A 72089-nucleotide genomic window follows, 5' to 3' on the forward strand; every position below is an offset into this window, starting at 1 on the left:
ACAGGCATAAAATCATGAATGCATCAGTTTTATTTTTAGTCTGCGTGGTAGATATGCAACGAGGTTGTGTTTGGATTAGAAACCCCGAATTTGCATTAAAAGACAACATGTTTTGCACCTGCATGTTTCCCTAGAGTAATTTAATGTTACAATTTCTGACAGGATAATTCCATCTTCACTGTGGCTGACTGTGCAGTAAGCTGCTGGGAGAAAATAAATGTGAAACCTACAGTGGGTTAGGAAAAGTATGTTTAACTAAGAAGAACTTAGCACATAAACCAAAAAATCTCAAACTGAAAAAGAATGAAAAGACCAGATATAGAATGGAATCATAGCTTTGTCTTTGCTTCACTTCCAAATCCGGTGTTGTGTGTCCAGTGTGTCTGCATATATGCACAAATTGCTCAGCACACTTTACCAAAAAAAACAAACCTTTGCTCAGAGGAAGAATATTCTGTAGCAGAATGCCGGTGTTTCAGGGCAAAGAGAAAGTATGCCACAGTCTCTTCTGAGAGCTATTTAGGAACAGTGAATTAAAATGAAGACGAAATTGCTCCAAGCCAACTAAAAAGATAAAAGGTTAAACTTCAGCTGTTAAGGCAGAAGAAGCAGAATTTATAGGCAAACACACTGACTCTCACTTCTGCTCTCATTCCTTCCATGCTTTGAAAATCCTTTTTATTTTTCTCTAAGGAACTTTTACATAAATTAAAATGGAGTTCCTAGTCCATCCAGGAAAGCAGAAGTCAGAAACCCTTCTCAAAGTTGAACTAACACATTGCTGTTTTACAACAGGAGGTGGGCCTGGGTGATCTGAATGAGCAGTAGAATGCCATCTGGCTGTGGAATAACTTTTATTTTCCACTGTGAAAGAGCAAACAAGGTTTATTTTATCTTGCCACTCTTTCTGATTTTGCCTTAAAGTATTCATCTTTGTGGCAATGATAAAAATGTTAAGTGAGCAATTTGGGCAAATAAATGGTTAAATTTTCTCTGAAAGTGAAACTGAAGTTGCTCAGTCATGTTTGACATCTTGTGAATATATGGACTGTATAGCCCACCAGGCTTCTCTGTCCATGGGATTTTCCAGGCAAGAGTACTGGAGTGGATTGCCATTTCCTTCTCTGGGGATCCTCTAGCTCAGGGATCAAGCTGGGGTCTCCTGCATTTCAGGCAGACTCTTTACCGTCAGAGCCACCAGGGCATCCCAAATTTTCTTTAAGTACTCCAATTATCATATAGGATCCTAGAACTTTCACTTCTGAAAGAAAGGACTGGTTTTCTAAATAAAATGAGCTGGCTGAGGAAAATACCGTGTTCAGACACTCAGATGAGATCCATTCCCAGTTTTCTATATCATGAGGGTTTGCCAGCTCAGCTGTGATGAACTGTGTCACATTTAATTTCATTTGAAGTGTCATGAGAATGCCTGTTTGCAATCAACCTAATAAGTTACGGCCCACCCAAGAGGGGAGGAATTCCCTGAAACCAGAGAGCCTTGAAAACCAGTTTCTCTATAATTCAGAACTACAGGACTCAACTCTCACCCTCCAAAAGACAGCCCATTTGCTGAGGAAAAGATATTTTACTTTTTTAAATATATAGATATAGATTTCAGCATGTAGCTCTCAGAATCACAGAATTACCAGCTTTGATAGGATGTTTTAATTACTAATGCAACTAAATCAAAGCTTGGATCCTTTCAGCATCTCTGATTCCTGAGGCTACAGGGTTTGTCTAATTACTAGATTATTAATATTGTGACAATGCCAGAGGATCCAGGTTCATTCCCTAGGTTGGGAAGATCCCCTGGAAAAGGCAATGGCAACCCACTCCAGGATTCTTGCCTGGAGAATCCCTTGGACAGAGGAGCCTGGCAGGCTGCAGTCCATGGGATCGCCAAGAGTCAGACAGGGCTGAGTGACTAACACTTTCACTTTCACTTTCAACCAGGTGCCACAGGAAGGATGTTCTGGGGAAAAAAAGAAAAGGTCAGACAAAGTGGGTAGATTAGAGTTTGGAAGACTTGAGTTTATAATACATTCTAACAATAAAGAAAATATAAGAACTGAGACATTTCCAGCAAGAACAAAGCTGTAGTAGACAGAATAATGCCTCCCCATGCTTTGTGGTCCTGTTAAGATTGCCAGGACTTATGAATATTTTTGTGTTACATGGCAAAAAAGAACTAATGTTGATGATTAAGCTGACTTTAAATGGAGATTAAAGTGGGTGGGCCCACTATAAAGCAAGCCTCTTTAAAGTGTAAGAGAGGACAGAAGAGGACTTGGAGATGTAGCCAGGGAAGCAGGGCCAGAGGTATGCCAAGTGGGAGGCTGGACCATCCATTGCTTAGAAGCCTTAGAAGATGGAGGAAGTGTAATCTACCAAGGACTGTGGACGCCTGTAGCAGCTGGTCAAGGCAAGGAAGCAGACGGTCCCCTAGAGCCTCTAGAAAGTAATTTTAACCCAACCAAACCTGCCTTTTGTATAAGACATTACATTTGTGTTGCTTTAAACCACTGTGATTTGCAATGTCAAAAAAAAAATGCATAACCTAAAAGTTAAGAATTATGTTTTATTCAGTGAATTTTCTGAGTATTTGAGCCCAGAAGACAGGCTCTTAGATAATTCTGACAGACTGCTCCTAAGAGGTAAGGCAGGAATCAGGATATATAGATTTATATAGTTGAGACATCAAAAGATTACTATTAAGGAAACCCAGATATCTTAAGGTAATTAGTCTTTAAGGCTTTCTATGTCTGGGAAGATGCAAGCCTCTGGGCTCACTGGCGTCTTCCTCTGATACACACCTTGACTACCTAACATCTTGCTGTCCTCCTTCATAAACCCCTCAGGGTACACAGTTGAGGGTGGTAGCCTGGTCTAGGAGCTTGATGGCTGCAATGTCCTGAGTTTATGAATATGGCAGTGACAATTTCCACACACAGTTATAGCAGCAGTATACTAAAACCGACGTACAGGGAGTAATGTTTATGATTAATAGAGATAAAGAGGAAAAAATCAGTTGTCTTCTGAAATTCATCACTTTAGATGGCCCAGATTCATGAACTGGACTAATAAAGATAAAAAATCCTAGTACCCAGTAGGTCTGGACTTGAGAAATATCAGCAGTATGGTCACTACAATATCGATGCATCAAAATCTTGGCTACGATTTAGGGAATAAAGTAACAGTCAACAACTTGGCTATGCAGTTAGAAGAGCATGAAAGAACAGGTAGAGACACTGATGTCCTTTCAAAAACAGTCTTGAACACACACTCGAACACACACTTTAGGGAAATGACGGTGTGGAAACAGAATGCTGTGTATGCAGTACTGTTAAACAAAGTGATAGAAGTATTACACCTTGTGGAAGTGGTGTGAGTGAAGAACAGAGGCTGTGAGAGAAGCTGTGAGAAGAATGAAGGCCCAGATAGGAAGGCAAGGACTTGCCTCTGCTCCGTGCATGGAGCAGGAGGGGCAGAATTGACCACTGCTTTCCTGAACAAGTCCTTCCACAGTATCTGAGATGGGAAATGCATTCAAATATTAACTTGATTAAAAATAAACACTTACTTATAAATAAAATGTGTGCTTCTCGACATATCTTTCCCATTTTATTTTGAACCTGAAAATTAATAAGGAAGAATTTAAGTCTCTCTTACAGTACTTATGATTAGTTTTAGCTCCCAGAAAGTGTTATTTATTTCCCAAGCAGGGAACAAAGTAAGGCTGGCATAAATCATAGGTGTTTACATAGCTGCATATACCAATTAGTTATTTCCACATTGTGGTCAATTAGTGAAGGTAATAGTCAAATCACAGAACTTTGCTAACTTCTATCAAAATAGACCTGATTTTGAAATAAAAAATGATGTTCTCTGTAAACAAACAAACAAACAAAACCAGAGAGAATATTATTGTTGATCCATGACATGGGGTGAAGTTCTCCAATGGAACAACCCCATGACTGTCATGTGGAGAGAACAGATGTTAATGACATTTAATTGCTTCCATGTCCAGTGAAGCACCTTTTGACTTATGATCAGAAATGGGTAATGGCAGCTACTTCAGAGTTGATTTTCATCAGTTTGTCATTAAGCAATGCTCAATCACCCCATGGGGAATGCTCTTTTAGAACAGGCTAAACATGCACATTACCTAAAGAACTAAGAAAAAGTGATATAATTTTTCTTTCGAGAGTAATAGGCCCTTAGTAAATTATTGGTGACTGGAAAAAATACAGATGCTAATGAAGTTAACACATTAATCTACATTGTGCAATTTGAGCACGTACTTTGACATCCTTCCTATTAAGATGTACAATTGGCATCTCATCCTTTCGCCACTGTGTGACCTTGTGACTGCTTTGATTAATTGAGGATAATGAAAATGGTGCTGTGTAACTTTAAGGCATCCTCCTTTTCCTCTCTCTCCTCCTCTTAAAGCTATTTGCAGCTTCCTCTTATTTCTCTGGCCATGCTTTCTCTGGAATGGTCTAGATATGATGGAAGAGGATGGGAGACATTGACACTAATGTTCTCGAGGGTCCAGAAGTAACCACTTCTGCTCCATGCCTGCTCCAGTGGACTGCCGTGCCAAAAGCAGCATCATTTCACTGCTAGGGAAATACACTATTTTGATCCAGCCCCATTGAGTTTTCAGATGACTGCAGTTCCAGCTTATATCTGACTGAAATTACACAAAAGATCCCAAGCAACTACTACCTAGGAGAATCAAGATCAGTTTCATCACTGACAGAAGTATGAGCAATTTGAAATAGCTATTTTAAGCCTGCTTTGTATAATTAGTGGTACAGTAATAGGGTCTGAAACATGCATGTACAAAGGTATCCACTTATTTATATTTGTTATTATGGTTGAGATAAAAAGAAAAGCTCCAGAAAAGTATGCAACTTACATTTTACTTTGGAGAAATATATAACTTTGGAGAAAACCACTTAATCTAGGTCTTTGTTTCTATGTCTTCAAAAAAAAATCCATAGTAATAGGAAACTCACCATATCGTTATAAGAATCAAATAAGATAAAAGAAAATAAAACACTTGGCAGTGGCAAACATGCAACGTGGCAGACGTTTATGGGAAGTTAATCAAAGCTCCTGACCCTCTGCTGCTCTGTGCAATGTGTGGACCAGATGCATTGCAAAATCAGCACTCACCATTCAGAGGGGAGGTCTTTATCTCTAGTATCCCTTTTTGTTCTGAGGGCCTGCCGTTCTATATTTTATTAAGGAAAACTGTCTTTATTCTGTCCTTGGAAACTCTGGAGTTAGATACAAATGAAAAATTCAAGATTATCTATTATTTTCTTACTTTCATTAATAGAGTTAATGAAGATGGCTACACTTAGAAAACAATTCTCTTTTTTATCAACCAAGGCAGTCTCTCAGTTAATGGATATGGCCAAAACTCTTTATAAACACTTACTGGACAAATTTTCAAAATAGATAAACAATAAATGACACTATTTCCTGTGCAATCAGCTGTAATTATCTATTTCAGGAAAAAAATGTTTTAAAATTAGAAAGAAAAAAACTAAATTATGACAATTTAAATCATACAGGAGAGAGAATGAAAAGAAATCAAAAGAAAAGATAAATCTCATTTATTTAAAGGAATCTTACTCCAATTTTAACTGCATTATTCATCAACACTTACGACAGCATCCATCCTAATTTTCTCTAGCATAGCTTTTTTTTTTTTTTTTTAAGCTAGTAGAAAATAGGCCAACTGCCAGTTTTCCTACAGTTGCATTTGTAACAACACACAGGAACAGATTTTCTCTTTGCTTCCCCTATGATAAGATATAAGCTAAACCATGCATATAAAGCACAGAAGTTACTCTCTAAAGAGCTTAAAACATTAGCAAAACAGATTGTTTTTCCCAATGGCATGTTTCAACAAGAAAGGTACTTGCAAAATGTTAGTGTAAAGAACAGAAATTCACTTATATATGTATTTGTGATGCCAAATACAAGCTCTTAAAATGTCTTGTTGATCACTGCTTATTAGCAAGATGCCCTCACTAGGAAGGTAGTACAGTGCACCATCTCTCAGAACCAGATGGTTTAAATCCCTGGTGGGAAATGTAAGGAAGCGAAGAAAAGTCACAGGAGCAGAGCTTGACAAAACTTTAAACAACCTTATAAAGAAATGTAAATTTCTTCACAGAAAAAGGCAATGAAAAAAAGTCTACTTGCTGTGATTTTTTTTTTTTTTTTTTGGATGCAACGCATGAAGTTCTTTAATACTCTCGAGTACCATCACATGGAATCAACTAAAAATGACCTGATGTTTTGGAAGGTTAAGCATCAATTTGAACAACAATTCACTCATCCAATTTAAAATTGGTAATGTGTTGATGAAAATTAAACAGTTGAATTGATATCGGTCTGTTTAGAAATTTATCTAAATTAAAATGACACTTAGCATACTTAAAATTGGTTAAGCCGTCAGACTAAGGTCCCTGAAGAAATAATATTCATCTTTCAAAATTCAATTCAAATGCCAGCTGCTCTTGGATGCTCTCCTTATTTGTGCAAGCAAAACACTCTGGGAAGTCTTATTGTGTCAGTAAAATTCATGATACTTTTTACTTAATAATTATAATTTGCTTTTGCTTTTTTTTATTTTAAAAATAATTTAATCACATAATCTCATTGATCCATCAGAATTCTGTTGCTCAAATTTCTTTAACAAAAAGGTTCTCAGTCTCTTTGTTTAAAGCATGACCTCTATAATATAGTTTTTCCATGCTCTTTGATGATCCTCCAGCTAATATTACATTGACTATGCTGCTGCTTAGTCGCTTCAGTCGTGTCTGACTCTTTGCGACCCCATAGACCACAGCCCACCAGGCTCCCCCGTCCCTGGGATTCTCCAGGCAAGAACACTTGGAATGCGTTGCCATTTCCTTCTCCAATTGGAAATGACTATATTGGGCCATAGTCCAATTGACTATATTTTGGCTATAATTCATAACATAAAAGTAAATTAATTAAAATGATTTGAGAAAGTACATTAACTCTCTCTTATCCAAGAGTTATGACAATGCAAATAGATGTAGAAGTGGAGATTCTCTAGGTGACTCACACGAGTAGATCAACACGCAGAGCCTGATTGCTACCAGTGAAAAACAATGGAGCTGGAGGCCAGACAGAAACAGTAGATCGATGATAGGCAGGCAGATAGATAATTGATTCAAAGGCTTAATTTATAATAAAAGCAACATTATGGATCAGTTCATACATATTCTGGAAATAATTTTAATTATTAATACAAACCACAAAGATGACCAGAGATGTTTTAACTATGTTTTAAAAAGATAATTATTATATTATCTAATTATAACACTCATGTCATTCAAATAAAAAAATTGTGAGAAAATTGAAAAGAAACACAAAATAAGATTAAAGAGATAAAACAATTCAGATTATGCATGATAGCAAATATCAGTCAGTTAATCTAAGAGCAATCATTATGACTTATTCTGAAAAAACATGCATATAGTAAAAACAAAACAACAAAGTATGGTTTAAAAAAAAGTGCAATGTTGACCAAAAAATATAGTATTAAGTACAAAGAGTAAATCATAGATGAACATATCTTATTTATAAATATATAAATGTTTTAAGCAGATAAAATAATAAATGTCAAAAATAAGAACAGAATAATGTAATTAAATATATGCAAAAGAATACAAACAGAGGGCACTCAGTGGGGGAAAGTTAGCATGTTGTTTTCTAAACTTTCTCATTTTTTTCAAATTTCAGCTCTTTAAATCCCTGCATGACTCAGGCAAATTATTCAAATTTACTTGGCTTGTTTTCTCTTCCATCGGATGTAGTTGGAAATATTTCCTATTTTATATGATTATCTAGAGGAATAAGTGGAGAAAGCAATGGCGACCCACTCCAGTACTCTTGCCTGGAAAATCCCATGGATGGAGGAACCTGGTGGGCTGCAGTCCATGGGGTCACTAACAGTCTGGCACGAATGAGCAAATTCACTATCACTTTCACTTTCCACTTTCATGCATTGGAGAAGGAAATGGCAACCCACTCCAGTATTCTTGCCTGGAGAATCCCAGGGACAGAGGAGCCTAGTGGGCTGCTGTCTATGGGGTTGCACAGAGTCAGACACGACTGAAGCGACTTAGCATCAGCAGCAGCAGCAGAGGAATAAGTGAGATAACATATAAAATATTAATCAAAATTCTTAATTCATACTGTTTAGCTAATAAATCTTAGTCATGTACATACATATATGTGTGTATGTGTGTATGCATACTCCCCAAGGATATATTCAAGCCATTTATTTCTTGACGCAGTGTTTATCTCTTAATATTGAAGTTTGAACTTTTTTTATTTCTCATGTATTTAATATTTCAATACTCTATGCATTGCTTTTAAAAATTATTGTGAACATTCTGATAAAATATTTTAAATCCAAAGATTTATTTGTCATTTCTAATTGCTTTTCTTATGGAGTTACTGTAAGAGGTAGAGTGAAGTATTAGAAATGTTGCATCCTAGGAAAATTATTAAGAAAGTTAATTTATTTTTCTCTATGGTTGGAAAGATCAGGTGAATTTGTATAGAACTTTCTACCCTATTTGAATTTGTATGCTTTAAATTCCAGTACATTTTCTTGCAGGACAGAAATAATTTTGGAGTTCGACTTTAGGATATTATAAAGGATGTGCCCGGGACTTCATTGTTCCCTATTACATTTCCGAACCATTCATCCTTTTCACATACGTTAAAGTTCAAAAGTCTGTAAAGTAAGCACATAATTTTTTCCATTAACTTGTTCCTTAGAGTTCTTGAATCTCTATATATGCACAGACTGCCTGTCTCTACTTTCTGTATTCCACTAAATGTGATTAGAAGTACATGAAGCACCCAATTGTACTTCCAGGCCGGCCAAACCACTGGGACAAATGAAGTGCATTCTCTGGAAGAAATAGAGGGCAAATGTACTTATTGTTGGATATAGTACAGCATTCCAGATGAAACCTGGAGTGAAAATTGTCCAAATTACCTTACATGCTACAATCTTAACCTATAAATTGAAGTATTTTTTAATATTTCAAAAGAAAAATTGCCACAGTAATTCATGAGATTTTCAGCTTTTAATTTCTCATGCAAAGCAATTATTGTAAAATTACAGGTAGGTTAAAAGCTAGAACTATTTTGATACATATATGAGAAACAGGATATGTTGTGCCAATATTTATAAACTTTCAAATCAGTAATAGTAGAGATATTATACTGTTAAAAAAAGCAAGATAGATTTATTCACAGTTATATTGCATTTGTGTTAAATATAAATAATATTAAGATGAATTAGCAACAATTAATTAACATTGTCAAATGGATTTTCAATAATTCTTGATTCAGTTAGGAAGTCATAATTGATATCAGATAATATTTTAGATAAGTAATAATGTAAATGAGACATATTAGTATTTGTGAAGTACATTTAAGACAGTGCTTAAAAGGGAAATCATTACTTTAAGGGCATCACATGAAATGTGATGAAATGTGAACACATGAAATTTTCATTTCACAAAAATGAAATCAAATCATTTTTTATTTCAAAAATGAATATAAATAAATAATTTAGATTTCACCTAAAAAGAACATATAACCTCTAAGAACATAAGAAAAATATAAGAACTCAATATCAAAATAGTTTTTAAAAAGACATAAAAATTAAAAAAGAGACATATTGTGGAAAGTAAGCTAGAAGTATAATAGTTTGAATCAAATTGAGAAGCCCATAACAATACTGAAGGAAATAAGAAAACACTAATTATAACCACTGTAAATACTAAACATGCTAAAAAGATAATAATATGATACTATGAACAAAGCTAGTGGAGGTGATAGAATTCCAGTTGAGCTACTCCAAATCCTGAAAGATAATGCTGTGAAAGTGCTGCACTCAATATGCCAGCAAATTTGGAAAACTCAGCAGTGGCCACAGGACTGGAAAAGGTCAGTTTTCATTCCAATCCCAAAGAAAGGAAATGCCAAAGAACGCTCAAACTACCGCACAATTGCACTCATCTCACACGCTAGTAAAGTAATGCTCAAAATTCTCCAAGCCAGGCTTCAGCAATATGTGAACCGTGAACTTCCTGATGTTCAAGCTGGTTTTAGAAAAGGCAGAGGAACCAGAGATCAAATTGCCAACATCTGCTGGATCATGGAAAAAGCAAGAGAGTTCCAGAAAAACATCTATTTCTGCTTTATTGACTATGCCAAAGCCTTTGACGGTGTGGATCACAATAAACTGTGGAAAGTTCTTCAAGAGATGGGAATACCAGACCACCTGATCTGCCTCTTGAGAACTTTGTATGCAGGTCAGGAAGCAACAGTTGGAAGTGGACATGGAACAACAGACTGGTTCCAAATAGGAAAAGGAGTTCGTCAAGGCTGTATATTGTCACCCTGCTTATTTAACTTCTATGCAGAGTACATCATGAGAAACGCTGGGCTGGAAGAAGCACACACAAGCTGGAATCAAGATTGCCGGGAGAAATATCAATAACCTCAGATATGCAGACGACATCTCCCTTATGGCAGAAAGTGAAGAGGAACTAAAAAGCCTCTTGATGAAAGTCAAAGTGGAGAGTTAAAAAAATTGGCTTAAAGCTCAACATTCAGAAAATGAAGATCATGGCATCTGGTCCCATCACTTTATGGGAAATAGATGGGGAAACAGTGGAAACAGTGTCAGACTTCATTTTTCTGGGCTCCCAAATCATGGCAGATGGTGATTGCAGCCATGAAATTAAAAGATGCTTACTTCTTGGAAGGGAAGTTATGACCAACCTAGGTAGCATATTAAAAAGCAGAGACGTTACTTTGCCAACAAAGGTCCGTCTAGTCAAGGCTATGGTTTTTCCAGTAGTCATGTATGGATGTGAGAGTTGGACTGTGAAGAAAGATGAGCACCAAAGAATTAATGCTTTTGAACTGTGGCGTTGGAGAAGACTCTTCAGAGTCTCTTGGACAGCAAGGAGACCCAACCAGTTCATACTAAAGGCAATCAGTCCTAGGTGTTCATTGGAAGGACTGGTGTTAAAACTGAAACTCCAATACTTTGGCCACCTGTTGCAAAGAGCTGACTCATTTGAAAAGACCCTGATGCTGGGAATGTTTGATGGCAGGAGGAGAAGGGGATGACAGAAGATGAAATGACCAGATGGCATCACCGACTCAATGGACATGAGTTTGGGTAAACTCTGGGAGTTAGTGATGGACAGGGAGGCCTGGCATGCTGCAGTTCATGGGTCACAAAGAGTCAGACTGAGCAACTGTACTGAATTGAGTGCAGCACTTTAATAGCATCATCATTTAGAACTGGAAATAGCTCAGTTGGAATTCTATCACCTCCACTAGCTTTGTTCATAGTAATGCTTACTATGGACGAATTGACTTCACACTCCAGGATGTCTGGCTCTAGGTGAGTGATCATACCATCATGGTTATCCAGGTCATTAAGACCTTTATTGTATAGTTCTTATGTGTATTCTTGCAACCTCTTCTTAATCTCTTCTGCTTCTGGTAGGTCCTTATGGTTTCTGTCCTTTATTGTGCCCATCCTTGCCTGAAATGTTCCCTTTTTATCTCCTATTTTTAAAGAGATCTTTAGTCTTACCCATTCTATTCTTTTACTCAATATCTTTGCATTATTCATTTAAGAAGGCCTTCTTATCTCCTTGCTGTTCTCTAGAACTATGCATTCATTTGGTTTTATCTTTCCCTTTTCCCCTTGCTTTTCACTTTTCTTCTTTCCTCAGCTATTTGTAAAGCCTCCTCAATTACTTTACCATTTTGCATTTCTTTTTATTGTGAATTATTTTTGTCACTTCTGCCTGTACAGTATTATGCACCTCTGTCCATAGTACTTCAGACACTCTGTCTACCAGATCTAAGCCTTTAAATTATTTGTCACTTCTACGGTATAATCATATGGGATTTGATTTATGTCATATTGGAATGTCCTAGTGGTTTTCCTTGTTGTCTTCAACTTAAGTCTGAATTGTTTGATAAGGAGCTATAATCTGAGCCACAGTTAGTTATATGTCTTATTTTTAGTGACTGTATAGGATGTTTCCATCTTTGGCTTCAAAGAACATAATCAATCTAATTGTGCCATTGGCCATTTGGTGATGTTAATGTGTAGAGTCATCTCTTGGTTTGTTGTAAAAGGATGTTTTCTTTGACCAGTGTGTTCTCTTGATAAAACTCTGGTAATGTTTACCCTGCTTCATTTTTCACTCCAAGGCCAAATTTGCCTGTTATTCTGGGTACCTGTTATAGAAGAAAGCTGAGTTCTATGGGAACTGAAGGGATTGACAGGTGAAGATGGGACAGGAGTCCCAAATAAATGGAAAAGCATTACACAGTCATGGATGCATCTCAAGAAGTGGCAAGTATTTTAGGTGGCTGAAATATTGGTGAAATTTAAGAGGGACAGGCTTGGAAGGCTATTAAAAAGATGTGATATGTATATACAGTGGAATGTTACTAAACTACAGAATGTTAAATACTGCCATTTCTGACAACACTGATCGAACTAGAGGGAATTATGATAGGTGAAATAGATAGAAAAAGACAAATACCACATGATTTAAGTTATAACAAAAAATAAAACAATGAAAATAGACTCATAGATTCAGAGAATAAATGGAAGGTTGGCAGAAGTGATGAAGGTGTAGTCTGGGTAAAATCAGATCAGATCAGATCAGATCAGTCACTCAGTCATGTCCAACTCTTTGTGACCCCATGAATTGCAGCACGCCAGGCCTCCTTTTCCATCACCAACTTCCGGAGTTCACTGAGACTCACGTCCATCGAGTCAGTGATGCCATTCAGCCATCTCATCTTCTGTCGTTCCCTTCTCCTCTTGCCCCCAATCCCTCCCATCATCAGAGTATTTTCCAATGAGTCAACACTTCACATGGGGTGGCCAAAGTACTGGAGTTTCAGCTTTAGCATCATTCCTTCCAAAGATATCCCAGGGCTGATCTCCTTCAGAATGGACTGGCTGGATCTCCTTGCAGTCCAAGGAACTCTCAAGAGTCTTCTCCAACACCACAGTTCAAAAGTATCAATTCTTCAGCGCTCAGCCTTCTTCACAGTCCAACTCTCACATCCATACATGACCGCTGGAAAAACCATAGCCTTGACTAGATGGACCTTTGTTGGCAAAGTAACGTCTCTGCTTTTTAATATGCTACCTAGGTTGGTCATAATTTTCTTCCAAGGAGTAAGCGTCTTTTAATTTCATGGCTGCAGTCACCATCTGCAGTGATTCTGGAGCCCAGAAAAATAAAGTCTGACACTGTTTCCACTGTTTCCCCATCTTTTTCCCATGAAGTGATGGGACCAGATGCCATGATCTTCATTTTCTGAATGTTGAACTTTAAGCCAACTTTTTCACTCTCCACCTTCACTTTTCATCAAGAGGCTTTTTAGCTCCTCTTCACTTTCTGACAGAAGTGTGGTGTCATCTGCATATCTGAGGTTATTGATATTTCTCCCGGCAATCTTGATTCCAGCTTGTGTGTGCTTCTTCCAGCCCAGCGTCTCTCATGATGTACTCTGCATAGAAGTTAAATAAACAGGGTGACAATATACAGCCTTGACATACTCCTTTTCGTATTTGGAACCAGTCTGTTGTTCCATGTCCACTTCCAACTGTTGCATCCTGACCTGCATACAAAGTTCTCAAGAGGCAGATCAGGTGGTCTGGTATTCCCATATCTTTCAGAATTTTCCACAGTTTATTGTGATGCACACTGTCAAAGGCTTTGGCATAGTCAATAAAGCAGAAATAGATGTTTTTCTGGAACTCTCTTGCTTTTTCCATGATCCAGCAGATGTTGGCAATTTGATCTCTGGTTCCTCTGCCTTTTCTAAAACCAGCTTGAACATCAGAAAGTTCACGGTTCACATATTGCTGAAGCCTGGCTTGGAGAATTTTGAGCATTACTTTACTAGCGTGTGAGATGAGTGCAATTGTGCGGTAGTTTGAGCGTTCTTTGGCATTTCCTTTCTTTGGGATTGGAATGAAAACTGACCTTTTCCAGTCCTGAGGCCACTGCTGAGTTTTCCAAATTTGCTGGCATATTGAGTGCAGCACTTTCACAGCATCATCTTTCAGGATTTGGAATAGCTCAACTGGAATTCTATCACCTTCACTAGCTTTGTTTGTAGTGATGCTTTCTAAGGCCCACTTGACTTCACATTCCAGGGTATCTGGCTCTAGGTCAGTAATCAAACCATCGTGATTATCTGGGTCTTGAAGATCTTTTTTTGTACAGTTCTTCTAAGTATTCTTGCCATCTCTTCTTAATAATCTTCTGCTTATGTTAGGGCCATACCATTTCTGCCCTTTATCGAGCCCATGTTTGCATGAAATGTTCCTTTGGTATCTCTGATTTTCTTGAAGAGATCTCTAGTCTTTCCCATTCTGTTGTTTTCCTCTATTTCTTTGCATTGATTGCTGAAGAAGGCTTTCTTATCTCTTCTTGCTAGTCTTTGGAACTCTGCATTCAGATGTTTATATCTTTCCTTTTCTCCTTTGCTTTTCGCTTCTCTTCTTTTCACAGCTATTTGTAAGGCCTCCCCAGACAGCCATTTTGCTCTTTTGCATTTCTTTTCCATAGGGATGGCCTTGATCCCTGTCTCCTGTACAATGTCATGAACCTCATTCCATAGTTCATCAGGCACTCTAACTATCAGATCTAGGCCCTTAAATCTATTTCTCACTTCCACTGTATAATCATAAGGGATTTGATTTAGGTCATACCTGAATGGTCTAGTAGTTTTCCCTACTTTCTTCAATTTAAGTCTGATTTTGGCAATAAGGAGTTCATGATCTGAGCCACAGTCAGCTCCTGGTCTTGTTTTTGTTGACTGTATAGAGCTTCTCCATCTTTGGCTTCAAAGAATATAATTAAACTGATTTTGGTGTTGACCATCTTGTGATGTCCATGTATAGAGTCTTCTCTTGTGTTGTTGGAAGAGGGTGTTTGTTATGACCAGTGCATTTTATTGGCAAAACTCAGTCTTTGCTGTGCTTCATTCTGTATTCCAAGGCCAAATTTGCCTGTTATTCCAGGTGTTTCTTGACTTCCTACTTTTGCATTCCAGTCCCCTATAATGAAAAGGACATCTTTTGGGGGTGTTAGTTCTAAAAGGTCTTGTAGGTCTTCATAGAACCATTCAACTTCAGCTTCTTCAGCATTACTGGTTGGGGCATAGATTTGGATTACTGTGATATTGAATGGTTTGCCTTGGGAACGAACAGCTAGGTAAAGGTTATTAAGAGGTTCAAACCTCCAGCCATGAAATAAATAAGCCACAGTTCTTTGTGAACTTCCTCCATGGTGTACTTGGGTCAGGGCCTGGACATGCAAATAGTGATGGTGCAGCCCATCAAGCTCATCTTCAGATACTTGGAAAATAGATCTCAGATTCAGGTGTGGCTTTATGAGCAAGTGAATACGTGGATAGAGGGCTGTATCATTTGTTTTGATGAGTGTATGAACCTTGTATTAGATGATGCAAAAGAGAGTCAATCTAAAACAAAATCAAGGGGGAGGAGCCAAGATGGCGGAGGAGTAGAACAGGGAGAACACTTTCTCCCCTACAAATTCATCAAAAGAGCATTTAAACGTCGAGTAAATTCCACAAAACAACTTCTGAATGTCGGCAGAGGACATCAGGCACCCAGAAAAGCAATCCAACTCTTCGAAAGGAGGTAGGAAAAAATATAAAAGACAAAAAAAGAGACAAAAGAGGGAGGGACGGAGTTCTGTCTTGGGAAGGGAGTCTTAAAAAGAGAGAAGTTTCCAAACACCAGGAAACCTTCTCACTGCCGAATCTATGCCGAGCTTTGGAAGCACAGAGGGCAACATAACAGGAAGAAAAAATAAATAAACAATTAAAACTCGAAGACTGCGAGTCCTATGGTAACTCCCCCAGCGGAGAAGCAGCGCAGACGCCTGCATGCGCCATTAGCAAGCGGGGGCTGGGCAGGGAGGCGCAGTGCGGGCTGCATCGCTTAGAGTAAGAATCTGGCCTGAATACCCTGAGCACTATCTAAGCAAAATAATTTGGGTTAGCAAACCAGACTGTGGGATATCTACCACGCGAAAAGCCAGCCCCAACCTAAGACACTGCCAGGCCAGCGCACGGAACAAAGAATTGAACAGAGATAGCTGGCTGCAGACCTTCCCCCTCCGGTGACAGGCAGCCAGAGCCGGAAGGGGGCAATCGCAGCCCCAGAGAGACATTATCTATAAAACTGTAAGCAGGCTTCTTTGCTAACTAAAACTTTTGGGGGGACTGGACGGTTAACATCTGCCTGAGAAGGTGCGCCGGTTTTACACCCAGATAACCGAGTGGCGGGGAGGCGATAAGTCGCAGCATTGGTGCTCGCCAAACACCTCATCACTTGAGCTGCTCGGACCTGGGAAGAGCACAAAACTCAGGCCCAACTGAGTCTGCGCCTCTGAGGACTACCCGAGTGCCTGAACCTGAGCGGCTTGGACCTGGGAGGTACATGCAATCCAGGGCCAGCCTCGGATTGTTCCCGGCGGAACAACCTAGAGCCCGAGCAGTGTGGGCAGGGAGGCTACACGCGCCGTGAGCGGGGGCAGACCCAGTGTGGCTGAGGCACTGCGAGCGCACGCCAGTGTTATTTGTTTGCAGCATCCCTCCCTCCCTCCCCACAGCGCGACTGAACAAAGAGAAGAAATACAGCTCCACCCATCAGAACACCGACACAAGCTTCCCTAACCAGGAAACCTTGACAAGCCACCTGTACAAACCCACACACAGCAAGGAAAAGCCACAATAAAGAGAACTCCACAAACTGCCAGAATACAGAAAGGACACCCCAAACTCAGCAATTTAAACAAGATGAAGAGACAGAGGAATATCCAGCAGATAAAGGAACAGGATAAATACTCACCAAACCAAACAAAAGAGGAAGAGATAGGGAATCTACCTGATGAAGAATTCCGAATAATGATAGTGAAATTGATCCAAAATCTTGAAATTAAAATGGAATCACAGATAAATAGCTTGGAGACAAGGATTGAGAAGATGCAAGAAAGGTTTAACAAGGACCTAGAAGAAATAAAAAAGAGTCAATATATAATGAATAATGCAATAAATGAAATTAAAAACACTCTGGAGGCAACAAATAGTAGAATAACAGAGGCAGAAGATAGGATTAGTGAATTAGAAGATAGAATGGTAGAAATAAATGAATCAGAGAGAATAAAAGAAAAACGAATTAAAAGAAATGAGGACAATCTCAGAGACCTCCAGGACAATATTAAACGCTACAACATTCGAATCATAGGGGTTCCAGAAGAAGAAGACAAAAAGAAAGACCATGAGAAAATACTTGAGGAGATAATAGTTGAAAACTTCCCTAAAATGGGGAAGGAAATAATCACCCAAGTCCAAGAAACCCAGAGAATCCCAAACAGGATAAACCCAAGGCAAAACACCCCAAGACACATATTAATCAAATTAACAAAGATCAAACACAAAGAACAAATATTAAAAGCAGCAAGGGAAAAACAACAAATAACACACAAGGGAATTCCCATAAGGATAACAGCTGATCTTTCAATAGAAACTCTTCAAGCCAGGAGGGAATGGCAAGACATAATTAAAATGATGAAAGAAAATAACCTACAGCCCAGATTATTGTACCCAGCAAGGATTTCATTCAAATATGAAGGAGAAATCAAAAGCTTCTCAGACAAGCAAAAGCTGAGAGAAATCTGCACCACCAAAACAGTTCTCCAACAAATACTAAAGGATATTCTCTAGACAGGAAACACAAAAATGGTGTATAAATTCGAACCCCAAACAATAAAGTAAATGGCAACGGGATCATACTTATCAGTAATTACCTTAAACGTAAATGGGTTGAATGCCCCAACCAAAAGACAAAGACTGGCTGAATGGATACAAAAACAAGACCCCTACATATGTTGTCTACAGGAGACCCACCTCAAAACAGGGGACACATACAGACTGAAAGTGAAGGGCTGGAAAAAGATTTTCCATGCAAATAGGGACCAAAAGAAAGCAGGAGTAGCAATACTCATATCAGATAAAATAGACTTTAAAACAGAGGCTGTGAAAAGAGACAAAGAAGGTCACTACATAATGATCAAAGGATCAATCCAAGAAGAAGATATAACAATTATAAATATATATGCACCCAACACGGGAGCACCGCAGTATGTAAGACAAATGCTAACAAGTATGAAAGGAGAAATTAACAATAACACAATAATACTGGGAGACTTTAATACCCCACTCACACCTATGGATAGATCAACTAAACAGAAAATTAACAAGGAAACACAAACTTTAAACAATACAATAGACCAGTTAGACCTAATTGATATCTATAGGACATTTCATCCCAAAACAATGAACTTCACCTTTTTCTCAAGCGCACATGGAACCTTCTCCAGGATAGATCACATCCTGGGCCATAAAGCTAGCCTTGGTAAATTCAGAAAAATAGAAATCATTCCAAGCATCTTTTCTGACCACAATGCAGTAAGAGTAGATCTCAACTACAGGAGAAAAACTATTAAAAATTCCAACATATGGAGGATGAACAACACCCTGCTGAATAACCAACAAATCACAGAAGAAATCAAAAAAGAAATCAAAATTTGCATAGAAACGAATGAAAATGAAAACACAACAACCCAAAACCTGTGGGACACAGTAAAAGCAGTCCTAAGGGGAAAGTTCATAGCAATACAGGCACACCTCAAGAAACAAGAAAAAAGTCAAATAAATAACCTAACTCTACACCTAAAGCAACTAGAAAAGGAAGAAATGAAGAACCCCAGGGTTAGTAGAAGGAAAGAAATCTTAAAAATTAGAGCAGAAATAAATGCAAAAGAAACAAAAGAGACCATAGCAAAAATCAACAAAGCCAAAAGCTGGTTCTTTGAAAGGATAAATAAAATTGATAAACCATTAACCAGACTCATCAAGAAACAAAGGGAGAAAAATCAAATCAATAAAATTAGAAACGAAAATGGAGAGATCACAACAGACAACACAGAAATACAAAGGATCATAAGAGACTATTATCAACAATTATATGCCAATAAAATGGACAACGAGGGAGAAATGGACAAATTCTTAGAAAAGTACAACTTTCCAAAACTCGACCAGGAAGAAATAGAAAACCTTAACAGACCCATCACAAGCACGGAAATTGAAACTGTAATCAAAAATCTTCCAGCAAACAAAAGCCCAGGTCCAGACGGCTTCACAGCTGAATTCTACCAAAAATTTAGAGAAGAGCTAACACCTATCCTGCTCAAACTCTTCCAGAAAATTGCAGAGGAAGGTAAACTTCCAAACTCATTCTATGAGGCCACCATCACCCTAATACCAAAACCTGACAAAGATCCCACAAAAAAAGAAAACTACAGGCCAATATCACTGATGAACATAGATGCAAAAATCCTAAACAAAATTCTAGCAATCAGAATCCAACAACACATTAAAAAGATCATACACCATGACCAAGTGGGCTTTATCCCAGGGATGCAAGGATTCTTCAATATCTGCAAATCAATCAATGTAATACACCACATTAACAAATTGAAAAACAAAAACCATATGATTATCTCAATAGATGCAGAGAAAGCCTTTGACAAAATTCAATACCCATTTATGATAAAAACTCTCCAGAAAGCAGGAATAGAAGGAACATACCTCAACATAATAAAAGCTATATATGACAAACCCACAGCAAACATTATCCTCAATGGTGAAAAATTGAAAGCATTTCCTCTAAAGTCAGGAACAAGACAAGGGTGCCCACTTTCACCATTACTATTCAACATAGTTTTGGAAGTTTTGGCCACAGCAATCAGAGCAGAAAAAGAAATAAAAGGAATCCAAATTGGAAAAGAAGAAGTAAAACTCTCACTATTTGCAGATGACATGATCCTCTACATAGAAAACCCTAAAGACTCCACCAGAAAATTACTAGAACTAATCAATGATTATAGTAAAGTTGCAGGATATAAAATCAACACACAGAAATCCCTTGCATTCCTATACACTAATAATGAGAAAACAGAAAGAGAAATTAAGGAAACAATTCCATTCACCATTGCAACGAAAAGAATAAAATACTTAGGAATATATCTACCTAAAGAAACTAAAGACCTATATATAGAAAACTATAAAACACTGGTGAAAGAAATCAAAGAGGACACTAATAGATGGAGAAATATACCATGTTCATGGATTGGAAGAATCAATATAGTGAAAATGAGTATACTACTCAAAGCAATTTATAGATTCAATGCAATCCCTATCAAGCTACCAACAGTATTCTTCACAGAGCTAGAACAAATAATTTCACAATTTGTATGGAAAAACAAAAAACCTCGAATAGCCAAAGCGATCTTGAGAAAGAAAAATGGAACTGGAGGAATCAACCTACCTGACTTCAGGCTCTACTACAAAGCCACAGTTATCAAGACAGTATGGTACTGGCACAAAGACAGAAATATAGATCAATGGAACAAAATAGAAAGCTCAGAGATAAATCCATGCACATATGGACACCTTATCTTTGACAAAGGAGACAAGAATATACAATGGATTAAAGACAATCTCTTTAACAAGTGGTGCTGGGAAATCTGGTCAACCACTTGTAAAAGAATGAAACTAGAACACTTTCTAACACCATATACAAAAATAAACTCAAAATGGATTAAAGATCTCAATGTAAGACCAGAAACTATAAAACTCCTAGAGGAGAACATAGGCAAAACACTCTCTGACATACATCACAGCAGGATCCTCTATGACCCACCTCCCAGAATATTGGAAATAAAAGCAAAAATAAACAAATGGGACCTAATTAAACTTAAAAGCTTCTGTACATCAAAGGAAACTATTAGCAAGGTGAAAAGACAGCCTTCAGAATGGGAGAAAATAATAGCAAATGAAGCAACCGACAAACAACTAATCTCAAAAATATACAAGCAACTCCTACAGCTCAACTCTAGAAAAATAAATGACCCAATCAAAAAATGGGCCAAAGATCTAAATAGACATTTCTCCAAAGAAGACATACAGATGGCTAACAAACACATGAAAAGATGCTCAACATCACTCATTATCAGAGAAATGCAAATCAAAACCACTATGAGATACCATTTCACACCAGTCAGAATGGCTGCGATCCAAAAGTCTACAAATAATAAATGCTGGAGAGGATGTGGAGAAAAGGGAACCCTCTTACACTGTTGGTGGGAATGCAAACTAGTACAGCCACTATGGAGAACAGTGTGGAGATTCCTTAAAAAACTGGAAATAGAACTGCCTTATGATCCAGCAATCCCACTGCTGGGCATACACACTGAGGAAACCAGAAGGGAAAGAGACACGTGTACCCCAATGTTCATTGCAGCACTGTTTATAATAGCCAGGACATGGAAACAACCTAGATGCCCATCAGCAGATGAATGGATAAGTACGCAGTGGTACATATACACAATGGAGTATTACTCAGCCATTAAAAAGAATACATTTGAATCAGTTCTAATGAGGTGGATGAAACTGGAGCCTATTATACAGAGTGAAGTAAGCCAGAAGGACAAACACCAATACAGTATACTAATGCATATATATGGAATTTAGAAAGATGGTAACGATAACCCTGTATACGAGACAGAAAAAGAGACACTGATGTATAGAACAGGCTTATGGACTCTGTGGGAGAGGGAGAGGGTGGGAAGATTTGGGAGAATGGCATTGAAACATGTGAAATGTCATGTATGAAATGAGATGCCAGTCCAGGTTCAATGCACGATGCTGGATGCTTGGGGCTAGTGCACTGGGACGACCCAGAGGGATGGTATGGGGAGGGAGGAGGGAGGAGGGTTCAGGATGGGGAACACATGTATAATTTTTTTTTAATTAAAATTGAATAGAAAAAAAAAAAGAAAAAAAAATAAAACAAAATCAAGAAAATAAATGGGTCAAATCATGCTAAATGCAGATAACATTATACTGCTCCAAAGTATATCCAGCTAGAAATGATCAATGAACAAAGAAAACATTTGAAAAAACAGTTGGTTTTTCAGGTGTCCTTTGTTAGAGACTTTGTCAGTTTAGTTCTGAAACATGGATTCATATTGATTTGCTCATCCTTATGCTATTACCAGATAACAATAAATGCTGGGGGCCTGTTTTTATAAAAATAAACCACAGGGATTAAATATACAGCATAAATAATATGATCAATAATATAATTACTTTGTATGCGAACAGATGATTTCTAGACTTATCATGAGTATCACTGTATAATGCATGCAAATGTCAAATCACTATTTAGTACACCTGAAACTAACATAATATAACTATACGCCATAAAAAATAATAATGAATCTTAAAATATCACTTGTAATGTAAAAAATAAAACTAGTTAGGAATAAATGTATTTTATAACTTATAATATGTCTACATGGAGTTTGTACTTAAAGAAACAAAGCAATTGAGAAAAATATGTCCATAAGATGAAAAATTCATCTTTTCATGATGAAAAGTGTGAAAAGAAACATTCATACTCATTATGAATATTCAGAATCTCCTCAAACAAGTGTGATTCCTAGACAATCCCAGAAAGTGTGTGTGTGTGTGTGTACATTGATGAGCTGGTTCTTAAAAACATATAAAATTCAAATGCTCTATAGGGTATGGGCTTCCCTGATAGCTCAGTTGGTAAAGAATCCTCCTGCAATGCAGAAGCCCTCAGTTGGACTCCTGGGTAGGGAAGATCTGCTGGAGAAGGGATAGACTACCCACTCCAGGATTCTTGGGCTTCCCAGTTGGTTCAGCTTGTAAATAATCCACCTGCAATGTGGGAGACTTGGGTTCTGTCCCTGGGTTGTAAAGATCCCCTGGACAATGAAAGGCTACCCACTCCAGTATTCTGGCCTAGAGAATTCCATGGACTGTATAGTCCATGGGATCACAAAGAGTTGAACATGACTGAGTGACTTTCACATTCATTTTCATAGTAGGGTCGTGCTCAGTCATGTCCGACTCATTGTGACCCCATGGACTGTAGCCCACCAGGCTCCTCTGTCTATGAGATTCTCCAGGCAAAAATACTGGAGTCAGCTGCCAGTTTCCTTCTCCAGGAAATCTTCCTGACTCTGGGATTGAACCCATATATTTGTGTCTCCTCATTGGCAGGGATGTTCTTTAACACTAGCACCACCTGGGAAGCCCCTATAGTAATGCAAGAAGTATCAAAGGACAAGTCATACAGACAGTCTGTCATATCAACACTTACTGTAAAGTGTGAGTAATAAGGTAGTGGAATATCAGTACAAAAGTATGACAGAGACCAATAAAAGAGAATTAAGAATCTTGAAATGGACTCACAATTGTTTATTTGATTTAAGACAAAATCATTCTTCATCAGTAGGTGAAAGGATTAACCTCTTCAACAAATGATCCAAGGGCAGTTGGAAATCCATACAGAAGAAAAACAATGAATCTGAACTTAAAGTATTTAAAAATTTGAGAGAAATTACAAACCTCAAACAACTAAGCATCTAAAATAAAGCATAGGAAAATTTCCTCATGAAGTTGAGAAAGACTATGATTTTTAAAAGAGGATATACTTTTTTTTTAATTTAATTTAATTTTATTTTTAAACTTTACAATATTGTATTGGTTCTGCCATATATCAAAATGAATCCGCCACAGGCATACATGTGTTCCCCATCCTGAACCCCTCTCCCTCCTCCCTCCCCATAGCATCCCTCTGGGTCTTCCCAGTGCACCAGCCCCAAGTATCCAATATCGTGCATCAAATCTGGACTGGTGACTTGTTTCATATATGATAGTAGACATATTTCAATGCCATTCTCCCAAATCATCCCATCCTCTTTTTAAATTGTGCTAGAATAAATTTCTTATTTTCTTCAACAAAATAGCATTAAGAAAAAAATCAAGTCATAAGTTCAGTTCAGTCGCTCAGTCATGTCGGACTTTTTGCAACCCCATAGACGGCAGCACGCCAGGCCTCCTTGTTCATCAACAACTCCCGGAGTTTACCCTAACTCATGCCCATTGAATCAGTGATGCCATCCAACCATCTCATCCTCTGTCATCCCCTTCTCCTCCTGCCTTCAATCCTTCCCAGCATCAGGGTCTTTTGAAATGAGTCAATTCTTCACATCAGGTTGCCAAAGTATTGGAGTTTCAGCTTCATCATCAGTCCTTCCAATGAACACCCAGGACTGATCTCTTTTAGGATGGACTGGTTGGATCTCCTTGCAGTCCAAGGGACTCTCAAGAGTCTTCTCCAACACTACAGTTCAAAAGCATCAATTCTTATGCGCCCAGCTTTCTTTATACTCCAAGTCTCACATCCATACATGACTACTGGAAAACCAAAGCTTTGACTAGATAGACTTTTGTTGACAAGATAATGTCTCTGCTTTTTAATATGCTGTCTAGCTTGGTCATAACTTTCCTTCCAAGGAGTAAGCATCTTTTAATTCCATGTCTGAAGTCACCATCTGCAGTGATTTTAGTGTCCAAAAAAAAAAATAAAGTCTGTCAATGTTTCCCCATCTATTTGCCATGAAGTGATGGGACCCGATAACATGATCTTAGATTTCTGAATGTTGAGCTTTAAGCCAATTTTTTCACTCTCCTCTTTCACTTTCATCAAGAAGCTCTTTAGTTATTCTTCATTTTCTGCCAAAAGGCTGTTGTCATCTGCATATCTGAGGCTATTGTTATTTCTCCTTGCAACCTTGATTCCAGCTTCTGCTTCTTCCAGTCCAGCATTTCTCATGATGGAGAAGGCTCCTGAGAGTCCCTTGGACTGCAAGGAGATCCAACCAGTCCATTCTAAAGAAAATCAGCCCTGGGTGTACTTTGGAAGGAATGATGCTAAAGCTAAAACTCCAGTACTTAGGATACCTTATGCAAAGAATTGACTTATTGGAAAAGACTCTGATGCTGTGAGGGATTGGGGGCAGAAGGAGAAGGGGACGACAGAGGATGAGATGGCTGGATGGCATCACCGAATCGATGGACCTGAGTTTGAGTGAACTCCGTTAGTTGGTGATGGACAAGGAGGCCTGGTGTGCTGTGATTCATGGAGTCTCAAAGAGTTGGCCACAATTGAGCGACTGAACTGAACTGAACTGAACTCTGCATATAATTTACATAGCAGGGTGACAATATACAGCCTTGATGTACTTCCTCCTCTATTTGGAACCAGTCTTTTGTTCCATGTCCAGATCTAACTGTTGCTTCCTGACCAGCATACAGATTTTTCAAGAGGCAGGTCAAGTGGTCTGGTATTCCCATCTCTTTAAGAATTTTCCACAGTTTCCCATGGTCCACACAGTCAAAGGCTTTGGCATAGTCAATAAAGCAGAAATAGATGTTTTTCTGGAACTCTCTTGCTTTTTCGATGATCCAAGTGATGTTGGCAATTTGATCCTCTGGTTCCTCTGCCTTTTCTAAATCCACTTGAGCATCTGGAAGTTTATGGCTCAAATACTGTTGAAGCCTAGCTTGGAGAATTTTGAGGATTACTTTATTAGCATGTGAGATGAGTGCAATGGTGTGGTAGTTTGAGCATTCTTTGGCAATGCATTTCCTTGTGATTGGAATGAAAACCGACATTTTCCAGTCCTGTGACTACTGCTGAGTTTTCCATATTTGCTGGCATGTTGACTGTAGCACTTTCACAGCATCATCTTTTAGGATTTGAAATACCTCAACTGCAATTCCATCACCTCCACTAGCTTTGTTTGTAGTGATGCTTTCTAAGGCTCACTTGACTTCACATTCCAGGATGTCTGACTCTAGGTGAGTGATCATACCATCATGATTATCTGGGTTGTGAATATGTTTTTGGTATAGTTCTCTGTGTATTCTTAGTATCTTTTGCTTCTATTAGGTCCCTACCTTTTCTGTCCTTTATTGTGTCCATCTTTGCATGAAATGTTCCCTTGGTATCTCTAATTTTCTTGAAGAGATCTCTAGTATTTCCCATTCTACTGTTTTATTATTATTATTATTTTTTATTGATCACTGAGGAAGGCTTTCTTATCTCTCCTTTCTATTCTTTGGAACTCTGCATTCAAATGGGTATATCTTTCCTTTTCTCCTTTGCTTTTCACTTCAAAGAATATTTCACAATTCATATCTGACAAAAGGACTCAGGTAGAATAAATTAGGTATGATCATAAATACATTTTTAAAATACAGATAATCTAAGTAAAGAAAAAAAAGGAGAAGCTTTTGAATAGTCTCTTCCCAAAAAGCATATAAAAATGTTGATGAATAAGTTAAAATTTGCTCACCACCACTAGTTTAGAGAAATTTAAATTTTAAACACCATTAGATACCATGCTTTAGCAACTAGAATAACTAAAATTAAAAGCACTGATTCTTCCAGATGTTGGTGTGAATGTAGACCTGTTGGAAAATTCTTGTACTGCTGATGCAAGATTCAATTGGAAAATATTTTGCATATATTAATATATGCATACCTTGTGATATTGAAAGTCAGCTTCTGGATATTTAGCTATTAGAAATCAGGGTTTATGTTCACCAAAAAAGCGTATACATGTTGCTTATAGCGCCTTTGTTGTTACAGCCCCAGACTGAAAACTAGTATATTAACAGTGGTGTATTCATTGAATGAAATTCAGTACACAAATGAAAAAAAAATAATATTGGTATACGTACCAACTCTCTGTTTAAGCTTTATATTTCTCTAGTATCCATCATCACTTATCTCTCTACCTATCCTTTGACTTCCTACTTTTTCATTCCAGTCCCCTATGATGAAAAGGGCAGCTTTTTTTGTTGTTGTTGATAGCTCTAAAAGGTCTTGTAGGTTTTCACAGGTCAACTTCAACTTCTTCAGCATCAATGGTTAGGGCATAGATTTGGATTACTGTGATGTTGAATGATTTGCCTTGGAAACGAACCAAGATCATTCTGTAGTTTTTGAGATTGCACCCAAGTACTGTGCTCCAAAATTTTTGTAGGCTATGAGGGTTACTCCATTTCTTCTAAGGGATTCTTGCTCACAGTAATAGATATTATGGTCATCTGAATTAAATTCTTCCATTCCCAGATTCACATTATCTTTCTGAAGACAAAAAGAGGCCTAAACGAAGCCTAATTAAACTTCACAGTTGCCTTATACATATTTTTTGTGTATGTGAGAAAGAGACATCATATTATGAAATTATTTTTCTATATATCTTGGAGTTAACTAAACCTTAAGTAAACTATCTCCTTATGTACTAAAAACAACTCCATGAAAAAACTATTACCATCCTTAGTTCGAAAATGAGAAATAGGCATTTTCACCCTAAGTGTCTGATGGACAGCCAGCAGCTAGATGGCGTCCGAACCAGAATTCCTACTCGTGGTATCAGACCACAGATCTCAAGTGTCTATTACTATCCTTATGATGTCACACTGGACTTTATAGCAAAGCAAGCATACATTTTAGCTACTGCCCCTGTATCTTGCATCAAACTGAGACAGGCTGCAATGCTGAGTGTCCATTATCTTTTATTTCATTGTCCTTACCAATGATCTCTTTGGTCTCTGTCACTCTCCACCTACTGTGTCTTCAGGGCTAACTGAGCCATTCCAATAGATCTTTATATTTATTAAGATAATCTGTCAATTTTAATTCTGGCATTGCTGAGCTGAGAGCTAGAGAGCTGTTCTATACCTTTTTATGAATCTCTTTCTGCTTATACTCATACGATTTATGTGTTGTTTAAAATCTCAAAGGTCAATCTTTTTTCCTTCAATTCTTGTTGGTCCCTGATGTGGTGCCCAGAGTTCAGCTCTGTAGCTAACATGCAAGTGCAGGTGCAAACTCCAGAGCAGGTGAATCCAATACTCAGCACCGTTCTGTTATCAGAACACCCTCCTATTAACTGTCTGTTAATAAAATGGTTAAGCTTTATTTACTGATTACCCTTGAATATTTCAATTTCAAGAACATGGTCTCCATCACATAGAAGCTAACATTTGAATGCCCATGCATATAGATAGATAGATAGATAGATAGATAGATAGATAGATATCTCAGTTCAGTTCAGTCACTCAGTCGTGTCCGACTCTTTGTGATCCCATGGACTGCAGCACATATATATGCATGTATACATATATATCGGAGAAGGCAATGGCACCCCACTCCAGTACTCTTGCCTGGAAAATCCCATGGATGGAGGAGCCTGGTAGGCTGCTGTCCATGGGGTCGCTAAGAGTCAGACACAACTGAGTGACTTCACTTTCACTTTTCATTTTCATGCATTGGAGAAGGAAATGGCCACCCACTCCAGTGTTCTTGCCTGGAGAATCCCAGGGACGGGGGAGCCTGGCGGGCTGCCGTCTATGGGGTCACACAGAGTCGGACACAACTAAAGTGACTTAGCATATATATATATATATATATATATATATATATATATATACACACACACACATATATATATATATAAACTCATTTGTTCTCCTAATAATTCTTGAGAGAGGTGTTGTCTTCTCAGTTACTGGAAGCTCAGATAGTTCCTGAGAGGTGATGGGTTGCCTTCTTTAAGAGCTAAAGAAAGTGAAATCGTGTCTGACTCTTAGTGACCCCATGGACTGCAGCCTACCAGGCTCCTCCATCCATGGGATTTTCCTGGCAACAGTACTGGAGTGGGTGCCATTGCCTTCTCCATCCTAATTATGGCAGAGGGAGACAAAAGCTTGGGTGGCACAGACCCTCATCCAAAGTGTATTGTACTGTAACGCTCTTGCAGTCCTTCATAAAATGAAAGATTCTGGTATTTTAGACACTGACATTTTAGAGGCACTATTAAATGGTACTTTGAAAGTTATATATTTTCAAGTTTCTCTGAAATTAACATCTTGTGATGCATCATTCAATCTGAATTATCCCACAATGAGAACATCCTGAGTCCCTGTGAGTGTTTTCATTAACTTTGTTAATGACCCTGCCCCTAAATTTCTATTGAAAATGCAGTCTTGATGAGCAGTGATTTCATTCCAGCCCAATAAAAATGATTCCAGAGGAGGCTGTTAGATTTTAAGGTCATGCAATGACTCTGTATATAACCTACTTTTTGTTTTGTTAACTACAAGTATTTTTGAAAACATATTCTCAACAACACAATCTATTAGTAACTAGCTTTCCTTGAAATTACTATTCAGTCCAATGTGATGAGCCCTTTGAATAATGGGGTCTTATGCTGGTTGTTGTATATTCATGTTTAGCTGCTATCTTTACGAATATCTAGTGAGTACTATTTATGCCCAATAATGTTCTACACATGGAAGAGTATTTACTGTTCTTTCCTTTGATGTTTCCCTAAGCATTATTTGGAAAATACTAAGACTTCATTAGCTTGAAAAATTATCTTTGCTTAGAGTGGCTTAGAGAAAGAAAGTTTCTTCTTACTGCAAATCATTTAGATATTAAATTTTATATTCTTAAAGAACAAATAATTCAAAATATGGCATGCTAAATAGAGGTCGGAGAGCAGTGGGAAGATATTAAAAGAAAAACTCATTTGAAGTCCACAGCACTCAAAGTCAGACTTAACTAAATTGTATTTATCATTCAGAAAATGGAAGTAGTCCTAGCACATTGCACTGCATTATTCAACATTTTATACCCTGTACTGCTAATGCTAAATGTTATCAACTTTAGACTGCCACAAAGTTCATGGTGTATATATGTGTATGTGTGTGCTTTAATAACCATTTTTAAACAATTTTAACCAGCTAGTAAAATAATACATTTGGAAATATATCTCTTCCAAACCATAATATTTTCATTTTCACTGTGGAGGTCTTTTTTTAAGAGGAATAATTGAAAATTTAATGTACTCACTGTGACAAATCAAATAGATAACTTCTTTCCTTTTGGGAAAAAAAAATGTATCATTCATCTTTCTGGGATGGAAAGCTATCTATTGTATTTCTAAAGAATGACCTTTTCCTAAATCCAAGATGTTATGGAATCCTCAAATCTGAATGAGAAATTCCCCACAATCATTTCTCCTGTGAAATAAAAGGCACAAAAAGCAAGGATGAAATAGTTGAGACCTCAGAAGAGTTGACCTGTCAAAACAATGCTATTGTCCTAGGACAGATCTGGGCACAGATGCCAAGGCAGGGACTGGGCCTTTGGTGAGGCATAGCTGCACAACTGCCTGGGAAATTGGTATATTGTCTTCCCATCTTGAAGGCTCCCAACCTTGAAGGTAAGCAAGCGAGTTCTATCTTCCCCCAAGATTGCATGGCAGAGAAAACACCAAACCTGTAGTGACACCACTCAGCATCAAGAAAAAGAGCTGAGTAATAGCCTTAAAGAGAGACACAGATTTCTAGGATTCCAGGTAGGAAAGAGCTGGTGATTCCCATGCAACCATAATAAGCAAAATCTCTGTGCCTGAAAAAAGCAGGGAAAGCAGAAACAGACTCACAGATGTAAAAAACAAACTTATGGTTACAGAAGGGGAAAGGCAGGGGAAGGATAAATTAGGAGTTTGGGATTAACAGATATATACTTATATATATAATAAATAAACAAAAGGGACCTACTGAATAGCAAAGGGAACTCTATCCAATATCTTATAATAATGTATAATGTAAGAGAATATACAAAATAATATATATATATATATATATAAGAAGGAAATGGCAATCCACTCCAGCATTCTTGCCTGGAAAACCCCATGGATGGAGGAGCCTGATAGGCTACAGTCCATGGGGTCGCAAAGAGTCAGACATGACTGAGTGACTTCACTTTCTTTCTTTCTTTTGAAGAAGGAAATGTGAACCCTCTCCAGTATTCTTGCCTGGAGAATCCCATGGACAGATGAGTCTGGCAGGCTACATTCCGTGGAGTCGAAAGGGTTGGACATAACTTAGCAACTAAATCACCCCCCAAATACATATATCAATGATATATGTACACACACACACACACACATGTTGTTGTTGCTATTAGTTGTCCAGTTGTGTTCAACTCTTTGAGACTCCATGGACAGCAGGACGCAAGTCCTCCCTGTGCATACCATTTCCTGGAATTTGCCCCAGTTCATTGCATCACTGATGCCTATGCATATATACATATAATGGAATCACTTTGCTGTACATACGGAACAGATACAACATTGCAAATCAACTATATTTCAGTAAAACTTTATTTAAAGGTAGGAAAATTGGACTTCTCACTCAAAGCCATACCTTGCTTTGATTTTGAAAATAGATATAGCATTTCTTAAACTTCAATGTCATTGAGCAATGCAAATTGTCTGTATATTCTAAAAATTCTGCAAATGGAAAATCGAGCTCTTTGCAGATTCTTTTACCCCCTATATGCCTTCATATTCACTTCATGTTTCCACTGGGGCCATAATAGGGAAGCATTCCCCATAAAAAAAGGAAAAGAGAAAACAATCAACAAACAAAAATAATTTTCAGTTGGCAGCATTGCATTTTCAAGGAGTTACATGGTAGCCCATGTTATGGAAAGAATCTTGCTACTATTTGATGTCTATTTGATTTTTCAGATTCAGTCTTGCATTTACTGTTTGATAGCTTCATGTTTCTTTTAAAGTGTTCAGTCATTAAGATGTGTTCTGAATTCTTCTAATTTTTAAATTTGTTGAATCTGAGGACCCTTGGTATTTACTTAAATGTATAATCCAGACTTTCAAATTGTCTGCAATCCTTCAGCACCAGTTCCTCTTGGAAACCCCATTGGGATCCCAGGTGGCAAGACCACCCTGTGTTTCTTCCTTTTTGTTTCTGTCTGGATCCCAGAGACAGATGCAGAACAAACAACAAACAAACCTGAATAAGCCACATATTTCTATCAATAGTTCCTCCCTGTTCTGATGTCAGGCTGGTTTATCTGTAGCACTTGCTTGTCCCATTCCACCTGCTGTGCTGGATTGTGAGATTTCCTGCTGGAGACTGGGCAGCAGCCCCTTTCTTGCCTCAAGCCTAGAAGAGATATTTCATCCAGGATAGGAGTGGTAATTCCCAGATCTCCCGAGTGTCTGTCCCACTCATCTCCCATGTAGGCTGTCTAGCTTTAACTGTACAACTACTTACATCCCCTCTACCTGTCTATTATCTGGAAATTCACTATTCTTACTTTCAACATGTTATTATTCATCTCTTTAAATGTAAGCCACAGGAAGCCACCAGAATTATGGGGAACATTCCTCATTCATTGAGGTGTAAATTATCAGTAATTCTACTGAGAATTTTTACATCTATTTAAAGTGGAAATGCTTCAGAATTCTCTGCTTAGGAATTTTCTCTGTCTTTTCAGGTTAGGGACATAGAAGCCTAATAAATGTGCTAAGAAGCTTTGCATCTTTTTTTGGATATTGTTTGTTCTATTACAAACTATAGCTGAGAAATGATCTATTACTTGAAACTTTGCTTGAAAAACTCTTTGAACCTGACACACTTTCCCAAGGAGAAAATCACTGGCTAATTTCTGCATTTGTCTATAGTTAAGGCACTATTCAAACCATCTGCTTTTTTGAAGTTCAAGTTACATAATGATTCATTTTACTAATATTTTCAAATTTTTTGGACTGATATATATTTTCAGTGCATTTCAGTGCCTGTACTCAGTAATTTTCTCATTTATATTTTTTAACAGATAATTTCAGGTTTACTTTCCTTTCTCTGACACGATCAGTTTTTGATTCAAAGTGTATATACAGGAAGTTAAATGGACCTCAGGAAACATTACTATGAACAAAGCTAGTGGAAGTGACAGAATTCCAGCAGAGCTATCTCAAATCCTAAAAGATGATGCTGTTAAAGTCTTGCATTCAATATGCCAGCAAATTTGGAAAACTCAGCAGTGGCCATAGGACTGGAAAAAACTAGTTTTCATTCCAGTCCCAAAGGACAATGCCAGAGAATGTTCAAACTACTGCACAATTGTGCTCAGTTCACTTGCTAGCAAGGTAATGTTCAAAATCTTTCAAGCCCGGCTTCAACAGTAAATGAGCCAAGAACTTCCAGATGTACAAGCTGGAATTAGAAAATTCAGAGGAATCAGAGATCAAATTGCCAACATCCATTGGATCATAGAAAAAGAAAAGGAATTCCAGAAAAACATCTGTTTCATTGACAACACTAAAGCCTTTAACTGTGTGGATCACAACAATCTGTGGAAAATCCTTAAAGAGATGGGATTACCAGATCACCTTATCTGCCTCCTGAGAAACCTGTATGCAGGTCAAAAATAAACAGAACCAGACATGGAATCACTGACTAGTTCAAAATTGGGAAAGGAATACACCAAAGCTCTATGTTGTCATCCTGCTTATTTAACTTATATGCAGAGTACATCTAATGAAATGCCAGGCTGAATGAAGCACAACCTGGAATTAAGATTTCTGGGAGAATTATCAATAACCTCAGATATGCAGATGACACCACCCTAATGGCAGAAAGCGAAGAGGAACTAAAGAGCCCCTTGATAAAAGTGAGAGAGGAGAGTGAAAAAGCTGGCTTAAAACTCAACATTCAAAAAACAAAGATCATGTCATCTGGTCCCATCACTTCATAGCAAATAGATGGGGAAACAAGGGAAACAGTGACAGAATTTATTTTCTTTGGCTCCAAAATCACTGCAGATGGTGACTGCAGCCATGAAATCAAAAGATGCTTGCTCCTTGGAAGAAAAGCTATGACAATTCCAGACAGCATATTAAAAAGCAGAGACATTACTTTGCTGACAAAGGTGCATATATTCAAAGGCATAGTTTTTACAGTAGTCATGTATGGATGTGAAAGTTGGACCATAAGGAAAGCTGAATATCAAAGGATTGATGCTTTTGAACTGTGGTGCTGGAGAAGATCTTGAGAGTCTCTTGAACTGCAAGGAGGTCAAGCCAATTAATCATAAGATAAATCAGCCTTGAATATCCATGGGAAGGACTAACGCTGAGGCTGAAGCTTCAGTATTTTCATTACCTGATGCGAAGAGAAAGGACTCATTGGAAAGGACTCTGATGCTGGGAATGATTGAGGACAGGAGAAGAAGGGTGAGGGGGGACAGAGGATGAGACAGCTGGGTGGCATCATTGACTCAATGGACATGAGTTTGACCAAACTTCAAGAAATAGTGAAGGGCATGGAAGCCTGGCATGTTGCAGTCCATGGAGTCATCAACTTAGACAAGACTGAGTGACTGAACAGCAAATATTTTCCTTAAATGTGTTTTTCCTTAAAACTTGCTATCCGATTTTAACACAAGTGTTGAAAGTAAATACAACATAAAAGTATGGAAGTGATAACATAAACACTCTCTTTAATGTATATTCAAACCTGTATTTATTTTTTAATATGTTAATCTGTCTTTTCTTGAAGAGGTATGTTAAAGCTACTCCTGATTAATGATTTGTCAAATTCTCATTTTCTTTCTAGTGTTTTTGTATGTGTGATTTGAAACTCTGGCATTGAAAGTATTAAGAATCTTGATTCTTGGATTCTTGTCATCTTGGAGAAAAACAAAAAATTTGTCAATATTAAATATATGTTTCCTTTCCTTTTAAACTTGAGATATATTTTCTTTACATTAAGTTAGGTCTATATTCCTCTTGTCAGCATGCGCCTTTTGTAGATCATGTTTATTCCTCTACTTTTAACTGTTTTATGTGATTTATAGTATATCTTAGTTAGATTTTATTTTTATCAGTATCACTGATATGTTTTAAGAGGCACAACTAATTAACTAACAACTTTCCTGATATTAAATAGTTTATATGTTTTATTTTATCATGTATTTTCTCCTTTGTTTCTGATGTTTTGAATTCAAAACCACAAAGAACTGATGCTCCAAATCCCATCCAACATGTGTATGCTAGTATGCATGATTGAAAAAGACTCTGATGCTGGGAAAGATTGAAGGCAAAAGGAGAAGGTTGTGGCAGAGGATGAGATGGTTAGATAGCATCACTGACTCAAAACATATGAATTTGAGCAAACCCTGTGAGATAGTTGAGGGTAGAGTAGCCTGGCATGCTGTAGTCCTTGGGATCACAAACTCGGACATAACTTAGCCACGGAGCAACAACATGCTTCAATCACTGGGCTTCCCTGGTGAGTCAGAAGTAAAGGATCTGCTTGCCAATGCAGGAGACACAGAAGATGTGGGTTAGATCCCTGAGGAGGGAATATCCCTTGGAGAAGGATATGGTGACCCACTCCAGTATTTTTCCCTGGGAAATTCCATGACAGAGGAGCATGGTCAGCAGTCCTTGAGTTTGCAAAAGAGTTGGACATGACTTAGCAACTAAACAACAAACAACATGCCCCAGTCACTAGCCGTACACAGAGATAGAGATATAGGTATATATTTCATATGCATTTTTACTCTAAAGTTTATTTCTTCAGGAAGATATTTTATCTATGTTATGTATACTTCATGTTATATAGCATCTTTGTTCTATGTAAACTAATTAGAAACAATAATATCATCAATAATAATAATCATAATTATAATTTTGCTTTGTTCCTATATTGATTTATCTATTTGGTTACATAGTTCATCCATTGAGATATATAGATAAATTTGTGATGTGTAATTTTTATTTTTAATTTTTGTTCAGATACTTTCTTTAAGTATATGTGACTTTTCAAGATATATAGTCTAATCATACCAGAGTTTCCTTCTAACTCATTCATCAAATCTATTCCTTCAGGTGTTAGTTCTTCTCTATATTGTTTCCTCAATTTTATATTTAAAGATCATCATTTCACCCATTGTTATTTCACTTGTCTTTTTCCCCATATTTATCACAGGGATGTAAAAAGTGACAATGATTTCTTATTTGCTGGGGTGGCAAGCATTCTGCTCCTACCAGAGAACAGGTACGAACATGTCTTTGCAGACCTGTGCCTTTACATCCTCTGTGCCCACCACTTCAGCATGGAGACAAAAGCCACCGTGTAGCATCAGTGGGTGAAGAGGCTAACAGACTTCAGTATTGTAAACTGATTTTCTAACTCCAAAATTATCTCAATGTAACTTAAGCATCTTTTAATTATCTGAGCTTACTACTTGATTTCACTCCTGTAATTGAAAGATTTTGTTCTACATGTGTTTTTCTCTATAAGTACTTTTGTGTTGTTACTGTCTTCTCTTTAAGTTTAACATCTTTTTTTTTTTTTTTTTTACCTTAGGAAACTTCCAACCCACCACACAATTTTTAAAAACATGGACAACAGTCAAGAATGTTTGAACATATTGCTGATTTACAGAATTAGAACTAAATGTGAAATTTGAAAAATCCCCACATAATATTCAGAAAAAAAACAATGTCCTTCATAACTGACTTAAGGGCATTTATTAGTATGTTGCTCTCCGAAAATAATGTCATCAGGTATGCTTATTTTGAGGATAACATTAAATAATTCTAAGTGTGTGTGTGCTCAGTTGTGTCCCACTCTTTGCGACACCATGGACTGTAGCCTGACAGGTTCCTCTGTCCATGGGTTTTTAGACAAAAATACTGGAGTGGGTTGCCATTTCTTCCTGCAGGGCATCTTCCTGATCCAATGATCAAACGTGTATCTCCTGTTTCTCCTGCATTGACAAGAAGATGTTTAACCCAGTGGGACTTCAGAGAAGCCCAATAATTCTAAAAGTAATCTCAAATGTTAACATCTTTGAAAAACTTCCATTGAATGGAATCAATATGATGTTATCGATCTTTCTGAAAAATATGATGAATTATGAATTCATCAAATTTATCCATCTGAAAATAAAATGCATCTGCTAAGCTGCTATCAAGATTGAGATGGATAAACAAATGATGAGTTAATGGAGAATTACAAATTATTTTGAAATAAGCATCCTTGAGGATTTTGGAAAAGAAACAATAAAGACATGGTGGAGTCCATTCTTGAAAGGACAAGGATGTGTTAACACTGTTAGGTTTCCTAGGTGGCACAGAGGTAAAGAATCCACTTGCCAATTCAGGAGATGCAGGAGACTTGAGTTGGATCCCTGGGCCAGGAAGTTCCCCTGGAGAAAGAAACGACAACCAATTCCAGTATTCTTTCATGAAAAACTCCATGGACAAAACAGCCTGGTGGGCTACAGTCCATGGGTCACAAAGAGTCGGACATGTTAACACTGGTACTTAAAGTCAGAAAATTGTTATTGTCTAGAATGCTAAGGATAACTGATTTTTCATAAAATGGAACATACTTTAGCCTAATAGTATCTATGTCTAGCCATCTTGTTAGACCTTAACTGTTAGGGAGACATGCCTGCAGAATTGGTCTTTGCAATGATACCAGCTTGGATTTTACTGATAGGTTCTATCAAGCCAAGGTTTCTTTCCTCACTTAGATTTGTGATTGTTCCCTTTTGAAAAGATGAGATTTTAAGAAGAAGGCAGAATTGAGATACAAATGAGACTATGAGAGTGTGAGAGTTACACTGTACTCAGTCAGCATCACTTGATGGGGCATTGACTAATTATTCATTAATGTAGCCATTCGGTCACTCAGTAAATGTGTGTTGAGCACTTACAGTGATATAAAGACTTACTATATGGAGCTCTGGATATATATCTTTTTAAAGTGAATAAGCCACACATTTCTGACAGAGTAGACAATGGACACATAATTTTAAAAGTGTGATAAATGTAACTGGGGCCATGGAGGAGCCACCTTTCACAAAATAATGGATGAAGGAAAACAGCAATCTCAGTTGTAGATCCATAATGTGGATAGTTAATAAAGATCCCAAGTGCAGGTCAAAGAAGTGATTTTTTAAAAAGAAACAATTTTGAAATTCAAAGTATTTTCTATGTGAACTGATGAACCGCCTGTTCAGTCTTATTGAATCTCCTAGCCACAAATACAGCCATGATAAAATAATGCATTTCCATGAATAGAAGAGCACACTGCTATCAAGATTGAGATGGATAAACTTCAGTGTTAATCTCTCCTAGACAGCAGTCCTGTAAGTTCAGCAAAAAAAAAAGAAAGAAAGAAAAAGAAAAAAAAATCTATTTAAATAAAGAAAAAAGAAAATATCTAAGTTTTGACTTTCATATGCTTTATTTAGTCCAATTTGATCACATGTATTTTTCAATATCAATTTACAAGGTCAGGTTTCATTCCAATCCCAAAGAAGGGCAATGATAAAGAATGCTCAAACTACCATGCAATTGTGCTCATTTGACATGCTATTAAGGTTAGGCTCAAAATCATTCAAGTGAACTGAGAACTTCCAGATGTACAAGAGGGTTTAGAAAAGGCAGAGAAAACAGAGATCAAATTGCTAACAGTTTCTGGACCATGGAGAAAGCAAGGGAATTCCAGAAAAACATCTACTTCTTCACTGGCTACACTAAAGCCTTTGATCATGTGGCTCACAACAGAATGTGGAAAATTCTTAGAGATGAGAGTACCAGACCACTTTATCCGCCTCCTGAGAAACTTGTTTGTGGGTTAAGAAGCGACAGTTAGAAGTTTACATAGAACAACTGACTGGTTCAAAATTGGGAAAGTACTACAACAAGGCTGTATATTGTCACCCTGTTGATTTAATTTATGTGCAGCGTGCTGCTGCTTGGTCAGTTAGTTGTGTCCAACTCTTTGTGAACTCATGGACTATAGCCCACCAGTATCCTCTGTCCACCTACTCCAGCCTTTTTGCCTAGAGAATCCCAGGGACGGGGGAGCCTGGTGGGCTGCCGTTTATGGAGTCGCACAGAGTCGGACACAACTGAAGTGACTTAGCAGCAGCAGCAGCATCTTCTGTCCATGGGATTCAAGAATACTGGAGTGGGTTGCCATTCCTTTCTCCAAGGGATCTTCCCAACCCAGGAATCAAACTCAGGTCTTCCACATTGTAGGCAGATTCCTTACCATCTCAGCCACCAGGGAAGCCCATACATCATGCCAAACACCAGGCTGCATAAGCCACAAGTTTGAACAAGATTGCCAGGAGAAATATCAATAACCTTAGGTATGCAAATGATACCACTCCGATGGCAGAAAGCGAAGAGGAACTAAAAAACCTCTTAATGAGCATGACAGAGGACAGTGAAAAAGATAGCTTAAAACTCCACATTCAAACAACTAAGATCTTGGCATCCAGTTCCATCACTTCATGGCAAAAAGAAGGGGAAAAAGTGGAAACAGCAACAGATTTTATTTTCTTGGTCTTCAAAGTCACTGCAGATGGTGACTGTAGTCATGAAATTAAAAGATGCATTCTCCTTGGAAGGAAAGCTATGACAAACCTAGACTGCATATTAAAAAGCAGAGACATCATTTTGATGATAAAATTCCTTATTCTTAAATCTATGGTTTTCTGAGTAGTCACATACAGAGATGCATGTTGGATCATAAAGAATGCTGAGCACCAAAGAATTCATATTTTCGAACTGTGGAGCTGGAGAAGACTCTTAAGAGCCCCTTGGACTGGAAGGAGTTCAAGCCAGACCATCCTAAAGGAAATCAACCCTGAATACTTATTGAAAAGACTGATGTTGAAGCTGAAGCTCTAATATCTGGCCACCTGATGCCCAGAAACAGCTCACTGGAAAAACCCTGATGCTGGGAAAGATTGATGGAAAATGAAGAGGGGAGCAGCACAAGATGAGAAGGTTAGGAAGCATCACCGACTCAATGGAGATGTTTTGAGCAAACTCTGGAAGATAGTGGAGGACACGACTGAGCAACTAAGCACACACAGCACAGGATGAAAACTGCTCTTTTCCAATCCTGTGCCCACTGCTGAGTTTTCCAAATTTGCTGGCATATTGAGTGTAGCCCTTTAACAGCATCATCTTTTAGGATTTAAAATCGCTCAGCTGGAATTCCAGCATCTCCATTAGCTTTGTTCACAGTAATGCTTCATAAGGCCCTCTTCTGTGTATTCTTGCTACCTCTTCTTAATCTCTTCTGCTTCTGTTAGGTCCATACTGTTTCTGTCCTTTATTGTGCCCATCTTTACATGAAAAGTTCCCTTGGTATCTCTAATTTTCTTGAAGAGGTATCTAGTCTCTCACATTCTATTTTTTTCCTCTATTTTTTTTTTTTGCATTGTTCACTTAAGAAGACATCCTTATCTCTCCTTGCTATTCTTTGGAACTCTACATTCATGTGGGTATACTTTTCCTTTTTCCTTTGCCTTTCACTTTTCTTTGAAGAAGCATGTGTATTTATCTTCTCCTGTGAGAACACCAAACTTGCAACTAAATGCCGAACAACCATCGACAGGAGAACGTTGAAAGCCACCAGAAAAAGATATCCATGTTCAAAGGCAAAAAAGAAGCCACAGCAAAAAGGTAGGAGGGGTGCAATTATGTTTAAAATCAAACTTCATTCTGGAGGCTGTCTTTTCACCTTGCTTATAGTTTCCTTTGTTGTGCAGAAGCTTTTAATTTTAATTAGGTCCCATTTGTTTATTTTTGCTTTTATTTCCAATATTCTGGGAGATGGGTCATAGAGGATCGTGCTGAGATTTATGTCGGAGAGTGTTTTGCCTATGTTCTCCTCTAAGAGTTTTATAGTTTCTGGTCTTACATTTAGATCTTTAATCCATTTTGAGTTTATTTTTGTGTATGGTGTTAGAAAGTGTTCTAGTTTCATTCTTTTACAAGTGGTTGACCAGTTTTCCCAGCACCACTTGTTAAAGAGATTGTCTTTTCTCCATTGTATATTCTTGCCTCCTTTGTCAAAGATAAGGTGTCCATAGCAAATGAAGCAACTGACAAAGGACTAATCTCAAATATATACAAGCAACTCCTGCAGCTCAATTCCAGAAAAATAAATGACCCAATCAAAAAATGAGCTAAAGAACTAAACAGACATTTCTCCAAAGAAGACATACAGATGGCTAACAAACACATGAAAAGATGTTCAACATCACTCATTATCAGAGCAATGCAAATCAAAACCACAATGAGGTACCATTTCACACCAGTCAGAATGGCTGTGATCCAAAAGTCTACAAGCAATAAATGCTTGAGAGGGTGTGGAGAAAAGGGAACCCTCTTAACACTGTTGGTGGGAATGCAAGCTAGTACAGCCACTATGGAGAACAGTAAAAAAACGGAAATAGAACTGCCTTATGACACAGCAATCCTACTACTGGGCATACACACCGAGGAAACCAGAATTGAAAGAGACACCTGTACCCCAGTGTTCATCACAGCACTGTTTATAATAGCCAGGACATGGAAGCAACCTAGATGTCCATCAGTAGACGAGTGGATAAGAAAGCTGTGGTACATATACACAATGGAATATTATTCATCCATTAAAAAGAATACATTTGAAACAGTTCTAATGAGGTGGATGAAACTGGAGCCTATTATACAGAGTGAAGTAAGCCAGAAAGAAAAACACCAATACAGTATACTAACGCATATAGATGGAATTTAGAAAGATGGTAATGATAACTCTGTATGCGAGACAGCAAAAGAGACACAGATGTATAGAACAGTCTTTTGGACTCTGTGGGACAGGGTGGGATGATTTGGGGAAATGGAATTGAAACATGTATAATATCATATATGAAATGAATTGCCAGTCCAGGTTTGATGCATGATACTGGATGCTTGGGGCTGGGGCACTGGGATGACCCAGGGGGATGGTATGGGGAGGGAGGTGGGAGGGGGCTTCAGGATGGGGAACACGTGTACACCCATGGTGGATTCATGTTATGTATGGCAAAACCAATACAATATTGTAAAGTAATTAACCTCCAATTAAAATAAATAAATTTATATTAAAAAATAAAATAAAACTTCAAAGAGTCATTCAGATGGCACAAACAAAGCTTGTGTGCACCAGGACCCAGTAAAGGGACAATGACCTCCATAAGAATTGTCTTAGTAACATAAATTGTTAATTTTTAAAATATGTATTTGAGAATAGAAATGATCAGACAGGACAAATAAAACCTGAAGCAAATCTAGCACAGAAGGATTGCAAGTGCTAGAAAAAAATAGTATACAAAATAAATACAAACCAAAAGAAAATGCATAGCAAATCTGAGAAGATATATGCTAAAAATATGAGAAAATAATATTTAATATCTATAGCTCTATTAAGCATATTACTTAATAATTAAAATAGTCTATTAAGTATATATAATGTACTAAATCAAATGCACCTAAATCATAGTCTAAAAATATGAAAATTTAAAGTGAAACAATTGCATAGTGAGTGTGAAAGATCTCTAAAAATTAAAGAAGAATTTCATATTGCACTGGTATAAATGAATAAATCAAATAACTAAAAAGTTGAGTTCTGCCATGTACATGCTGTCAGTATCTATGTTAGAAGTTAAAAATATAAATAATACTAAAGGAATCATTGTGTAGTATTAACAATCCTACATACTTCAAATATATAATTTTATTTATTAACAACAAATCTAAGAGGAAAACAATACTATTATCAATATTTTATATATTAGAAATGTGAATAATGAAGAGCTCAAAGGGTTAGCTTGAGGTTGCTGGTAGAGGGTTTAATATTAAAAAATTATTAAAATAATTCGCAAATTAGAATTGAGCAGCAGGAGAGTCTATGAAATAGCATAGCACCAGCAACAGAATCATCCAGTATCCCAAACTCAATTTCTAATATTGTCCTTCAAATACAAGGGGCTGGTGTGTCTTGGAGGAATGACTGGTCCTAGGGTTCTGACATGGAAAATATAAGATGATCCTGCAGCATGAATAGTGTCTTATTTTATGAAAATGTATAAAAACCTAAGGATGGATGTGTATCAAAATGGTGGGGAAACTACCTCAAGGAACTCCTGATGGTCAAAGTTAAACAAATTTAAGCAACCACAGCAAAAACAACCACACTAAAGAACTGTACCCTGAACAAACAAATGGCAGTGGCACCCACTCCAGTACCTTTGCCTGGAAAATCCCATGGATGGAGGAGCCTGGTGGGCTGCAGTCCATGGGGTCGCTAAGAGTCGGACACGACTGAGCGACTTCACTTTCACTTTTCACTTTCATGCATTGGAGAAGGAAATGGCAACCCACTCCAGTGTTCTTGCCTGGAGAATCCCAGGGATGGGGGAGCCTGGTGGGCTGCCGTCTATGGGGTCGCACAGAGTTGAACACGACTGAAGCAACTTAGCAGTAGCAGTAGTAGTAATATTATCAAATATATAAATAAATGGGAGAAAAAAAACAAAACCAAATCTTCCTTATAGAGGCAATCCATGAAATGTATATAAATACCCTCCCCTACTCCAGGAGGCGGGCTTAATTCTCTGTCCCTACCCCTGCACGCTGGCTGGATTTAGTGACTTGCTCCCTGAATTAGGGTATGGAAAAGTGAAAATAGTAGCTTCGTAATAGAAAACCTGATAGACCCCACCCTAGCCAAGAGGTCAGTTTAACGTCATCTGTAATAAGTCCTGTTGCTATCGTATGTCTTTTGATATCAAGTACCTCATTGCATAAGCTTCTTTCTTATAACAACACAAAACATAGTTCAGTCATGAAAAAACATCAGATTAACCTAAGTTGTGAAGCAATCTACAAAATATCAGAGTACTGTTTTTCTAATTTGTCAAGATGGTGAAGAACAAGGCGGTAGAGAGAAGTGGCCACACAAGAGAGGAAGGAACCACAATGGCTAAATGCAACACGGCGTCTTACATGGGGCCTTGGAAGAAAAGGACATTAGTGGAAAAATAAGTCAAATCTGAAAAGAGTTTGGATTTTAGTTCATGGTGACTGTCCCATGTTGTTTTCTTGATTTTGAAATATGTGCCATGGTTCTGTAGAATTTATCATCAGGGAAAGTAGGTGAAGGGATCACAGGGACTCTCTTTGTTGTATGTAATACTTCCTCATTATTCCAAAATACAGAAGCTTATATTAAAAACTGAACAGCATGGCATTCTTAGATAAAGAAAATTAAAAGAATCAATATAATAATGATCAAGATCAAGTCAACATTTTTTATCAAAAAAAAAAAGAGAACCTTTCAAAGTAAGATTATTTTCTAGACACAGACATTAAACATAAGGAAAACATACAGTAAAATGAAAAGTATGTCATATACAAGTTCATATACATATACACTGTTCAATGTTAGGAAATAAGAAACAGACGAGGATAACACATTTAACATAAAATATCTGACTTGGGCTTCCCTGGTGGCTCAGATGGTAAAGAATCAGTCTGAAATATATGAAAACTGGGTTCAGTCTCTGGGTTGGGAAGATCCCCTGGAGAAGGGAATGGCTACCCACTCTAGCGTTTTTGTCTGGAGAATTCCATGGACAGATGAGCCTGGCAGGCTACCGTCCATGAGCTCACAAAGAGTCAGACAGGACTGAGTGACTTTTGCTTTTATTTTCACTTCAATGAACGAACAAAGAAATGCCCCCCCCCCCCAAAAAAAAAACAGATAATTTTATATCGAATCTGTTTTTAGCATAGTTGAAGGGCACTCTAAGTGAAATAAGCCAGACTTCAGGTTTCACTTAGTGTGGAATCTAGAAAAAGTCAAACTCATGGAAACAGAGGGTGGACAAGTGACTGCCAGGGACTGAGGGTGTGGGAAATAAAAGGAGGCTGACAAAAGGGTAGAGACTTTCAGTGTAGGATGAACATAGTCTGAGGATCTAATGTAAAGCATGCTGACTACAATTCATAACAGTGTACTGCTTAATAGAATTTCCTAAGAAAGTAGACTAAAGGTTCTCATAAAAAAAAAAACAGATAAAATGTGAATATAAGAGGTGATGAATGTGTTAACAACATGGAGGAATCCTTTACAATGAATATATGAATCAAAGCATCATGCTGTGACCTTAAATATCTTACAATTTTATGTGACAATCAACAGAGGTAGAAAATAATGAAGAATAGTTTAAAACCTAAAATACATACCAGATTTTGACTAGTTTGTATAAAAAAAAAAACTGTCTCAATAATTTTATATCAACTACATGTTGAAATAATATTGGGATCATTGAGTTAGCACATATTATGAACATTTTTACAAAGCCGTAAGATAAGCTACCAAATTAATAGGAAGCCAGATAAAATATATCAAAAGTATATTAATAGAAAAGTGAACTATAATGTGACTAAGTTTACAAAGGGAAATCTCACAGTAATTATTGAACTGTGAATTAAATAGATTTTTAACCTTGCTGTGCTATGTGCTGTGCTTAGTTGCATCCAACTCTCTGTGGCCCCATGGACTATAGCCCGCCAGGCTCCTCTGTCCATGGGATTCTCCAGGAAAGAATATTGGAGTGGGTTGCCACTTCCTATTCCAGGGGATCTTCCTTGCCCAGAGATCAAACCCTCATTTCTTGCATCTCTGGCATTGGCAGCTGGATTCTTTACCTTTAGAATCACCTGGGAAGCCCTTTTAATATTAATTTAAGGGCAGAAACATTGAAAACCAACAGATGAGACATCAATGTGAAGGAATGGAAATGTTTGTGTGAGTTTGATACGAGTTTAAATTGGATGCAATCCCTTTTATTTTCAAGTCAACAGTCTAGACCTGCCTCCTAACAGAGTGGACCGCATGTTCTAGCATGGGCAGCAGCCCCAGTTGAGCATCTGTGCTGGAGGATTTCTTAACTAGGTGCAAGTAGAAAGAAAGTGAAAGTGAAGTCGCTCTTTGTGACCCTATGGACTGTATGTAGCCTACCAGGCTTCTCCATCCATGGGATTTTCCAGGCAAGAGTACCAGAGTGGGTTGCCTTTTCCTTCTCCAGGGGATCTTCCTGACCCAGGGATTGAACCCAGGTCTCCCTCATTTCAGGCAGACGCTTTACCCTCTGAGCCACCAGGGAAGCCCAGGTGCAAGTAGAGACAGAAACAAATGTTTGAGTTGCTGTTCTGGAGAAGGAAATGGCAACCCACTCCAGTACTCTTGCCTGGAAAATTCCATGGACTGAGGAACCTGGTAGGCTACAGTCCATGGGGTCACAAAGAGTCGGACATGACTGAGCAACTTCACTCACTCACTCACTCACTCTGGCAAATTAAAAACAACCTAACTCGTTATGAAAAGGAAGTAAAAAAAAAATATTCGTCATGCTATATTCCTATGATGGAGCTCTAGACAGCAACTCAAATGATTGAACCCTATTGCTTTCACTATTGGATACATTGTATGAACATATCAGAGCAAAAAACAAAGGTACACAACACAGCACTTTATAAGATTATGTTGAAAATATTGAAAACACATGCAATAATTATGTGTATTTCACTGATGCACCAAGTGACAAAAGTAAATGTATCTTCAAAAACTCTGAAGCAAATGCTGTTGTTCAGCTGCTAAGTCTGGTCTCATTCTTTGGAACCCCATGGACTGGCAGCACGCCAGGCTTCCCTGTCCTTCTCTATTGCTCGGAGTTTGCTCAAACTCATATCCATTGAGTCAGTGATGCCATTCAACCATCTCATCCTCTGTCGTCCCCTTTTCTTCTTGCCTTCAATCTTTCCCAGCATCAGGGTCTTTTCCAGTGAATTGTCTCTTCACATCAGGTGGCCAAAGTATTGGAGCTTCAGGTTCAGCATCAGTCCTTCCAATGAATATTCAGGATTGATTTCTTTTATGATTGATGAAGCAAGCAAATGTATAAAACAATAATTGTGAAAAATTTTGTGATGAGTGAAGAATTTTTATGTTAACCTTTGCAGTGTTCTGAATTTTATAAAAATTAAAACTTCAAAACAATAATCATACTTTTATATAGTCTGATTTACCCTTTTTTCATCTCTACAACCTTTCCCTCTTTTTTTGTAATTATAATTACACTAAGAAACTCATGAATATTACATAAAGATATTTAGAATAGAAAATATTACCTTGAATGTATATTAGAAAAATGAATAACTTTGTATATTTTAATTCTTTCACATACCACACAATAAAATTCTTACAAATAAATTTTAAGTACCAAGCATACTTTTTCACTGTTTTATTATATATTATAATGTTTATAATTATATATGTGTGTCTATGTGCTACATCCCTTAGGTCACATCGGATTCTTTGTGGCCCTTTGGATGGACTGTAGCCCACCAGGTTCCTCTGTCCATGGGATTTTCCAGATAAAATTACTGAAGTGGGTTTCCATGCCCTCCTCCAGGGGATCTTCCCAAACCAGGGATTGAATCCAGGTCTCCTGCATTACAGGCAGATTACCATCTGAGCCACCAGGGAAGCCCAGGAACACTGGAGTAGATACCCTATCCCTTCTCCAGGGGATCTTCCTGACCCAGGAATTGAACAAGGGTCTCCTCCAAGGCAGGTAGATTCTCTACAAGCTGAGCTACCAGGGAAGCCCATAATTTATATTTATATATATATATATATATGTATATTCAAAGGAGATATTTTTAAAGACTAAGCAATGCATTATTTACCGCAATAAATTTTACAAATACATTTTCCCTTACAGATCACTTATTGGTGGTATAAAACATATTCAATTATATATTTTATATTTTTAATTTATTATATAAAATCAGACTGTTGTACAAAAGCATTTGCTGTGCTGATTTCTTTTGAGAGCCTACTTGGTTCTTCCACATTTTACTGACTATAAAACTGCTGAGCTGATATATTCTTTTCTCCAAGCACTTCTTTTTGCCCTTGGATTCTTGCCAGCAGGTAATGCATTATGTAAGTTGCCAGGGTCAAGTTGTTGCCTATAGAAAAAATAATTCATAACACTTGCAACAATCATACCAAGTCCAAAGTCACTGTTTAAATTACTGTTTAAGCTACACAAGCTCAACTTTCTGTGCTTAAGTGGCATTTCTGGATAGGAGACTCAAAGTGACAACAATACCCAGAGCATCAACAAATGAGGTGATATAAAAACAGGCAGGTATGATAAATGTGGTCCCAGGGACATGCACTTTCTGGAATTAAAAGAAATAACCACTCTATAAAGTTTAGATTTCCTACAACAAAGGATATATTGTCTTTGTCATTACTTTTTTAATGACAATTTTGCATTTTATAGATAGCAAAAGAGATGTTTTCCAGCCCTGACATTTTTTTAAGTTAGCTTGATAATAATGGTAACTGGCAGGATAGGGAGTGTGACTTGAACTTGGGTCGCAGCCCTTCTGCCCTTTGTTTGCCCTTGGCCACACACTTGCATCGCATGCCCAGCTTCTATCTCATGAAATTGAAATTGTGGATGATGAACATATGATTGTTATTGTTCTTTTGAGATTTAATTGCATATGATTCTCCCACATTCTAATATTTAATGAATTTAAATGAGAAGCAGATAGTAATGAGGTATGGATAAACATCTTTTCATCTTTCTACAGTAGTGCTCTTCAAACTTGTTCATTAGAACAGTTCAGAATATATTTTACCCTACTGTCTGTATAAACACACACGGTTACTCTACCATCTGTATGTATTTACATGTGTATATGATCACATGGACCACAGCCTTGGCTAACTCAATGAAACTAAGCCATGCCATGTGGGGCTGCCCAAGAAGGGTGGATCATGGTGGAGAGGTCTGCCAGAATGTGGTCCACTGGAGAAGGAAATGGCAAACCACTTCAGTATTCTTGCCTTGAGAACCCCATGAACAGTATGAAAAGGCAAAATGATAGGATACTGAAAGAGAAACTCCCCAGGTCAGTAGATGCCCAATATGCTACCGGAGATCAGTGGAGAAATAACTCCAGAAAGAATAAAGGAAAGGAGCCAAAGCAAAAACAATACCCAGTTATGGATGTGACTGGTGAAAGAAGCAAGGTCTGATGCTGTAAAGAGCAATATTGCATAGGAACCTGGCAAGGCAAATTGGAAGTGGTCAAACAGGAGATGGCAAGAGTGAACGTCAACATTCTAGGAATCAGTGAACTAAAATGGACAGGAATGGGTGAATTTAATTCAGATTACCATTATATCTACTACTGTGGGCAAAAATCCTTTAGAAGAAATGGAGTAGCCATCATGGTCAACAAAAGAGTCCAAAATGCAGTACTTGGATGCAATCTCAAAAACGACAGAATAATCTCTGTTTGTCTCCAAGGCCAACCATTCAATATCACAATAAAACAAGCCTATGCCCCAACCAGTAATGCTGAAGAAGCTTAAGTTGAATGGTTCTATTAAAAACCACAAGACCTTTTAGAACTAATACCCCAAAAAGATGTCTTTTTCATTATAGGGGACTGGAATGCAAAAGAAGAAGTCAAGAAACACCTGGGGTAAGAGGCAAACTTGGCCTTGGAATATGGAATGAAGCAGGGCAAAGGCTAATAAAGTTTTGCCAAGAGACCGTACTGGTCATAGCAAACACACTCTTCCAGAAACACAAGAGAAAACTCTACACGTGGACATCACCAGAGGGTCAACACCGAAATCAGATTGATTATATTCTTTGCAGCCAAAGATGGAGAAGCTCTATACAGTCAGCAAAAACAAGACCGGGAGCTGGCTGTGGCTCAGATCATGAACTCCTTATTGCCAAATTCAGACTTAAATTGAAGAAAGTAGGGAAAACCACTAGACCATTCAAGTATGACCTAAATCAAATCCCTTATGATTATACAGTGGAAGTGAGAAATAGATTTAAGGGCCTAGATCTGATAAATAGAGTGCCTGATGAACTATGGAATGAGGTTCATGACATTGTACAGGAGACAGGGATCAAGGCCATCCCCATGGAAAAGAAATGCAAAAAAGCAAAATGGCTGTCTGGGGAGGCCTTACAAATAGCTGTGAAAAGAAGAGAAGCAAAAAGCAAAGGAGAGAAGGAAAGATATAAGCATCTGAATGCAGAGTTCCAAAGAATAGCAAGGAGAGAAAAGAAAGCCTTCCTTAGTGATTAGTGCAAAGAAATAGAAGAAAACAACAGAATGGGAAAGACTAGAGATCTTTTCAAGAAAATTAGAGATATCAAGGGAACATTTCATGCAGAGATGGGCTCGATAAAGGACAGAAATGGTATGGACCTAACAGAAATGGTATGGACCTAACAGAAACAGAAGATAATAATAAGAGGTGGCAAGGATACACAGAAGAGCCATACAAAAAAGATCTTCAGATAATCATGATGGTGTGATCACTGACTTAGAGCCAGACATCCTGGAATGTGAAGTCAAGTGGGCCTTAGAAAGTATCACTACGAACACAGCTAGTGGAGGTGATGGAATTCCAGTTGAGCTATTCCAAATCCTGAAAACGATGCTGTGAATGTGCTCCACTCGATATGCCAGCAAATTTGGAAAACTTCAGCAGTGGCCACAGGACTGGAAAAGGTCAGTTTTCATTCCAATCCCAAAGAAAGGTAATGCCAAAGAATGTGCAAACTACCACACAATTGCACTCATCTCACACGCTAGTAAAGTAATGCTCAAAATTCTCCAAGCCAGGCTTCAGCAATACATGACCCGTGAACTTTCAGATGTTCAAGCTGGTTTTAGAAAAGGTAGAGGAACCAGAGATCAAATTGCCAACATCCACTGTATCATCAAAAAAGCAAGAGAGTTCCAGAAAAATATCTATTTCTCCTTTATTGACTATGCCAAAGCCTTTGACTATGTGGATCACAATAAACTGTGGAAAATTCTGAAAGAGATGGGAATACCAGACCACCTGACCTGCCTCTTGAGAAACCTATATGCAGGCCAGGAAGCAACAGTTAGAACTGGACATGGGACAACAGACTGGTTCCAAATAGGAAAAGGAGTATGTCAAGGCTGTATATTGTCACCCTGTTTATTTAACTTATATACAGAGTACATCATGAGAAATGCTGGACTGGAAAAAGCACAAGCTGGAATCAAGATTGCTGGGAGAAATATCAATAACTTCAGATATGCAAATGACACCACCCTTATGACAGAAAGTGAAGAGGAACTAAAAATCCTCTTGATGAAAGTGAAAGTGGAGAGTGAAAAAGTTGGCTTAAAGCTCAACATTAAAAAAACTAAAATCATGGCATCTGGTCCCATCACTTCAAGGGAAATAGATGGGGAAACAGTGGAAACAGTGTCAGACTTTATTTTTTGGGGCTCCAAAATCATGGCAGAATGTGATTGCAGCCATGAAATTAAAAGATGCTTCCTCCTTAGAAGGAAAGTTATGACCAACTTAGATAGCATATTAAAAAGCAGAGACATTACTTTGCCAACAAAGGTCCATCTAGTCAAGGCTATGGTTTTTCCTGTGGTCATGTATGGATGTGAGAGTTGGACTGTGAAGAAAGCTGAACACCGAAAAATTGATGCTTTTGAACTGTGGTGTTGGAGAAGACTCTTGAGAGTCCCTTGGACTCCAAAGAGATCCAATCAGTCCATTCTATAGGAGATCAGTCCTCGGTTTTCATTGAAAGGACTGATGCTAAAGCTGAAATTCCAATACTTTGGCTACCTCATGCAGAGAGTTGACTCATTGGAAAAGGCTCTGATGCTGGGAGGGATTGGGAGCAGGAGGAGAAGGGGACGACAGAGGATGAGATGGCTGGATGGCATCACTGACTCAAGGGATGTGAGTCTGTGTGAACTCCGGGAGTTGGTGATGGACAGGGCAGCCTAGCGTGCTGTGATTCATGGGGTCGCAAAGAGTCAGACACAACTGAGTGATTGAATGGAACTGAGCTGATGTATTTATTCTATCTATCATCAAACAAAGTTTTCACAAATGAATTATCTTGCTTTTGTGACAAAATCTGATATATTCTATTACAGTTTATTTTAAATAAAATCTTAGTTGCCTCTGCCTAAACAGATTTTATTAACCTCTAATTTGTGGCACATTCAGTTTGAGAAACATTCTCCTAAATAATCAAGCTCATTTTCTCATTAAGTGAACTTCTCTATCTTTTCAGTCTTCTCTGTAGAATCTCTTACACATCACTTTGGGCTACAGTCATGCTCAACAAGTACACACGCATGTGCAAACACACATACTGCTATTTTGTTTTTGCACAAGGGTTTTGTTCTACTTGAAATTCCCTCTCTTCTATAACAAACTTTGTTGAGGGGATATTTCATAAAGTTTTTTGTCAGTACATGAAAGTAGAGGAGTTGGGATTAAACAGGGAAAGTTGATTAGAAGGTATTTAGAAAATATATTTTTTATTTTTCCTTTGGGAAACATGAAGGCTCTTCTAAAGTTTAATGATTGTGTTTACCTCAAAATAATCTGATAATTTTTTTTTTTATATTTTAAAGTGACACTCTTTCAATATTCCTATTATTTGACATTATTTAACTAGGCAATATAATGTGAATGAACAATTCTCCTATGAATAAAGTCTTAGGAAAAATAAACTAGTAAATAATCTCCATCTCTAATCACCATCAGATGCTTAGGGAAAGAGAACATTAAGAAAGTAGTCTGTTGCACAGAAATTGGAGAACACTTCCAAATAATCCGGGTATGGGCCATAAATGGACAGCTGTCCTTATACACACATAACCATTCTTTTTCATAGTCTTTTCTATTACAGTTTATCATAGATATAGAATGCAGTTCTGTGTACTATACAGTAGGAACTTGTTGTTTATCCATCCTATAAATACCAGTTTGCATCCACTAATCCCAAACTTCCACTTCTACCCTCTCTCACCCCCTCCCCCCTGGCAGCAGCAGTCTATTTTTTATGTCTTTTATTTTGTTTCTGTTTCATAGATACATTTGTTTGTGTCATATTTTAGATTCCACATATAAGTGACATCATATGACATTTGTCTTTCATATATATACATATATATGTAGCACATCTTTTTTATCCATTCCTCCGTTGATGGACATTTATAGTTGTGTCTGGATATATGTCCAGGGGTGGAATTTCTGGATCATATTGTAGTTCTATTTTTAGTTCTTTGAGGATCCTCCATGCAGTTTTCCATAGTAGCTGCACCAACTTACATTCCCAGCAGAAGTGTAGAAAGGTTTCCTTCTCTTGACTGGAGCTTTCTTAAGGCTCAGAGCTTTGTGCCTCACTTACATAAGCCAGGAGTCCACTTCCTCTTCTCCTTTACATGAACATAGGGGCCCCGCACTGGTCTTGTCATCATCAGTACTTGGTCTAGGTGAGACCACCCTTGAGGAGCTTGCCCGCATTCTGCCTGCAGCTCCCTGGGTGTGAGAGCTTGTCTCTACTCTGTGTTCATGGACTGATGTAGAGGAATATGGTTGACACACGATTTCCCTGTCTCTCCTCCATGCGGTTGCCACTTTATACTGTGGGTGCACTTACTGCTCTTTCTCTCTTTGAAAGGGTATCTATTTATGTAGGACTCAAGTTTTAAATTCAGGGTTATAATAGTAGCTCTTTTATCTTAAGCCTCAGAGAAGTTTGCCATTTGAATGGTGGACTGCAAAGCCATGGAATGTCTGCACAGACAAGTTAAATGGCCAGTCATTTTCCATTAGGTGACTGAATATTTGGATATGTCCATCACTCACAGTTTTGGAGGGAAAGCGGGGCGAGTGAAATGCCAGACCTCATTTATTGTAGTGTCTCACTGCCCCTTGGAGTATACATTGTGCCAGAGAAACTATAAATCCTCTGTAGCTCAACAGCTTATCACTTCCAGGACACCCAGCATCCCACTAATGCAGGCTGCACTGCCTTGAGTATGACACACAGAGTAATGTTGCTTGAAACTTCATCCATAATGCAAATGTTATGTGACCCCTGGTTTTCAACCACTGCTTATCTTTAATGACTATGCTATACTCTAAAGATTCAAGTCACCAGAAAAGGAGGACAAAATCCTGTACTGCAGAGGTGGGTAAGTGCTGGTCCTCCATTGTCTCTGTCCTTGTAAAAACTGCTAGGATCATCATAAAAATGACATTGTAGAGACTCAGATATTCTGAATACAGGAGTTATATTCTGTGAGCACAGGAGTTAGAGGAAGCACATAATCAAAAGCACTGATGAGGAAAGAATTATTTGGCTGACACAGTGAAACATCTAAGTAGCTCTTAACTGGCCAGTCATCATCCTCAAAAAACACAGCATCTCTTCACTTTTCACACAGTGAATGTGTCTGTGACTGAGCAGTTGGAAGTGGTCCTTGATTAAACTCTAACTTCAACATTAAGGATGAGTAAAGTCAAAATTAAAGTTAAGAGAAACAAATATTGAAGTTCATATTGTTTTCCATACAATCTCCATAAGAAATGTTTCTTCTGATAAGGTTTACTAAGGAAATAAGTTGCTCACTAGAATTCAGAGTCAATTAAGGATCTGATTGAAAACAGCATCATAATTTTTAATAATTATTAGGTACTTTGAGGCTTTGAAAGATTTTATCTATCTATATTCATAAACCTCACCAACAAATTTACTTTAAAAATTTCCTGGAAATACGCTAGTAAGATCAGTTTAAGCTCACATTTTTCTTTTTTTAAGGTATGAATGTTACCTGGCATACTGCAAATGTGTTCCTTGGGACTGTAGTGTGTCCAAATAGATTTCTACATATTTAATGTTTTCATGGACAAGTGAATTTGTTAAATACTGTGTTTAAAACAGGAAACTATTATGCCCACTTCAGAATGCCTTATCTCTTCATAACACAGGCAATAATGCATAGGATGATTAAAAAATTATTTGGCAAAGAACATTTTACTGTAGTAATAACCAGTAGCATCTGGAGTGGGTGGAATGGTGGCCACCAGCCAAGTATACCCATGTCATAAGCCCTGGAACCTGTGAATGTTACCTTGTTTGAAATAAGGATCTTTGTAGATGTCATCAACTTAAGGATCTTAGGAAGAGGCGATCATCCTGATTCGTCCATGGGTCCTGAATCCAATGACAAGTAAACTGATAAGAGAGACCCACAGAGAAGACACGCCAAGAGAAGGCTATGTGAATATGGAGCAGAGGGATGCAGTACAAGTCAAAGGATGCTGAGAGTCACCACGATCTGGAAGAGGGAGAGAGCAGATTCTTCTCCAGAGCCCGAGAAGGGTGGGCCCATCCACACTTTGACTTTGGACTTCTGACCTCTGAAACTGAAGTGAATATTGTGATTGGTTTTGTTTAAAGCAGTCTGGTTTGTTATAATTTGTTACAGAAACTCCAGGAACTAATACAGCATTTATGGTAAATATTACTGTAGACATACTTAAGCAGAGATATTTACTTTAAAATTGACTCAGTATTTAATTTCTCTTTAAAAATAATATACATTCTTTGATTAAAAACAGTAATCTTGAAAAAGATTAGCCAGTTCCAGATTTTCTTATTTCCTAGGTTGATTTCTATCTATATGACCTATTATATGATATGTGGTCACATATATATATATATATATATATATATATATAATAATTTCTACCCATAACTCTGCCACCTAAAGCTTGTCTGAAGAGTCTGTCATTCTATCATTATTATTTATTTATGTTATTGTCTATAATAATAAGGCATATACAAAGGAGCTTAATGTTCAGATAAGGAAATGTATTTCAGAATATACTGGTAAATTAAGTAGAAGTGATGATTTTTAGCAGCAGGTCAATAATTTAAAGACCATTTCTTAATTTAAAAAAAATAGTCTTTCTCAAGTCACAGGGGTAAGTTTTACTCTATTGCCTACTTGGAAAAGGAATGCTTTTCCTAAAACATAAATTGCTAAAAAGCTACTGATGTTCCTGCAACATGTGTGCACATGTGGAGAGACGTTGCCACACACGCTTCATAGGGTGAAGAAGAAGGAATTCATAGGGCCTGGACTCCATCTTAGCCCTGTTCATGCTGATCATGTTTGGCCACCTTTCCAATGAACTCTGAACTCTGTGTTTAGTGCCTATGAAAACAACAACAGAAGGATAAGACCCTCTCCAGACAGGGGAACCTTGAAGATTGTATCTAGCTTACTTATCGCCTAAGAGAAAACATACACTAATCACCCCTTCCTCCAGACAGGCCATAAAGGTTTCTGTATCTATCGGAGTGTAACCTCAGGTTTATTGATTATTGGCTAATTGTTTGACTGAGCACATGAGCACATAGCACGTGAATGATGGGGTTATTGGGATCGTATTTTCCTCAGTTTAAGTCTCAAGGAATTTGGAGTGGTGGGTTCAGACATGTACACATGGGGTATAAAAGATTTTCACAAATGCTGGTCGGGGTCCTTGGCTAAGAGGAGACTCTGCCTTGGGCGCGCCGGTGTAATAAACTGCACTCCACTATCTGCATCATCCTTCTGAGTGAGTTTGTTTCCCGGAACGCGTGGCTACTACAGTGACACTAGGGTAAACAACTTGGCAGTAAAAGTGATGATAGCTATCATTGAGTGCCTATCATGGGACGTGTCTCATGCTGCGTGTTTACACATACAAAATCTATTCCTTATAAAATAGCTACAAGATGTGACCATTTTCAGAACAGAATTTAGAGCCTCCAAGAAATTAAGTCATTTTCCTAAATTCAAGCATCTTGTATGTACCTAAGCAAGGATTAAAATTTTGACACCAAGATTTTATACAAAAAATCCCCAAATCTGCATTTCTATTTTCTTTCTTCTTTGAGAAAGACCTATGACCCTACACTGAAGTTACAGATAAGTTTTGGTGATATCTATTTGTATTCAAAAGAACAGAAGAAATTAATAAGACACATTCATCTTTTTCACCCATACAATAAAAAGTGTGGGTAAGAATTGAAATTCAGGAATGAGCGGTGTGTCATTTCTATGACTGGAATTCTGTCAAAGGAACACTAAGAATACTTGCAGATAGCTGCTCCCAGACACTATGAGCAGGTTGATTCACTGTTGCTTAGACTTGATGAGAGGGTTTTCTCTAGACTTAGGATGCAATGCATAATGTACATATTTGACAAACAAGCAGTACCTTCTCTTTTTTTTTTTTTTGAAGCAATTCATAGATAAATAATTTTTGTTTAATATATTATTTAAACAGAAGCTATCAGGAATATTTTGCTGTTGTTGCAGGGAGAAGTCAGTTCTGACTCCACGTTGAAACTGTTTATATGGTTTGCTTTCCATTGCTTTTGTTATTATAAAGGTACATAATGGCCTGTCTCAGAGAATCCTGCCCCTCTGGCTGACTGTTAAACTAAAGTGCCTTTGTTCAGAAACCTGTCCTCTTGGAGATGGCAGAAACAAAGAAATTAACACATCCCCGTGCCTGAGGTTTGCCATTCTAGGAGACATTTGCAAGATTAATGCCCATTTTACTTTGTGTCCTCACCTCCCCCCATCTCTGATCCATAAAAGAAGTTGGCATTTAGAACTGGGGAAGAACAGTCAGCTGGCTCTCTGAATATAGTCCTATTCCTTGCCTCAACACCTCATCTCTCAGATTCATTGGCCTGTCGTGAGGCAAGCAGAGCAAACTTAGACTCAGTAACATTTTAAGTGACTTCCTCATTTACAAGAAATACTTAAATTATTTCCTATGAACACATGGAGATGTAGTCTGCTTTTCCATTCAGAATGTCCTAGGTTCTTGCATGACTTTTGGACCATTTGGAATCAGCCTATTAATTGTAATGACTATTAAGAACAAGTTCTAAATTCTAAGCAAACACTATTTCAGTAAAATGGAAGATGGAAATATTCTCATTTTCTTCCAGTTTAGACAGACCTTTCTTATAAAACTCTGACCAAGCTATGTAATGAGTAAATGTTGGATTCTGAGTTTTATTTCCAGTTGGTAAAAGGGAACAAATAACCCTGGGTCATGTGATTGTTCGGAGAAGGCAACGGCATCCCACTCCAGTACTCTTGCTTGGAAAATCCTGTGGATGGAGGAGCCTGGTAGGCTGCAGTCCATGGGGTAGCGGAGAGTCGTACATGACTGCGCGACTTCACTTACACTTTTCACTTTCATGCATTGGAGAAGGAAATGGCAACCCACTCCAGTGTTCTTGCCTGGAGAACCCCAGGGACAGGGGAGCTTGGTGGGCTGCTGTCTATGGGGTCGCACAGAGTTGGACACGACTGAAGTGACTTAGCAGCAGCAGCTGCATGTGATTGTTGTGAGGTATAAATAAGTAATGTGTAATGATTTTACTAATACTGTAACAGTGGCTCGAGATTAAGCTCTATGAACACAGGACTTAATGAGATTTCTGGTTGGTGACCACGTTCACATACCATGAGGATGATGCCTCTGAATTCTGTGGGGACAGAAGCTCCTCTGCTCGTGACTTCTCCTGACCTTTGCCCAAGGCACTTTTTCATCAAGATGCTCAACCACGTCCTTTATAACATACTTTCTCTTAAACTTTTAAATGTAAGTAAAGATTTATTTCATCCTATGTGTAACTCTAGCAACTAAATTGAACCTGAGGAGCAGATCATGATGGTTTGGGACATGCAAAACAGTAAGGGGCAGCTTGCAGCAAGCAGCAGTGAGTGGCAGCTGGAAGCAAGGTCTTAGTTTCCCAGATCAGGAGCCCTAAACTCTTGACCACAGGAGTCAGCAGTTAAGGGCTAAGGTCCCTAGTCTTTTCTGCCTAGTCAAGAACGAATTCAGGACTGGAGGTAGAAGGTAAAGAGTAAAGTAAAGTTTATTGAAAAGAAGAGTACACGTGTAAAGGTGCACAGGTGAGCTCGAGAGAGAGTCACACCTTTGGGAAGTTGAAGTCCTTTATAAAGGGGCAGTTTTCCAGGTCTTTGTCTTCCTTCAGGCCAGTCACGTTGCTTTGTCCCGCCTCCCCCAGTTAATTTTTCTCAGGACCTTCCCCTGGGGTGTTCACGTACACTCTAGCCAAGATGGATCTCAAAGTGAAGGCTTCTGGGAGGGGCAAGACTCATTAGAGTCTAGAATTATACTCTCTCTTTTGACTCCAAGGAGACTTTCTTTGTGTGTGTAGCATTTCCCTTGTCAGATAGAGTTGTTTTTTTTTTTTTTTTCCTTTTTTTTTCCAAGCCATGATCATCGCCTTGAGGTGTTAGCAAGAGACAAAGACTGGCTATTTATCCTGCTTTTTGTTAGCTGTAAATTCTTCAACTGGAGGCCACCTATCTCTTATCTGAGGAAATGCAAAGAGAAGGCTGGCTGATTGTAAATGTCCAACATGGAGCCCATCTACCTCTTACTTCAACGAGAGCCTCTAATTTGTAGCCAGTCAGTCACTAGCAGTTAACAATCTAGACTTGTAATTGGCATCTGAAGCTAGGGCAGTTATGTGGGACTGAGCCTTTAACCTGTGAGATCTAATTTTATCTCTAGGTAGACAGTATTAGAATTGAGTCAATCCTGGTGGTATGAACACATGCACACTCACATGCACAAGCGTTGGGAAGTGTTGCTTCAAGTCTATTTGCATTTCTCATAAAATGCCATATCCCAAATATAAATAAACCTCTGTATAAAACAGTTTCAACTTGGTATTAAATAAGTACCTCTGAGACTTTGTTATTCTTATTTTTTGAAATATAGAAATCATATTTTCACACAAATATAAGATTGAATCATGAAATGTTATAGGTTAGAATACAGAGATAACTTTTTTTCAGTCTTCTGCTTCCTTCCATGATGAACTACAGAATTTTGTCTTCAGCAATAAACTACTATGCAACTTGACAAAATACATAAGCAAATGTTTTCAAGTACTGGATTAAGGGCATTGCAGGACTGCAGCCCCCATGGTGAGGGGAACTCCCCTGGAGGATTCTAAGACTACTACTTTCCTGCCAAAAGAAAATTTATTGACTATTATAAAGAGTGGAGCACAGAGATCCTGATAAATTGAAAAAGTCCAGATCAAAGTCTTTTGCAGCTGACACAGCAGGAATCTGGGGACATAACAGAGAAGAGAGCCACACAGAGAGCTCCCAAAGCCCATGTGTAGATTCTCTACAAGCTCCTGATGAAGAGGCATGGACATATGCATATGCAGTAAAAGCTATCCAGAGGATTGCAGGCAATGGCTATTACAGAGAACATAACAAAGAGTGCACTTACAGTCATGATGAGACCACTAGAGATAACCAGCATAAGGGAAACCAGGGGGCATCAGAAAGGCACCATAGACCATGATGGAGAGCAAAATATACACTAGACCCACCCAGATCAGATCAGTCGCTCAGTAATGTCCAACTCTTTGTGTCCCTATGAATTGCAGCAAGCCAGGCCTCCCTGTCCATCACCAACTCCCAGAATTCACTCAGACTCACGTCCATCGAGTCAGTGATGCCATCCAGCCATCTCATCCTCTGTCATCCCCTTCTCCTCTTGCCCCCAATCCCTCCCAGCATCAGGGTCTTTTCCAATGAATCAACTTTTCGCATGAGGTGGCCAAAGTAATGGAGTTTCACCCAGCAAAATCTGAAATCAAAGTGTGATGAGATCTTGTAGAAGGCAGAATCTGTGGTTTGAGTCACTTAAAGTTAAAAGGGCTTGCTGCTGCTGCTGCTTAGTTGCTTCAGTTGTGTCCAACTTTGTGCAACTCTATGGACTGCAGCCTGCCAGGCTCCTCTGTCCATGGGATTCTCTAGGCAAGAAAACAATACTGGAGTGGGTTGTCATGCCCTCCTTGAGGGGATCTTCCTGATCCAGGAATCAAAGCCAGGTCTCTTGCACTGTAGGCAAACTCTTTACTGCCGAACCACCAGGCAAGTCCTTAAAAGAGCTTACAAAACATTTTTAAATTTCTACAGATCTTCACTAACCAGGCTTAAAATCAGGTTTACACAAATTCAAAGTGATCAGTTGTAATTGATCTGACTACTAAAACAAGAATCAACATTTTTTGGGGAAAGATCACAAGATACAGATTCTCCATATGGATTGTGTTACCCAAAATATCCAAGATAATACATTTTTTAAATCATCAGAATGTCAAAGAGGACACTGTATTCATAGTAAAGGAAGGAAGGAAGGAACGAAGGGAACATCTGATATAAAGTAAACCCTAAAGGTCTGAAAGTTGAACTTTATAGACAAATACAAAGAAGCTGCTATAAATGTGCTTCAGAGAATAACAAGAAAATACAGTTTTAATAAGTGAATGTATAGGGAGACTCATTGGAGATATAGAAACTAAAAAAAAAAAATCTGAAACTTTTAGAACTGAAAATTTTGATAACTGAAATGAAACAATTTTTGGATGGTTCCAGAAGGAGACTGGAGATAATGTTTTAGTAGGGCAGGAATAGAGACCCAAATGCTGAAAATGGATGTGTGAACACGTTGAAGGGAGAGGGAGAGTGTTAGAAGGGGGGTGAATAGGGAAGGAATGAATTGAGAGATTGGGTTTGACATATGTGCACTGCCATGTGTAAAATAGCTAATGGTAACCTGCTGTATAGCACAGGGAGCTCAGCTCTATGCTCTGTGATGACCTAGATGGGTGAAATGGAGGGGGGGCACAAAGGAGGGGATATATGTATACATGTAGCTGATTCACTGCATGCAGAAACTAATGCAACATTATAAAGCAACCACACTCTAATATAAAAAAAAAGGGGGGGGGTACTATTTCCATAAGAAGGAAGTGGGGTCACAGGCTGGATTCCCTGAAAAGCAGACTAGAAGTCCTCTTGGGATTAGTATGCATCCATAGAAGGGAAGAAAAGAAAGCAAGATTAGACAGATTAAGAAGTAGAATTTATATTCATTCCCAAATAAGTCCTCCATTGATACCCCAGGGAGACCTGGACCTGGGGATGGCGTCTCAGAGTCTCTACAGGGGAAGTGAGAGAGCAGAACCTCGATATTTCTGTGCTAATCAGTGCCTGAGTTGTGGCTGCCTTTGAAAGCAGGAAAGACCTTAAGCAAAGCAGTTTCTTCACTAGAATCAATTTCCATGGCACTTGCAGCTGAAGTAAAGTCCCCAGCAGCTGGGCGAATAAGTCATGAGGGGACCTGGGGGAAACACCATAGCAATACCATAGTCTGTGTCTCACCCCATATCCACATCGCTTTGCATAAGAGCTGGGAGCAGCTGGCAGCAGCTGGCCTAGAATTCTTGCGAGGCTTTCTATGGGTGACATGTCAGAAGACAATTCTTGGGAAGAACTACAGCATTGCTGCTGCATTTAGTGTCAAGACTGCAGTGAACTCTCAGGCATCTTCCTCCTCCACTTTCATTCTAAATGTCCTCATCTCAACCAGCATCTCTGCTTGCCATAGTGGCTTATCTGCTGGTGTGAGCCATGCTTCTATCCACTAGGTAGTTAAGTCCCTGGCTGCCACATTGGCTTTAAAATCAAATAAATAATTGGCAAGAGAGGATGAAGTAAACCTCCTGAGTACTAGATGTACTCCTACCTGCTCACATAACAGCCTATGGTCTCTTTATGATGATTAAATTCGATTACATCTGGCCACCATGGTGACATTTTTTTGCGCATGGTGCCCGGGCATGGAAAGCTTGCAATATTCAGACTGTAGCTGTTGTTCAAGGAAACTATTGCTATACTTCTCCTGGACATGTACCCAATGGTAACAGAGAGCTTTAAACAGAAAAACTCAGAGTTAAGAATAAGGGGAGTACAAATTCCCAAATGGATGGCTGAAAATGATGGTAAGTAGAGAGGTCCTACTGTGACCTCATCCTTCTTGTACCCATGCATCCCATTTATTGAGGAGGAAGCACCATATAATCATTTTCACTGATTTTGAGAGTGTACTGTTTTCTGAAAAACGTCAATGTTCACTCCTGCCATGTCCTGTTTGACCACTTCCAATTCACCTTGATTCATGGACCTAACTTCCTTAAGTGGTCCATGACTTCCCTAAGTGGTCCAGTGGTTAAGAATCCGCCTGCAATGCAGGGGACACAGGTTCAGTCCCTGATCTGGGAAGATTCCACAAGGAAACAAGGAAGTTTCCTTGGTTGCTCAGTGGTAAAGATTCTGCCTGTGATGCAGGACACACACCTAGAAACAGGTTTGATCCTTGGGTTGGGAAGATCCCATGGAGGAAGGCATGGCAACCTACTCCAGTATTCTTGCCTGGAGAAACTCATGGACATAGGAGCCAGGAGGGCTACAGTCCAAGGGGTCACAAAGAGTCAGACATGACTGAAGCAATTGAGCACTCATGGACCTCACTTTCCAGGTTCCTATGCGATATTGTTCTTTACAGCATCAGACTTTACTTTCACCACCAGTCACATCCACAACTGGACGTTCTTTCCACTTTGACTCAGGCTCTTCTTTCTTTCTGGAGCTATTTCTCTACTCTTCTCCGTTAGAATATTGGGCACCTACCAATGTGGGGAGTTCATCTTTCAGTGTCATATCTTTTTGCCTTTTCATACTACTGTTTATGAGGTTCTCAAGGCAAGGATATTGAAGTGGTTTGCCATTCCCTCCTCCAGTGGACCACATTTTGCCAAAACCCTGCATCATGACCTGTCCATCTTGGGTGGCCCTACATGGCATGGCTCATAGTTTCGTTGAGTTAGACAAGGCCATGATCCATGTGATCAGCTTGGTTAGTTTTCTGTGATTGTGGTTTTCATTCTGTCTGCCCTCTGATGGATGAGGATAAGAGGCTTGTGGAAGCTTCCTGATGGGAGAGACTGGCTGTGAGGGAAACTGGGTCTTGCTCTGGTGGGTGAGGCCATGCTCAGTGAATCTTTAATCCAATTTTCTGCTGATGGCAGGGGTTGTGTTCCCTCCCTGTAGTTTGGCCTGAGGCCAAACTATGGTAGGGGTAATGGTGGTAATAGCAACCTCCTTCAAAAGGACTTATGTCAGCATGCTGCAGCTCCCAGGACTGTTGTATTCAGTGTCCCTAACCCCACAGCAAGTCACTGTTGACACACTCCTTTGCCAGAGACTCCTGGACACTCACAGGCAAGTTTAGCTTAGTCTTTTGTGGGGTAATATCTCCTTTCACCTCAGTTCTGGTGTGCACAAGGTTTTGTATGTGCCCTCCAAGAGTCTGTTTCCCCAGCAAATTTTAAAAATTCATCAGTGGCCCCAGAATTGGAAAAGGTCAGTTTTCCCTCCAATCTCAAAGAAAGGTAGTGCCAAAGAATGTTCAAACTACTACACAGTTGCACTCATTTCACATGCTAGCCAAGTAATGCTCAAAATTCTCCAAGCTAGGCTTCAACAGTATGTGAACTGAGAACTTCCAGATGTTCAAGCTGGATTTAGAGGAGGCAGAGGAACCAGAGATCAAATTGCCAACATCCATTGGATTTTCGGAAAAGTGAGAGAATTCCAGAAAAAACATCTACTTCTGCTTCATTGACTAGGCTAAAGTCTTTGACTGTGTGGATCACAACACACTCTGGAAAATTCTTAAAGAGATGGGAATACCAGGCCATCTCACCTGTCTCCTGAAAAACCTGCATGCAGGTGAAGAAGCAACAATTAGAACAAGATATGGCACTGCAAACTGATTCCAAATTGTGAAAGCAGTAGGTCAAGGCTGTATATTGTCACCCTGCTTATTTAAGTTGTATGCAGAGTAAATCATGAGAAACGCTGGCCTGGAGGAAGCACAAGCTGGAATCAAGATTGCTGGGAGAAATATCGATAACCTCAGATGTAGATGACACCACCCTTATGGTAGAAAGCAAAGAGGAACTAAAGAGCCTCTTGATGGAGGTGAAAGAGGAGAGTGAAAAAAAAAAAAAAAAAAACTCAACATTCAAAAAACTATGATCATGGCGTTTGGTTTCATTACTTCATGCAAACAGTTGGGGAAACAATGGAAACAGTGAGATACTTTGTTTTCTCAGGCTCCAAAATTACAGTGGATGGTTATTGCAGCCATGAAATTAAGACACTTTCTCCTTGGAGAAAAAGCTATGACAAAACTAGACAGCATATTAAAAAGCAGAGACTTTACTTTGTCAGCAAAGATCTGTATAATCAAAGCTATGTTTTTTTTGGTAGTTACGTATGGATGTGAGAGTGGGACAATAAACAAGGCAGAGCACTGAAGAATTGATAACTTTTGAACTGTGGTGCTGGAGACGACTCCTGAGAGTCGCTTGGACAGCAATGAAATCAAACCAGTCAATCCTAAATGAAATCAACCCTGAATATTGCTGATGCTGAAGTTGAAGCTCCAATACTGTGGCCATATGATGAAAAAGAAAAAACTGTCTCATTTGAAAAGACCATGCCTGATATTGGGAAAGATTGAGGGCAGGAGGAGAAGGGGACGGCAGAGGATGAGAAGGTTGGATGGCATCACCAATTCAATGGACATGAGTTTGAGCAAGTTTTAGCGAGTAAGGGAGTTGGTGATGGACAGGGAAGCTTGGTGTGCTACAGTCCATGGGGTCACAAAGAGTCAGACACGACTGAGTGACTGAACAATGACAACTGTTTTCTGAATGATGACTCCCCAGTCTGATAAAGTATTGCCTCTGTGTTGGAGCATCATATGTGCCTTTAATCAAATCATTCCACCATTTGATCAGGGTGACCATTGTTATTTGTAATGAACAGTAGATATTATGATCATGAGTTCATTCTCACAAAGTAATGACCTTACTTTTCACAATGTTGAGTGAGATCCTGTGACAGTGGATGGACCCTCTCTATTCCCCTGCATAGTGGCGCTGGCTGAGGTTCTGTGGATAAGATAGGAAATTTCATACCTGCACTACGTGATGCCTCTTGTCAAATAAATGTCTGGAAAGGCCCTGATGTAGGCATCTTGCTACAAAATAGCAAGTTGAGCTCATTAAGAAATAGCACTATCTTGTTATGTGACAGTTGTTCTTTGCTGCTGGATTGGTCTAGTAAGGAGACTACCTCCAGTCTGACACCTTGGTTCCCTACACATGCCTGTGATGCTAGGACTGAGATGGTTAACAAGTTCTCTGTCGATGTGGACAAGTCATTTCACTTGCCTGTGTGTCTATCACCTCTTCTGTGACGGATGTCCAGTTCTGTTACAGAATCTCCACCTCAGGTGATGGAGAGCCTCCCCTGAATCTTAGTGCTTGTCCTTTCTCTCTAGTGCATGTTTCGCTGCTGATAAACGGTGCATTACTCAGACTCTCCTGTGGAACTTGGGAAAGCTTACTGACTCATTCTATATATGCTTTAACATTTTTACTACTCGGAGCACTTAAATTCCTTTTCCATTAACTGGCAGGAATCCTGGCATCTCTACCTCCCTTAGTATAAGCCATCACTCTTTCCAAACTTCTAGGAGTCTTCAGAGCAGCATGTTTACATCATGTTCTCACTGGGGTGTTAAATCACATGTAACCAGAGAGCATTCCTTATTGATGAATTGTTTTACAGAAATTTGTGGTTTGCCCCTCTTGATCAGAGTGCCTTCAGAATACAGCCCCATATGTATTCTCCAAGATGCTGCTAATATTTGCAAATTAGCTTCTTCAACGTCTACAACCCTTCATCCCTTAACAAGCCCAGCAGGTTACCAGGTTTATGATCCTAGATGCCAGAAGAAAGGGTGTAGACAGACCCCATGGTGTGTACCTGTTCTCTTGTAAGACAGAGGACTCTCATAAGCATTTGCAGTCATGGCCGTATGAGGAAACACTCCTGTAACAGGAAGTAGCAGGTGTTTTTTGCCAAATCAGTGGGTGCATAAATCTCTGAGGGATTCAAGAAATGTGTAGGCATGAACCCAGATGTCCTCATTCTACACGTAGGAGTCTATTCTTTCCTCACCTGTATCCTTTACTTGGCATGGCAGAACTGCCTTGGTTTGGAGTTTTTGTTCAATGATGTTCAGCTACATTTACTAATAAGACTTCCCTAAGTCTGGTCTTCAGCTTTCTTTGTCCTCCAGCTTCCAGAGAGGAGTGTGTCTTTATATGCAGTCAGTAAGGCCTTTCAGCTTCCACATTTCATGTTTAATTGCCAGTCAGTTTTTCTCAAGTTTAGCAATAGTCACTCTATTCTGTTTTCTTTATAGTTGCCATTTGCTCCCTACTTCTTGAATGCCATATGGTACCACCTAATGTGGTCCTTGCTTATAGAATAACATCAAAGTTCCTTACTAGTGGGGGTTTAGGCAATTGTAGTAAAATCTTCTGCCAAGTTTAAAAGACCATTTTAGGCTCTCCTTTGTTGGATGATTTTGACACTATCATGATTTACGGCCCCCAGGAAGTATTTGCTGAGACGGAAATTAGCATGTCATATGCTTGATAGGGAGCATGACTGGCATTAACACTTTGGAAGGTGGGAAGTGTAGACAGAGGGACAGCTGAGTTGTGGGCAGCCCTTCACCTGACTTGAATCACACACATGGGGATCTCTAAAACTGAGACATCACTGGGAATTGCCTGGAGCTTATGTGGAACATCTGGGTCTGTAACTCTCATGTTGATACAACATTGAATGCAGGCTGCCAATGAAAGGAAGTGTGAACTTGGAATTGTGAACCCCAGTGAAGACTGTGTGAGAGCATTTACGTCTGGCAGCACACCCAGAAGCTGAAAAAACAAGTCTCTAATTACTGAGAGGAGATCTCAGTGAGAGATAATGGATTCAATCCTACAGTCCCACACTGTTTCAATAGCATTTAATGCGAAAAAATGAAGAATCATCTTTTGTATGATAAATGTGCAACGTTGCCATGATTACCATTATATCATTTTAATTTTGCATTTTCCAAAACATAAAGCAAGTAATGTAGCACACATTCACCATAGACCTGTCTTTTTTCTTTCTCTTAATAGAATGCCACTGATTTTGCTTTTGAATTGTGGTTCTGGAGAAGACTCTTGGGAGTTCCTTCAACTGCAAGGAGATCAAGCCAATATATCATAAAGAAAATCAACCTTGAATAATCCCTGGGAGGACTGTTGCTGAAGCTGAAGCTCCGGTACTTTGGCCACCTGATGCAGAGAACTGACTCCTTGGAAAACCCCTGATGCTGGGAAATATTGAAGGCAAAAGAAGAAGGGAGCAGCAGAGGATGAGATGGTTACATAGCATCACCAAATCAATGGATGTACATTGGAGCAAACTCTGGGAGGCAGTGGAGGAGAGAGGAGCCTAGCATGTTACAGTCCATGGGGTTGCAAAGAGTCAGGCACAACTTAGTGACTGAACAATAACAACAATAACACCTCTTGATTTACAAGAGTTAATATAGCAGTATGAAGACACAGTGTAGAGATTATCCTGTAGCGTTCACATTAGCATCTTTCAACATATTTCTTTAATGAACAGCAAGAATGCCAGCAAGTCCATTGTGACACTTTACATGCCATGATGTGAGAAAAGTAGTCTGCGAAGAATGGATTGTACTGATGAAACATCAATCATTAGTAAAGGTGACACTTCTGAAAGCAACAGTGTAAGTCAACAGGAAAACAGCATTCTATCAATATTTATCTAAGCTGAGTTCAGAAGTTCAAATTTAACACTGGATAAAAAGAACTCACTTTCCAGTGCTTAAAATATAAAAATTTAAAAATGAGCATTAAAATGAACTGGAGCACTGCTTATTGGATATTTAGCAAAAGAGAATGCCATTTGACTTGGCATTTCAGATCGCACTATTTTTCTTCCTTGATTTCAAGCTGACTACATGATAAGCTATTGTTGTTCAGTCACTCAGTTGTGTCCAATTCCCTGCAACTCCATGGACTGTAGCATGCCAGGCTTCCCTTTCCTTAACCATCTCCCAAATCTGCTCAAACTCATGTCCATGAATCAATGATGCCATCCAACCCTCTCATCCTCTGTTGCCCCATTCTCCTCCTCCCCTCAGTCTTTCCCAGTATCAGGGTCTTTTCCAATAAATTAGCATTTTGCATCAGGTGGCCAAAGTATTGGAGCTTCAGCTTCAGAATCAGTCCTTCCAATGAATATCCAGAGTTGATTTCCTTTTTGAAAGTATTTGTTATGGAAATTAAAATAGAGGTAATCTTGTTCAGGCTTCAGAAGCAGGAGAGCAGACTTCTGACTTACTTCTGAACCTGCCTGGACTATGTGCCTGGCTGAAAGCACATCAACTTTTACCAGAAAGTCAAGTGAAACTTTAGTTAAGAAAGGGAGTGGCTCTTGGAGTTTCCTGAGCCCCTGGAGGGTTGGTCAGGCCCCTAGGGTCTATGAAATCTTATGGCGCACAAAGTGAAACAAACAGCATTGTAAAAGTTAAAGAAAAGCCAGAGCTGAATTTCTGTGTGTAAACTGATGATGATATCAGTTTATGGCCTTGGATTATAAGCATGAGCCCCCCAAATCTGCAATGTGAATGCAATGTTTAGGACCTTTTCCCAATTGGGACTCCAAATTGCTGTCATTTGTAACTTCCTAGCACTTTTCAAGTCTGGATATAGGTTTTAGCCCAGTTTGATTTATATGATATTACCTCTCTCTATTATTTATATTTCTATTCTTTTAATGACTGTATATTGAAATTAAGTCAAATAATCCTCTATTAAATATTGAAATTGTTTATTGTGGTGTAACAAGTGGTTTCCTTTTTATACAAATCCTTTAAACCTAAAATTAAAGTAAAACTTTCAGCAAAACACTATTTATATACAATGATGATATTCAGCAAAAGAAATTCCCAAACATCACTGACCTTGCTGTCATTTCTTCAGTGATTATTGAAGGTATAATCAGTGCTCCAGCTCACAGCAGTAACATTAACCCTTACATAACATCTTTTCAACCCAAAGTCTGCAAATAGAATCCTGATCTTAAGAACTGTAAGGACAAGCAGTATCTGACTTACTCTTCAGATGACCATGTAGGATTACAAACTTTGGAGAAGAAAAGTTATCTTTGTAGTATATCTTAAAACTGAAGAATGCTTGAAACATTAGAACTTCATTATCTGCCTTTGGTTTCAAACCTTCTATCTAAAGCCTGAAAGTTAATAATAAACCTCCTTTTTCAAATATTTGTGGAGAATTGTCATCATAACTATAATATCCAAAATTTTGTAAGTTTTTGTCTTTAAATATCTTTCAAGTGAACTACAGCAATTTTCAGTTCCAAGGAACATGCAAGGAAAGGACACATACTTGAGACTATTACTTAATGAAATTACAAATGTTGAGAGCCACTGTCCATCCTGCAGGAGACAATGTACAACCTTTACTGAGAAAAGTGTCACAATATGTCTTGTATTTTATTTGCTTCAACTAGAACTCCCTGCCCCTCAAAGGTTTTTACTCTAAAATTTCCAAGTGACCTCTTCCTACAACCCAAGAGCATGCACTTTGTACTTATGGCATGTGTGTGCTCACTATAGAACACGCATGAGTTGTCCAGCATGAAGACAAAGAATATGGGGCTTAAAGTACCCAAATTCAGGTTTAAAGCATAAACTCTGCCAGTTTCCCCCTCATATATCTTTTCCTTCTGTTTATTTATTTCTGAAAGGGAGATAAAAGTGGTTATTTTCTGACAGGATTTTTATATGGTTCAACATTTATAAAGTACTAATAAGAGTGAAGGTTAGCAACTATTATCATTAAATGTAATTTCCAGCATCTCACTTTTATAGAAATGCATTAAATCTTAATTTATCAATTCCCACATGTATGCATATAATTCTAAATTATCTTGGTGAATAAAGGGGCAAGTTACACACTTTAAGGTTTGAATAATGTTCTCTGTTACATAAAGTTGGACCCAGACCTGTTATTCCACTTTTATAAATGAGTAAACTGTAGACCTTCTCTTAGCTACTTTCTACTGGCTTAACAGAAGACAAATCTATAAAGCAATTTGAAAACAATTGAAATAAGTGATTAATAATACAATCAAGAGACCCTGAGAGAATAGAGCTTGATGGAAAATTGTATAAGTCTTTGGAAACATATTGTAGCCTTTTGTCCACGGGTAATTTCAGAATATTCAGGTTGAGCTACTTTCAGGAGTGATAATGACTAACTTGAAACTACCCATAGTTAAAAAAATTGAGAGATGAAAGCCCTCATTTCATTCACAGCCTGTCTGAGGAAGTGAAAGACGTGTTCTTCCCCTACAGTAAACCTCTCACCTTTCAGTCCTGAGTTACTACCAGGTTACAGCTATAAGGAAGTATACGTTGGCCGAGTACAGGATCCTCTTAGGTGTAAGCCAACAGTGGAATTTGCTGCCTCAGGAGTTATTTAGTGCCCTGTCGCTGCAGAAATACAGACAAGGGCTGCATGGCCATTCATCAGCATAGTTGAGAACAGTTTTCTGTACTGGGTTCAACTGGATACCCCTGCAGGCCTATGTGAATGATAAGGTTCTGTGATTTTAAATCTCCTCAAGGTCATGCGGTGATTAAAGACAGGTTATGCTTGTGAAATATATAACCAGAAAAAAAGAGCTTTGAAATAAAGGAAACATGACTTTTGAAACTTTCTCAGAGGGGGATTTTTCACAGTGTACCTCCTGATATAAGACAAAAGCAAACAAATGTCAGCCAAGATGAAGGGAGTCCAGTGGGTCCCAGGCACTGCAATGGGTACAGAAGATGCACAGCATGAGAGGGAAGTGCTGGGGTATGCTTCCTGACTTGTAATTAGGCATCCTCTCCTTGTCCCTAGAAAGACATGCTGGCAGGGCAGGATTATGGCTGGAGGCAGGATGGGGTTGCTCAATCAATGTAAGGTTCTCTGCAGAGAGCAAATGCCAACAGCCTCAATTCAGATCATTATTATATATAGTCCATTATATGTATATATAATATGAAACACTTAGAAAAGACTATATGCATGCATATTGAACAAAATAATAAAATCTTTGTGTGGGAAAAAAAACTTGTGTGATTCCTGAAGTTACTATTGAATAGCATCAATGAATATTAGCTCAAGAAATCCCTAGAACCTCCACTAGCTAAAAATAGGTGCAATAATAATATGATTACAAGTTATAGTAATAATAATAACTCAAGTGTATTGATCACTTACTTTAGGTGAAGCAGATTTTAGATAAGTGCTCTAAAGACATGAACTTATCACGCAATAACCTTGGTGGCTCAGACGGTAACAAATCTACCTGCAATGTGGA

At 38.4% G+C, this 72089-nt stretch overlaps 1 pseudogene; it reads left to right on the plus strand.

The window, feature by feature from the left end:
* Positions 1 to 15431: 15431 nt before the first annotated feature.
* On the plus strand, positions 15432 to 22164 carry LOC139182654 (small nuclear ribonucleoprotein E-like; annotated as a pseudogene).
* Positions 22165 to 72089: the final 49925 nt, after the last annotated feature.

Source organism: Bos indicus, chromosome 4, assembly GCF_029378745.1.
Source record: "Bos indicus isolate NIAB-ARS_2022 breed Sahiwal x Tharparkar chromosome 4, NIAB-ARS_B.indTharparkar_mat_pri_1.0, whole genome shotgun sequence".
NCBI lineage: Eukaryota > Metazoa > Chordata > Mammalia > Artiodactyla > Bovidae > Bos > Bos indicus.